The sequence below is a fragment of the Solanum verrucosum genome, unplaced genomic scaffold (assembly GCF_900185275.1).
Source record: "Solanum verrucosum unplaced genomic scaffold, falcon-dt-bn FXZP01000062.1, whole genome shotgun sequence".
Classification (NCBI taxonomy): Eukaryota; Viridiplantae; Streptophyta; class Magnoliopsida; order Solanales; family Solanaceae; genus Solanum; species Solanum verrucosum.
The window spans coordinates 3,157,680-3,229,768 of NW_026020477.1; the positions used below are offsets into that span (position 1 = coordinate 3,157,680).

The 72,089-nt window shown below is 35.9% G+C and overlaps 3 protein-coding genes across 3 annotated transcripts; 2 read left to right on the forward strand and 1 right to left on the reverse strand.

The window, feature by feature from the left end:
* Positions 1 to 11,183: 11,183 nt before the first annotated feature.
* LOC125809381 (uncharacterized) lies at positions 11,184 to 11,884 on the forward strand. Its single transcript, XM_049489034.1, has 3 exons — positions 11,184 to 11,341; positions 11,410 to 11,666; positions 11,757 to 11,884. The coding sequence occupies exons 1-3, from the start codon at positions 11,184 to 11,186 to the stop codon at positions 11,882 to 11,884; spliced, it is 543 nt and encodes a 180-aa protein (XP_049344991.1).
* A 25,938-nt stretch (positions 11,885 to 37,822) lies between these two features.
* Positions 37,823 to 43,336, forward strand: LOC125809267 (putative F-box/LRR-repeat protein At5g02930). Its single transcript, XM_049488932.1, is given in 4 exon segments — positions 37,823 to 38,448; positions 38,451 to 38,978; positions 41,642 to 41,809; positions 43,151 to 43,336. Coding segments are annotated over 2 exon segments (813 nt in total). The 5' UTR covers positions 37,823 to 37,981; the 3' UTR covers positions 38,797 to 38,978; positions 41,642 to 41,809; positions 43,151 to 43,336.
* Positions 43,337 to 46,691: 3,355 nt separating this feature from the next.
* Positions 46,692 to 47,734, reverse strand: LOC125809258 (cytosolic sulfotransferase 12-like). The gene has a single exon (XM_049488923.1). The coding sequence runs from the start codon at positions 47,726 to 47,728 to the stop codon at positions 46,739 to 46,741; it is 990 nt and encodes a 329-aa protein (XP_049344880.1). The 5' UTR covers positions 47,729 to 47,734; the 3' UTR covers positions 46,692 to 46,738.
* Between the last annotated feature and the right edge of the window lie 24,355 nt (positions 47,735 to 72,089).

A 72,089-nucleotide genomic window follows, 5' to 3' on the forward strand; every position in this document is an offset into this window, starting at 1 on the left:
CCTCCACCATAGCATGGCCATCTCCGAAAGATACAACACATCGGTGTTGATCTTACTCTCGTTGCTCTTCTGCCCGTTGCACTTGAAGTAATTCTCCAAATGCCAAAGGAAATTCTCCACCTCTTGCACGTCACGGACGCCTTTGAACATAGGTGGCTTGGGAGCCTCGACCATGGCCTCCCTATCTCGGTCAAGCGACGATGATCCTCCAGCTGCCCCACCTTCCTTGAGTGCTTTCATCTTGGTCTTCATGGTCTCAATCGTGCTCAACGCCTCCATGAGCCGACACTCCAAGGAAGTGATAGCCTCCTTCATCTCAAACTCGGCCCGCTGACGTCCCTCCAACTCCTTACAGATGTTTTCGGTCTCTTCAAGGGTGAAGTCCTCAAGAGTCTTGAACTTGCCATCAGCCACGTTCAAACACCGGCCTAATATCTCCACGGCCTGCCTTGCCACTTCAACCCTTGCGACCCATTCTTCTCCAGCGGTGACGTCAATATGCTCCTCGCCACGTTCATCGTCACTTGCTTCGGTGGTCGAAGGTGGATGAGATGTTAGCGCCTCGCTTGGTGTGGGATCCAGCAACATTTCCTCATTACTCTTTTGGTGCTTCTTTCCCTTGCGGTTCCTCTTTCCACCATCCGGACGGACGTTGGTGGTACTAGCGGCGTTCACGTCTCCTTCGGTTGCCATTCCCTTAGTGCAAACCTTCGCTCTGATACCACTTTGTCACGGACTTAGAGTATCACTAATGCTCCATGCAGCACTTGACAACTTACTCACGAATCTTTCACGATCTTGTAAGCTCAAGTAAGCCCTTTGAAACTAAGATCGCTAAGAGAATGAAAAGGAAGACTTAGAGAATTTTGGAAGAAGACTTTTTGTATTGCTTGGAGAATGCTTACAACTTGCTTGGATGGTTGGATGCCTTGCAAATGAATGACACCTCTATTTATACTAATTCCTAGGGACTAAAGTACAATTTTAAATTACTTTTTAAGTCCCTAAACTTATTTACACAAAAGCCCCTCTCTAAAATTCTCTACACACTCTAGAGAATTCTAAGGCTTTCTTGGAAACTATCTAAATTATTCTATAGAATTCTAAGGAATTCTCTAGCCAACTTGAATAATCTAAAGGGTTCTAGAGTCTTCCGGAAACCTCTCCACAACTCTAGACCCTTCCGCCCCTATCCGGAAGCCAAATTTAACTGTGATGTGGCGGGACGTGACACTAGTCTCCCTATTTCTATTGTTTTCATCTTCTATATTTCTTGTCTTATTTTGCTTTAGTTTTACAATACTTTATCAGCACGAGTTGCTCATTCTCCGTCAAGAATCAATGGTAGGTATTTCTTGATTTTTTTATGAATTATCCTAGTAACTTTTCGGTTGCATGGTATACTTCATATCCTATATATTATTTGTACTAACAAAGCTTGTTCTGTGGTTATTTTAAAATGTTTAGTAAATTATCATAATCTTCATAACAATGTTGAGTGGGACTATTAAAATATTTTAATTTATTTTAACTTGGGACTTTATATGGTTCCAACATGTTGTTCTAATTAATTAGTTTTGTTCATTTTTACTCAATTTTAAGTCAAATTTAGATTGTATTTGTGGTATTCAATATTTATTTTTTGGTAATGCATCTGGTTTATTAAGACATTTATTGAGGGTAAGACGGTGAATTCAAGTTTCACCGCACCAAGTGAGTAAGACATCGAGTAAAGTCTCGGTGCACCATGATAATAAGAAGTTGGGTTCAAGTCCCATTGATTTATGACCAAAGGTGTCTTTATATGGGTAAGACATTGAGTTTAAGTCCTAATGCACTATAGTGATGATATGATGATGACTAACACAAAGTTGTGTACTTTTGACTGAAAGTCATGAAATTACCCAATTAATTTACTCAATTCTCTTATGTGAATGTCGTAGCAGTGCATAATATGTCTGAAAAATGACAAGTGGTTGAATGTATGAATATGGGTGTGGTAAAATGTTAATGGTCATCATTGTGGTAATTAAAAGGAAGAACATTATGGGTTCTTAAGATGGTCCTTCAATTGTGAAGGTAATTTTGTCCGTCAAAGTGGTATGAAAGGTTATTGGGCACATTGTTTCTTAAGATGGTCCTTCAAATGTGAATGCAATTTTTATCCATCAAAGTGGTATGAAAAGATATTGGGCACATTGTTGTTGATGCAAGCCAATTTGAAAAGTTTTGTAAATCTTTCATCAAAATAAAAAAATACAAAGTGGTAGTACATTTGGTACATTTGACCTCTTAAAGTGATGTTGAGATGAGTCACATAAATTTGATAATGTCAAAGCATGACAATGAGTTTCTGATAAAAACTTATGGAGCATCTACAAATGGTTATGGTTAATTTCTTGAAGAGAATGTGACTTGTTCTTATGGATAAAGACATATTCATGTATAATTGGATAAATATCACATCTCACCTCTATGGGAGGTTTGAGATATTGAAAAAAAAATATTTCAACATAAATGATCATTTTGGTCATATACTTTGAGTACTACACAAATATTGTGGTATGTTTTATTATGAACTATTGAAGGACAAAAGAAAGAAATAATTATTTTCTATAAAGGTTGTGGTCATGACCAAAATAAATGTTGTTGTGTGGCAACACAAATTTGTCATTGGTTGTCAAGAAATAAGTCTTGCATGTAATAATTTTAACCATGACTATAATAATAATGTTCTCCTTGAAGGAGATGGTTACCATAAAAATAGTGTTGTGAAATTTATGGCAGTACACAAACTTAATTAAGAGTTTCAAAAGAACTAATTTGTTACTATCCAGAAATGAAAATAGTTCATAATATTGAGGTTGTAGCAAGTCTCAAAAGAAACTTTTTAAGTTTCAGAGGAATTGAAAAAAAATATTGTATTAAGACTGTAAATTATTGAAAGATTAAATATCTTCAGATTACTACAATCAAAACGGGTTGTGAATATTTACATAAAAGGTTATCCGCCTTTTTCTTCTTTAATTTGTTGTATACAAATATAGGCATGATGATGGAATCACATGCAAAAGTAAACTAGAAGTTTACTAGAATAAATATCAGTTGGCATAACCGGTTGACCATTTCGGTGCAAATGTGGTGCAAAAGAATTGAGAATTCATGTGGTTATATGTTGAAGAAATAAAAGATTCTTAAAAAATTCTCATGTGTTGCTTGTTCTCATGATAAAATGATCTTTGTACCAGCTAAGGTTGAGGTTGTATCCCCTGAAATTATTCGGAACATATAAAAAAGGTGAATATGAGCCTGTTCACATGCCATTGTGGACCGCTTATGTCACGACCCGAGTCTACACCCTGGACGTGGCCAGCACTCAAGAACCATTGTTGGTCCCCAAACAAATCATAAGCCTAGCTTAGAGCTATCACCTCATGAATACTCTTGCTATTTTATTCACCACTTACACTTGGTCATTACAAACACAATGACACATCCTCAGAACCCTTTTCTAGTTAAGGTATACTCTAACTCATCTTGACTTGCAACTCTTACTGTACCTCCTATCCTGAGCTCTTCACAACTCATCACTTCTTAGTCTACCCATAAGGAAAAACTCCTCATCAAAACTTATTGGGTGCATGACTATAATAACATAGCTTGCCAAAACACTATCTCCCTTTCTAAGTTTACTAAACCTCTGCATACTTTCCCCTAACTCTGGGCTCTTTCACTATTACTGCTCATGATCTCGTAGCTCATACTACCTTTTCGGGCGAAAATACTACCCAAGCTCTAAACATACCACCTTATAAGGATCTTAGTTAAAACAACGCTTAAGAAAAAGAGTACAACTTGCTTTTAGCTCAAATGCACGATTCATATGAATATGAGGGCATTACTCTGAAACTTTACACTTAACTTACTCTTGGACTTTTCTTAAGCCCCTCTGGAGTCTCATGACTTTCTCAAGACCCTTGCTAAGAACAACTCATCCATAAGGATCTGACTTTTCTATTCAATCACCACTAGTATGATGGGTAGTCGAATGAACGAATATGAGAAATGTAAGAGTAAGAATAAAATCTCTAGGACATAGCTCTATTGCACGATTAAGAGTATGAAAAAAGGGAAACTTTCCTTAAATGTCTGTAGTCCCTCGTTTATAGAAGTGGGGTCCTCATAACCATAAATGAGAACCTACTGACACGACTTCATAGACACCCTAGGACACTTAAACTCTGTGCTCTGATACCAAGTTTGTCACGACCCGAGTCTACACCCTGGATGTGGTCGACACTTAAGAACCATTGCTGGTCCCCAAGCGAACCCTCATCCTGGTTGACTACAAACGGAAGACTAACTTAAGCATGCAAAAGCTTAAAAACTGAATAAAAAGTTCATAAAACTTAAATTCAAACTTTAACTCAAATGAAAACTCTGAATAATAAAATATATTCAAATCGCCCCAAAATTGGCAACTTAAGTCTTTGAAATATTTAATAAAATAAATAAAAAATACAGACTTTTAACTATACTGACTATCTATGAAGCCTCTAACTGATAAAGATGGAAGTCGGCACAAGACCCATGACATCCTGACTAAACTGAAAGGTAAATGAAATCCTCCGGAAGCAAGGAGGCTCACCATAGCTAACTCTAACTCTCGGATGTATCAACGAAGCTCCTGTTGATGATCCTAAATACCTGTGTCTGCATCATGAGAAGATGCAGGCCAAATGGCTCAGTACGTGGAATGTACGAACATGTAAGAGGAATTCTAAAACATAAACATAAGCTTGAAACTTGATAAAAAGGAAACATACTTACCTCTTCTCAAACTTTCTCAACTCAAGGAATACTTAAAGCTACTCAACTTACTCAACTCATAAGTACTCACGGATATGATACTCAACTTAGAGATTAGATACTCAACTCAAAGATATCATATTCGACTCTGGGTACTCAACTCAATATAAAGCAACAATACTCATGCAATATATGGAAAACTTTATAAAATAGTAAAAACAACTTAGTTCGTTAAAGAAAATGTAATAACAAACTCAATTTTACTTATGTAATAAAGTAATATAGTTTATGTGGGAGTTTCTCTAACCGACAACCACCACTATGAGCCTAAGTGGTGATACAACGTCTTGCCCACGCTACCAGAACTGTCCTATACTTTGCCGTCATATAGAACGCTTAACTTAGTGAATCCACTAGTCTATGATAAAATCATCTTAAGGATTCATTTAAAAACTCAATTTTACTTATATAATAAAGTAATATAGTTTATGTGGGAGTTTCTTTGGCAGGCGCATTGCGCCAGGCCCCCAACCCAAAAATTCTGACGAACTTCTTTGCTCATTTTCTCACCCTAACTCGCCTAGAATCAAACGATTTCTTCCCCAATCACTTAGAATCAATTACTTAACATAAGTACACTCTAATATACTTAATACATCCCTTAAAACACTCACTTTGATCTCAAGAAATCATCCAAAACCCCACATAATAAGATTTAGAATGAACTTCAAGAACACCTCTAATCTTTCAACTTCAGGAATGAAATTTCGCTGAAAATAATAAGATTGGCATGTGGGTGAACAAACCCAACACTATGGAAGCTTACATACCTCTTAGGGATCAAACCCATGGCGAAAATCCGCTACAACACGCAAGAATCTTGACGAATGCTTGATCCTCTCCTCTTTTCTCTTCTTCTCTCTTCTTCTTTTCTCTTCTTGAACGCTCAACTAAAACCCTAGGCGTAAACTAGGATTATAAAACTGAACCTAATCATATTATACCCCTAAAATATTACTAAAAATGAATTAAATCTGATTGGGTAAGGAAAAGACCAAAATACCCCTTACTATTTTTGGCTAACTTTCCTTAACTGGGCAGCCTAACTTCAAAAGGCCATATGTCACTCATCCAAACTCGAAACTTAGCAAACTTGGCGACATTGGAATGATAATTCAAAGGTCTTTCCTACGGTATCTGGTAGCACACCTAACTCATCCTGAGCTAGGAGTTATGGTCCTTCGAAATCGACCCAAAACTCATACTCAGCTTAACTTGCAAAATTTTAGATTTTGCTATTTCCAATTTAATTCTTTTTGGAACTCAAGGTGCTACATCTAGTGACCTTAATACTTAAGAAATTTTTAATGTCTTGGCAAAATCTCACGCACTACGATGAACGGTTCGAGTCTTAGTTCGAAAAAATTTCTGGGGTGTTACAACTTACTATTATGATTTAATAGATGCATCTATGGTATGGTCACATGTGCATTTATATCAACTTACAAATTAGTTTTTGTAAGGTTGTTTGCTCAAATTGTCAAACTAAGAGCACAATTCCAAACTATAAAATTATGGTGATAATACTGGTTGGTTCAGAAATTGTTTGCCTCCAACTATAGCTCGACCATTGATTATGAGAGCAAATCTCTCAAATAAAATTTGGTATGAGATGAGTTTATTTAACATGTATGCATCATGCCAACAAGGTTATCCCATCACAATTGGTTCAGGGTCAGGAACTAAAAAATTTTCCATATAAAAATTTGATGTGTGCACATATGATTTTATTACTCCACCACGCACAAAGATGGATCTCCAAATAAGGTTGGGGGTAAATGTTAGATTTCCTAACATTAGGGGAGATGTGTTTAACAACTGAAAATTATGTGTGAGTTGAATTATCTAGATCCTCGTTAAAAAAAATGTGAACTTGAAGTTCAAGAGGTAATTCATTTGCAAAATTATTTGCCGACCCAATATTTTAATTAAGTTGCAAATGCTCCAATAAATAAGCCTTGAAGGACAGTCTATGGTACGCCAGCAACGTGATAGACCAATCGATTCCAAATGTAACATTCCTTGAGGAAGGAGAGGAGCAAATTATCAAAATGGTCATGATAATGATGTAAGTGCTTTGAAAGAGCACTATGACATAACACTTCATAAAACCTTGTCAAAGGTTTAGGTACCTGAAAATGATGAAAAATGAAGAGATCTCGATAAGTTATGTCGAGTTGGAATCGAATTAAAATGACCGTCTACGGTATCTTTGATATGAAGTAGCACTCAATGCTATAAGTGATTGCGAGGATCTTAAATTCGAATTTGTCATATAATGTGGACAGATAAATGATTGGCCAAATAAAATGTACTATTCAAGTATATTTTGTTTCACTTAGAAAAGTAATGTTTTTGAACTTATAGTTCATAGATCAAAATATATGTCAGTGGGGTACAAATGAATCATTGTGCGAAAGTATAACCATAAGATATAAAGTACGGTTTGTGCCTCGGGGCATAAATAGTTTTCGCAGAAGTCCTGACATTATTAAATGGAGATATGTTCTCGAGTGCTGGACGCAATGAGACTTATTTCAGTCTGACAATAGATGAAATACTTGAATATGTATAATGATTAATTATCATGTCTTACTAGACGATAAATGTTATATGAAAATTCTTGAAGGATTTAAAAGGTCTTAAAAACAGTTTCATTGAGTACCCAATGGTTCTGAGATTGCTTAACACAAAGAAAGAATCTTTTCAACCTCATGAAAATGATTAAAAATGTCATGTATTAATGCAATTGGTGCACTTACAGATTACTGGTTATGCAAATGCTAGAAGATTATTTCATATACATAACGAAAGTCATGTGAAATGATTGTCATACTATCATTCAAGTTATGACAAGAAACTAACAAAGCAAGTGACTCAACACACAGAAGATGTGTAATTTTCTTTGAAAAGAAAAGATGAGCTTCAATAAAATTGAAATGATCAATCTCCTAGTCAGAAATGATTTGGATATGTAGATGCAAAATATTTATTTGATCCGCATAAAGCTCGATCGCAAATGGACTATTTATTTACATATGAAGGGGCAACAATATCTTGACATTCAAAGAATCAAACATTGGTAACCACTTCTTCAAATCATGCATAAATAATACTGATCTATGAAGTAAATCGGGAATGTGTTTGGTTGGGATCATGATCTATCATATTAAGAAAATATGTGATTTTCCTTTGGCAAAGGATATTCCAGCCACCATATACGAAAATAATATTGAAGGAAGGATACAATCAAAGGAGATCGGACAAAGCATATTTCACCAAAAGTCTTTTTCACATGATCTTCAACAAAATGGTGAGATAGAGGTTCAAAGATCCATTCAAGTGATAATTTTGTAAACTTATTCACTAAAGATTGCCAACATCAATATTTGAGAAGTTGTAATACAAGATTGGAATACATTGTTTCCGAGATATCAAGTAAAGTTTTATTAAGGGGAGAGAAATACGTGTTGTACTCTATCTCTTAACCATGGTTTTATCCCAATTGGGTTTCTCTAGTAAGATTTTTAACGAGGCAGCATTCAAAGCGTATAAAAAGATATATGTACTCTTTTTTCTTTACTAGGATTTTTTCCCACGGGGTTTTTTCCTAGTAAGGTTTTAACAAGGCATATTATCTATGTACATCCAATGGGGAGTGTTATAAAATAATATATTGTGGATGTCCACTGCATCAAGGATAATCATAACCTCCATAACCTCCACCTTTATAACATTATTCTTGTAACCTTTCACTTCCATAAACTTCTCCATTATATTTATGTTAATGTCATGTTTATGACTAAACTTTTGTATGCCTCTATGTTACACTATAAATAGAGGCATAAGAATTCATATTGTAGACACTTGAAAATTTGGTGAAGACTTGGAATAATAAGAAAAACTTTTATGTCTTGTCTCCCTATTTCTATTGTTTCATCTTCTATATTTCTTGTCTTATTTTGCTTTAGTTTTACAATAACAAAGACTTATTTGACACATTTTATTCAATTTTCTCTAAAAGCTCTAACAATCGTTTTTCTTTACTATCTCAAACCCTCCACCCTGTTAGGGTTTTGCCCTGATTTTCTTACCATAATTTAAGATTTATTTTTCCTTAAAGAAAAGACAAAACATTACCATAAATGTTTTTACTTTTCCTGAAAGGAAAATATAATATTCTTTCATATTTGGTTTATTCTTTCCTTTTAGGAAAATATTTTGGAGTAGCTAGTTTTTTTCTAGTAGGAAAGGTTCTAGGATTCTATAAATATAAGTTTGTTTCTTCTAACACAATAACAATAGTATCCACAATGTAGTCATTTAGAGAGTTTTGTTTATGGGGAGATTTTCTCTCTACAGTTTTTATGTTTTTATTAGTTTTTAATTATGTGGGTCAATTGGTCCCATCATATAATAATATTATGTCTTTTAGTATAGTTTTATGTGTTGTCTGATTTATCAATCATATTATTTGCAATTGTAAGCTCCGCATGACGCCCTAATCACCCTTCGTAACCCAACACCCCCTCTCCCCCCCCCCCCCCAAAAAATAAAAAAAAATAAAAAAAAAATAAAAATGCAGCAACCATTCCTAGAACATATCAACTGATCTCTTCATCTCCTCATCCGGGTATGGCAGGTTCCTTTCTATTTCTTCTTCATTTCTATAATAATCTTTCTTTTGTCAATTGATTTATTTTTGATTTTTGCGATTCGGAAAAAATAAATAAATTTAACACTTCCTCCCATTCTCTTCAATAAAAATAGAGTGAAATTTTTCGTCATGCTTTCTCTCTACATCAGTTTTCCTCTAATCTTAAAGAATTCATGGCTGAATGTGCGAGCTATTTGTGTTGTGGAGGTTCTAAAGCAATCTTTCTTTAACTAATGAACTTTCATACCATTTTGTTTATAGTACAATGTGCAAGCTATTTGTGTTGTTTACTATTGATTTTCTGTGTGCATATCAATAATTTTTCTGAATTTAGATACTTAAGTACAAGCCCATAAGAAGTATTGCAAATTCTATGTCAGTGTCCCTTTTAGTTTTATGTTAATTAGATGTCTCCTCTCTTTTTTTTCCATCTAACAAAGTGCACAGTACTTTGTTTCATCTATCCTAACTCAGTTTAAGAATTGATGCACCTAAAATTATGTGAAAGTATGCTTGAAGCAATTGAAAAATCAATATATTTGAAGAATTTTAGCACAACTAATATGTTTAATGAAATTCCCCAGTTGAAAGGTTCCAGTAAGTTTGTTAAATGGCGTATTGTTATACAAGTACCACACTGTTTTGCTATTATATGAATATGTAGAGACAGATAGAGTGTAACACTGTAGAGGGAAGAAAAATCCTTACTAATGAGGAGTCTGCCAAAAAATCTAAATTGATGTTGAAATATGAAGAGTTGATAAAATAGGAGGAGATCTCGTGGAGACAAAAATCAAGGGCTCTATGGCTGAAGGAAGGTGATAAGAATACTAAATTCTTTCACAAGATAGCAAATGCACATCAGAGATACAACAACATTGATCAGCTCATGATACAGAGAGAATTGAAGCAAGAGCTAAGTTGAATTAAAGGGGAAATTGTTGAATATTATAAAATGTTGTATAAGGAATCATCTCAGTGGAGACCTGAGTACATAAATGTGCAATGTCCTTTCCTAAGAGAAGAAGATTGTGAGAAATATAGGAAAATAATATTATTGAATTGTTGTGTTGTTAACATTATTACATTGAGACCCTATTTATAGACCCTAGAATACAATCTTTTACCAAGTAGGATACTATTTAGTATTCCTATTTCTATTTCTATTACTATTCCTATTCTAATAGGATTGTATAAACCTATCCTATTCTAATAGGATTGTATAAACATATTCCTATTTTAATAGGATTGTATAAACCTATTCCTATTCTAACAAAGATAATCAGGCTCTGCAAAGCAACTTTGAGGAAAGTGAAGTGCTTAGATGTTTGAAGTTGTGTGCAGTTGACAAAGCAGCAGGTCCAGGTGGTTTTACTATGGTTTTTTTTATTAAATGTTGGGATGTGGTAAAACAAGACATATGGATTCCTTTCAAAACTTCTATGAACATGAAGTTTTTGAGAAGAGTTTTAATGCAACTTTTATAGCTCTTATACCCAAAAAGAAAGGTGCCAAGGAGTTGAGGGACTTCAGGCCAATTAGTCTAATTGGTAGCATCTACAAACTTTTCTCCAAAGTTCTGACTGAATAGTTGAAAAGGGTGGTGGACAAGTTGGTAGACTCACAACAAATGACTTTTGTTAAAGGGAGACAAATAATGGATTCAATTTTGATTGCAAATGAAGCAGTTGACTCTAGAAATAACCAAAAGAAGCCAGGTGTCCTATGTAAGTTGGATATAGAGAAAGCTTATGACCATGTTAACTGGAAATACTTAGTGAAGATGTTGAATCTGATGGGTTTTGGGCAGAAATGGTTGAAGTGGATAAAATTTTGCATATCAACTGTTAGATTCTCAATACTCATCAATGGTAACCCTGCAGGTTTCTTTCAAACCCAAAGAGGTCTCAGGCAAGGTGCTCCCTTGTCACCTTTTTCGTTTGTGATCACTATAGAGGGTTTAAACAACATGATAAAACTGCTAACTTGAGAGGCTGGTTAAGAGGTTTTGATGTGGCCAAAGAAGGTGTTGAGAGACTAGAAGTGATACACTTGCAATATGCAGATGATACCCTGATTTTCTATGATACTGAGGAGGAACAACTGAAGTATCTAAAACTGATTCTGATCTTATTTGAAGGTATATCTGGTTTGCATATCAATTGAAGGAATAGTGTAATGTATCCTATAAATGAAATAAACAACATGTGTTGTTTAACATCAATTCTAGGTGGTGAGATAGGAGATCTGCCTACTATATACTTGGAAATGCCTTTGGGGGACAAATCCAAGCCCATAGACATATGGAGTAGCGTGGTTGAGAAGTGTGAGAAGAAATTGGCCAAGTGGAAGTCTTAGTACTGACCCTTATTAACTCAGTACTTAATGCTTTGCCAACCTATATAATGTCTTTGTTTCCTATCCCAACTAAGGTCACTAAAAGGTTGGATTGTATCAGGAGGAATTTTTTGTGGCAAGGCAACAAAGAAAAGAAAAGCTTCCATTTGGTTAAATGGGAGGAAGTCATGACAAGCAAGAAAAATAGAGGTCTAGGAATAAAAAATCTGAAATTGCAAAGCAAGACTCTTAGTATGAAGTGGTTGTGGAAGTATGCAAACAACAACCAGATGCTATGGAGGAAAGTAATTGGAGCTAAATATGAAGAAAAGGACAACTAGATAACTAAAGAAGTAACCACTCCTTAAGGGGTTAGCCTCTGGAGGTCCATCAGAATCTTGTGGATAACTTGAAGGCAAAAGTAATAGATGGGAGTAAGACCAGATTTTGAAAGGACATTTGGCATGAGAAAGGCAACATGGAAGATCTCTTTCCAGACATCTACAACCTAATCATGTTTCAACAGTGCACTATAGCAAATCTATGGTCACCAAAAGGATGTAATTTCACTTTCAGAAGAAATCTTAATGATTGGGAAATAATGAGCTAAATTTTTAAACACTGTGGACACTTTCGCTGGACTATAGACAGCCATATGAGAGGGTAAATTGTGGTGGACAGGAGATGACAAGGGAGTGTTAAAAGTCAACAAAGCCTATAAGATGATGGATCAGACAGATCAACGGCGCTCAAGTTGGCCTTGGAAGCAAATATAGAAGGGTAAAATCCCTCACAAAGTTTCCTTTTTTGTCTGGTCAATGGCTAAGGAAGCAGTTCTTACATAGGACAGTGTTATGAAGAGGGGGATTACCTTGTGTTTCAGGTGTTTCCTATGTGGTGAAACATCTGAGGCTATTAACCATCAGTTTTTACGTTGCAAGTACACCCATCATCTATGGAAAATATTCCTAAGTCTCAAAGGCATTTCCTGGACTATGCCTAGGAAGGTGGCTGAGGCATTACTATGCTGGGAGGAAGAAGGTGTACATGCTAAGGACAAAGGTAGATTGAGAGTTATTCTGGAGGCAATCTGGTGGGCTGTTTGGAAAGAAAGGAATTCAAGATGTTTTGAGAGCATATAGAACAATGTGCAGAAAGTTAAACTACACTGCATTTTACTTGGTCTTTTGGTGTAATCATTATACTCTAATGACACTGTGACTATTATTGATGTGCTAGACTCAATTTAGACATAGAGAAGTGAAATCGGGAGTACACTTGTATATAAGATTACAATACAACCCATGGATTGTTTTGTGATATAATACAAAGTTACCAAGTTCAAAAAAAAGATAGAGGTGTACACTGCTATAATCTATACATATTTAATGAGTGAGAATCTTATTCTTGGTGATCTTCTCTCGAAGAGGAAAAATCATAATTCATACCCTATGTTTCTATTAGTATAAAGCAAAGCTTTAATACTACTTTTTGTAAGAAGAAATTCCTCTTAGTCTTTGCAGTAGAAAATTAGTTACATGATTCTCTACTTTTATTCTTAGCTTGATAAATCATGTGCTTTTATATCTCTTCTTGCACAAAGGATTTTTTTGTGTGTGAAAGAAGTAACTCATCTTCAAATTACTAGATTTTTCTTTCCAATGTAGCTATTTTCTTCTATTCCATATTGACCTTACAAAACAATACATTCCCTCGCTGTAAAATTTATAGGTATACTTGTCTTTTTAAAGATTAGGACGTGCTTGCTTTCCCCCTTATCATTGAAGTTGAAGAATTTTTGCTCTACTTGCACAATGTAACTTTCAACGAAGGGGACTCAATTGAATTCATTTTCTATAATTTAGGTTTGCCCTGTTAGAGCAACAAAATTAGGTTTGTGTCAATATCATATTTTAGAATCTCATTGTCGTTTTTATTGTATCTTCATTTAGATGATCCGGGGAGGTATGCTTTTTGCTCACTCTTTTCTCCTTTTGCAATTTTGAGTCTCTGCATTACAAAATACTAGAGATGTTTACTCTTTTTATGGACTTCATCTATGTGATATTAATTGGCAGCCTCTAGGTGGGTATGTATTGTGATGTGAAGAAGTGTCTGGCAGAGAAGCATGGAGCTCTGTTAATGAACTGAAGCAAAAGGAAGAGTTGAGAATTCGTCTGATGGAAAAAGATGTTAGGCTTCAAATAGTGTATGGCGTGCAAGCTAAGCATTCTTTTTTTTGGGCTGTGCTTTCGAAGAATCTGTTGGCAACAAATTACTTAAGTTTTGGGGATATGGTGACACGTAATTGCTCCAAATGAGTCATCACAATGAAGTGTGGACTACAAAGCCATTGGATTACTGAGGAGGCTCTTGGAACTTTTGGATACTGTGGAAGACTATTAGAAGATTATGGCCCCAATTCAAAGGCAACATCTCACTAAAGGTGGAAAATGGTAGGAAAATTGATTTTTGGAATGAACATTGGATTGGGGATGAAAGCCTGCAATCACTCTTCCCAGACCTGTTTATGCTCACCACTCAAAACAAGGCCACAATCTCACAGCTATGGAGTCCTCGGGGTTGTAATCTCATTTTTAGGAGAGCTTTGAATGATTGGGAAATCGAGAGGGTCATTAATCTGTTTCAGATCCTCAATGCCTTCCCAGGCACCTCTACTGAACCTGATAAGCCTATTTGGAGATGGCAAAGCAAAGGTGTGTTTACAGTAAAGTCATGTTACTGCAGATACAATATTGGCCAACCACAGATCAGAAACTGGCCATGGAAGTTAATATGGAAGATAAAAATACCATTGAAGATCTCATGTTTTGCCTGGTTAGTGTGCAAAAGGGCCTGCTTAACACATGAAGTGCTTCAAAAGAAAAGCAGACAATTATGCTCAAGATGCTTTATGTGTGCTCAAGATGCAGAAGTTAATAGTCACTTATTCCTTCATTGCAAAGTAGCTACAAGCTTGTGGAACATGTTTCTTGGTCTTCTTGGTGTATGCTGGGCAATTTCAAAGTCCACTAAGGATTTGCTCTACAGCTGGAAGGAGATAGGAAGAAGGGAGTCAAATGAAGATTGGTGGGAATTAATCCCAGCCTGCATCTGGTGGTCCCTATGGAAAGAAAGGAACGGAAGATGCTTTGAGGATAAGAGAAACAACATCCAGAAAATTAGAATGAATTGTCTTAGTCTTTTGTACTTTTGGTGTAAACAAGATATGATGGGGGATATAGAACTTTTTGATGACTTCATAGGTAATTTGTAATCTCCCATAGGGTAGTTTGATATGCTCTGATGAGATTGTAAGTGACCTATGCTCATCATTTATTTGATGATATGCCTTTTGTGAATACACAGTTACCTTTATCTCAAAAAAAATTGCTCCAAAGGTAGTTCCGTAGCCTCATATCATCAGTATCTTATTCAACCTTTTCTCAAATAATTACCATATCAATACAGAGCAACAAACCTGCCAAAGTTGCATGAATCACTTCATAAGCTCGCACTCTAAATTATTCTTTTATATATATATATATATATACACACACTCAAGTTACCTTTTAAATTTAATGCTTTGCGATATCACTATTGAACATTATGACTGGACTCTTTTGCCTAACTGTGATCAATTATCTCTCAGCTTTACATACAACACATCTTTTTTAAATAGAGTTATTAAACTACTAACAAGTTAATAAAGCATATTATTTGGAAAATGGAACTTCATTGTTTCTCAACCCTTGAGACTATTCACGCTTTATTTCAATTCTTTTGTTGCTTGAAATGCCTTTTGCAATTGCTGGCTAAGTTGCTCAAACTCTTCACTTTTGGTGCCACACCCATGTCGACACAACATGGGTGTGGGTGTGGGATCTGTGTCCGATTTGGTCAATTGATTTTGGGTACTTTGACCAAAACCGATGGGAAAAGTTTGGACAGTTTTAATGATTTCTGTAGTCAATACAAAAGCTATGGTGAAGTTGAAGAAAATGAAATACCTTTTATATAGAAATATCCATGTCACTCCTTTTCCTTTAATCTCCTTCTAGGATTCTCCTCAAGTTCTCCACATAATATCTGATAATTTAGGTTTAATAACTCTATTTTAAGATATTTTTATTATTTTTTAGGCGAATCCCCGCACCTGTGCCCATACATGGATCCATATCTCCAAATCTTAAAAATTAGATCATGAAGGATCCGACCTCTAAATCTGCATCCGAATTGGACACCCGCACCCAAGTCCAACCAACTTAAATTGCTGGTTCACTTCCCAGTAAAAAGATGAAATTAAAATACCTCGAAAATCTATCTTAGAACTCTCCAGAGACCATGAGTACATATGTCGCACGATAAGTAAGATGATTTTTTTCTGTTGCTATTTCGCAAATGAACAACTCAAAGATTTGCGTTGTTTCTCATTTTTTCTACAATGTTCATTTCTCGACTTTAATACTAATCTATTGAAGTGAGGCTCTATCTGTACGTGCGTGTACACACTCGTGAACACACGTGTCTGTGTGTTGGAAAACTAAATGTTATAGCTATTAGTTGACCAAAATCATTGAAGAGCTATTGAGTGCTATATAAGACGTAAATTTCATTTAGTTGTTAGCCTTTTTTAGGTGGACTTTAGACTTAGTATAAATGAGGCTACAATGAAGGGGAAACTCACCTGCCTTTGCTTAGTAGACACAACACATTCTTCTGCATGCTATTGGGAAGTATCTGGCTTATGTGTCAGTGGTATTATAAATTACCATGTGTGTCGATATTCTACTTTAGTGCAATTTCAAACAAGTATGTCATATTAAGAGGAAATACTAAAGATGAGGAGAAAACAAATACGTCTGACTTGTCCTATTTACAGGGGATGAGTAGTGTCTGCACACTTTTGTTGAGAGGAGTTGTGCCTTTTCTAGCGTCATATCAAAGGACTGCGTCTGAAAATGCATCTAGAAGTTGGATTACGGGATTCCTCACTGTTCTTGCAGTAGGTTGATATCTTATACTTACCTCTGTTATCGTTGTTGCTTGAGTTTGTGTCATTTGAGAATGCATGTTTGGTGAGATCGAATTTTTTGATGTTGATGCTACACGTTTGTACTCAGAAAAAAACTTATCCATGAGAGTTTGGCTATAGTATTGGCCAGCTTTTGTTCTATTAGATAAAAGTGATTGTTGGCATTTGAATTGATTTTAACATGTGTAGCAATGAAAGAGAAAACATAACATGAAGCATGACTAAGTGTCTTATGCCAAAAATGCACATTGTTTTTTATCATGTGCACTTGTGATCCCAATGTCCAGGGAAATGATATTTCTCTTTCTTTCAAATTATGTTTGGTTATAGATTGTTAACACTATAATGTTTCTGTGTTAATGAAAGAAAAAAGTTCAACTAGTATGTACAACAAAAAGAATCGTAAGTTGTTAAATTCGTAGTTAGGTTCTGAATTGTTCAACATGACTGTAGTGTAAGAGTAAGTAGGCTAATCAAAAGGGCACGGTACATTTCCCCCAAGGCCTAGCTCGAGTGGCAAAAGGTTGAGGATTTGTGACTTAGGTCATAGGTTCAAGCCCTACACCATGCAAAGCGAAGCCCGGTATTTAAGTAGAGAAGGGTAGAGGAGTGGGCCCATTATCCACCAAGTTTAGAAGATTGTGATTGGTCCAAAGGGCGGTGGGTCACAAGCGGATTTCTCGGTTATCAAAAAAATAAAAAAAAGGGCACGGTACACATCAGGTGCTTATGAGAATCTTACAATATGAAACATATAATGTATTTCTATCTTTACAGAAAGATGTGATTTTATTATTACATATGTTAATTTTTATTCTTATTTCGAGGCTAAGTATGTTTCAAATTGAATCCTTGTACGTCTACAGGTTACCCTATCATGGGAGGAAAAGTGAAATTTTATTCTTCCTTTGAAGATTTTCGTCACAAGTATTTGAGATTTTGAATGTATACAATTATCGAAACAAACTTACATTAATTTCAGAATCTAGTTTCAAACTCTCAAGTCCATGTAATATTATAGTTAAGGTTATCTAGTACACACGACACCTTTAGGGGTTGTTTGGTAGCTAGCTAGTATTATACAAGTATTAGTAATACATGGATTGGTTATGAGGAAATTTATGTATTATTTTATGCAGAGATTAGTTATGCAATGTTTAGCTATTCATGTATTAGTTGTTGCATCTTCTATCCTGCATAGAATTATACATAGATTACCTCATAACTTGTACATTTATTAGTTATGCAAGTTTCTAAATTGCAAACCAAACATTGTATTAATTTTGTACATAATCCTAAACAACTACCAAACATGGTATTACTTATGCATGATCTAATACATGTATAATAGGTCCATACTAGGTGATTCCTAATTGTCCATAGGTGCTAAGGTCCAATCATAAGTGTGGAAAGTTTTCGGTGTTGCTTATGTTCTACACTAATGGTTTACGGGGATGGAATAGACCTAACAACAATCAAAACAGTCTTACATGGAAAAGATTCCAAGATTTAAGATTGAAACACCTATACATGATATTCTTATTGTTTTCCCACAAAATTTTGATAGTTTGATATTCTCTCCATAAGCTGCAGAAAAATCATGCTTCATTCTTTTGACGATCTCTTTCCAGTTTTGTGTCTATATGATAGATGTGATCATATTCTTGAACTATATTTTTTTTTTTGTTGATGAGTTACATAGTGGAAAATGTTACATAATTCTTGAACATGTAATGCAAATATTACCTAATGTGATATATGGATAGATGTACAAAGTTACTGCATATTAAGATTATTTTTTATATGTTCACTTTCAAAGCTTCCTATGTTCCTTTAGTATTAACTTTCACGTCCTTCTATGTTCACTTTAGTGTTAACCTTCAGGGGTTCCTTTTTAACACACACACACATATATATATCAAGAAAAATGGAATTAAATGAATTCCACATTTAATTTAATTTGTGTTATATAGAAAGGTGAATGAAGATTTCAAGTTTGTCATGAGCACTTATTGATGATAAAATGCACATCAAGGGCATTTATACTTTTAGCCTATGTAAATATACACATCTCCTAAACTAAACTGCCTTGTAGATCTATCTTACCTATCCTATCGACCAACCTTATTTTCTCATCTTAGAGCATCTGCGTAGTAAACCACCTATCACTTCATGAATCTTTTTGTCACAATTTTTACACGATAATTGCTTTCATTCGAGTTTTCTTTCTTCCTATTCATGATTTTCTGATATTAGTTCTTTTATAGATGTAAATCGTTGCGTTCAGTTTATTTGATAATTTTTAATTTGATTTTCTTTCATTCCTTTCATAATTTTTCATCTCACGAGAAGTTGGAAATACATCTATAGATGATCGACTTTGAATACTTCTTTGTGATGAAGCTTTAATTTTAAGCATGGTGACAGTTGCGTATTCTTCTAAAACATTCTTGTTCTCTTAACTTTCCTTAATCTTTTGTTATTTTATTATTATTTTGATTTTTTTGTGGTGGTTCTTAATTCTTTGATTTTAGTTGTAGCTTGTGCGATAGTATTGGTGGATATGATCTTTCGTTTTCCTACTTCCTGTCTTCAGCTTATCGACAGTCCGAGAGAAATGAGGTAAAATTCTTACTACACTAATTTTAATGACTTTATATAAAGACAACAATTATATACATCTGTCATAATATGTGGCTTGGGTTTGATTATACTTTGTTCCATTCCTTACTAGTTTCATAGGTATTACTGCAATAGGTCATGTGCATGTTGCAATTCAAAAGGAGTGCAGATTCTTGAAATGAAGTGCATATATCTAAAGATTGAGGATTTGCATGGATATGCTTATTTTGTTTGGAGTCACTGGCCTTTTGCTAGTCTTGCCTCATGTGGAGACAGTCAACATAATCTTTGCTACTGTTAATGGTAACTTCCTCTCTTCTTTTTACATCTGTTCATTTTACAAAGTTTTAACACATTCACACCGAGAAAAATCCCCAAATAGTTCCTTATCTTTGCGAGTTTACTTAAAATGGTTCCTTATATAGAACCTAGAGCAATAGTCCTTAAAGTCTACAAGAATGGAGTACTTTTAATTTTCAGTAACAAAAACTGTTTAGAGTAACAGTAGTTGGTTGCAACTGAATAGATGATCGAACGGATCCCATGTCCTTGAAGAACATACCCCTTCTATTCCCTGTTTATTTAGTTACACAATGTATACATACTGCATCCTTTGTAATGTACATAGGCATAATTAGGTAGCAAATTTGTAGGAATTCCTCTTTATTTTCTTTCCTAAGTTAGCACCTAATGTATTGTTTTTATATCTTGCTTACCTGTTGGAATAAGTATAATACATTGACTTCCATTTGATTACATGGTATCAGAGCCTATAGACTCTTTGATCTTGTTTTGGCTCTATTTCGAAAAGCAAGCTTGATCTTGTTTTGTTGTCTTGTAGGAAGAGGCTTGGATTTCAAATCAATCACTTTAAATTGGTTATTTGTGTCACCACCACCATAGGAGTCAGATCATCCTTTCTGACCAGACAAGCTTTCTTTGACTACTGGTGTGAAGCGAGTGGCCTTTACGAGCCACCTAATTCTCTCGCCTGTTTGTCACGCGTCGATGCATGCTCTGGCAGACTCATTTGGGGATGGCTTTCCAGCATCAGATTGTCAGTTCCGACATACCCCAAATTTTATCCGGTGTTAAAACACTACTTTGAGAGATTTTCTTCACTTCCAGGTTCATTTTATTTTTCCTGTAGTTTCCGCATTCAAATATGTTTGCTATTTGGTGCTTCTACTACTATTGACTTCTCTTCAATATCCAATTTATATTGTTTTATGGATGCTTGTTTTTCATTGCTGGTTCCTTTGTTCTCCCCCGTAGCTTCTTCGTTCATATTTGACTCTCAGTTACAATTATTATGTTGGGTGAGTTGGCTGTCAACTTTCTGATTGGGTTATAATATTATTAGGAACCTTCTGATTGACTATTCTTAAGTTCTTTATTGTGACATTAAAGAACTGCATTTCGAGTTTTTGGTTGTGTTTGCTTGCTTCTTGTAACACCCCGTATTCAAAATAGACAATAATGCAGATTTTGAGAAGTTGCAGGTGCAACTTACGGTCGCTATCCACGGACCGTAGGTCAGACTACGGCCCGTGCTGGTGGACCGTGGTTCACCACTGTAACCCCTCCCCAGCCAGCTCAGAAAAATTGGCTAAGTCTCGACCCACGGACAGACCCACGGTCCGTAGATCAGACCACGGTCCGTGGTCTGTGTCCGTGGATACAGACCTCCTTTACCCAGCCTCTGACACGAACTACGGTTGACCAGCACGGACCGTCGTTCGATCCACGATCCTGTAACATCCGGCAATATGAAATAATTGAAGAGGCTTAGAATTGGAAATTTTCATTTTTTGGAAAGAATTTAAAGTTTTGGAAATTTTGGCTAAGTATGGAAAATGTGAAATTTTGGCCAACTTTGAACAGCCATAAATTCTAGCTCAGGATGAGTTAGGTGGAATTCCAGTTATGGTTGCAAAGTTCGTGGAACGACCTTTCCAACGCCACCGAGTTTGCTCGATTCCGAGTTCGTATGAGGGAGTTATGACCTTCGAAAGTTGGGCAGTTGACAAGGAGATCCGTCCGGGAATCATTAAGGGCATTTTAGTCTTTTCCCTAGCCAATTCTTTTGAGCTCATATTGTTGTATTAGGATGATCTTTGGATCATTTTTTTTTGTCCCATTTTTGGTAAGAGAAAGAGTTAGGGTTCTTGTGATTGAAGAAGAGAAGAAGGAGAAGAAGAAGAAGAAGAGAAGAAAGAGGAGATTTGTCAAGACCATTGTGGAATTTCGTCGGGGGTGATCCCTATCAAGGTATGTGAGTTTTCCGTGTGGGTTGATCCTTTCCCTCACACACACCAAGTTTATTTTATGCTTTGAGAAAAGATTTGGGAATTGTTGTTGAAGTGTCGAAGTTGTTAGTTGTGGTTGATATTGTTCGTTGTGAGGTTTGATTGGGTTGTGCATTAAGTTGAAACCTATTGTATGTTGAGGGGATTATGATTCTAAGAGCTATGACCCTTTAGAGGTTGATCCACCATCGATTTGCAGAAGTTTCTGGGCTGTCGATCCCCATCTACGGGACTGACCTACGGACCGTAGATCGATCAACGGTCCGTACTGGTCAACCGTCAATCGAAACAGAAGTTGGTTTTTGGGGCATCGATCTACGGTCACGACCTACGGTCCGTGGCTTGACCTACGGACCGTAAGTCATGACCGTAGGCCAACACTTAGTCTTTTTCTTAAATGAAATTCTGGGGAAAATCTCTGACGCAATCTACGGACCGTAATTCCATCTACGGTCCGTCGATGGCGACCGTAAGTCCCATCTGTGTCACCAGAAATCTGAAGTCTCAGCCAAGTTTCCCCTCTTCTTTTCTCACTTTCTCATACATGTTCCAAAGTAATTCACCTATGTTTTATAGTTGTTTTCGACGTTCCAAAGTGCGTCTAAGCGTTCAAGAATCCTTCCATAACATGTGATCGAACACCTTGAATTCATAATTCCAATTCAAGGAAAGATAGTTCCAAGTCAAGTGAAGTTTCAAGTCGAGTAAGAGTCTTAGTTTCAAGCTAAGTCATGAGTTTAAAGTTGATTTCTCTAAAAAAAAAAAAAAGAGAGAAAGCTATTAGGGAACTAAGTATTCCCAAAGGAGGTTGTAAATGCTTTTATATTTGAATAAGAAGGGAATCCTGTTTTTTTTCCCCAAATGAGCCTTTGGGCTAAAGTTTTGAGTAAGTATCTCAATCAAAGAAAGAAGTTATTTTAAAAGCATGAGCCAAAGTATTTTTGGGAGTAGTATTGAGCACCGAATTGGGGACACGAGTTCATATTAACTCAACTCTCCATAAGAACCATGCGCCAACATGGGACTTGACGTATCATTCTTTTTAGATGATCACGCAAGATTAGGCTAGTGGATCCACTAAGCAAAAGTAAGGTCCTATATCGATGGCAAGGTATAGGATGGTCCTTTGGCAACGTGAGGTAAAACGTTGTATCATCACTAAGGCTCGTAGTGGTGGTTGTCGGTTAAAGAACCTCCCACAAAAGCTGTTTTATGTTTATAAAAGAAAAGTGGAGTTTGTTGTCATTTTATCCTTAACGATCTAAGTTGTTTACATTCTTTTACAAGCTTTATATGTGTGGCTCGTGTCTTATTGCTTTACTTTGAGTCCAGTTATGTATATGAGTCGCTCAGAGTCAAGGTAAGTGATCTCTTGTTCCCTTTTCAAGCTTAAGTTGTTTTTAGCGGTCCAGCTCGCGTACTCGTACATTCCATGTACTGATGCCAGTTGGCCTGCATCGTTTTATGATGCAGACGCAGGTACCCAGGATCAGCATCCTGCACGCCGTTGATCCAGTTGAGCACTCTAGAGTCAGTGGTGAGCCTCCTTGCTTCCAAAGGGCTCAGTTATTTTGTTCTCTTAGTTTTGTTTATTAGGGTGTTGTGGGGTCTGTCCCAACATCCATCTAAGTATTTTAGAGGCTTCATAGACAGTCAGTCAGTTAGTTTTCAGTCTCTTATCTATGTATATATGTAAGTATTCTATTTTGAGACTCGAGTTGCCTTTTTGGCCAGATATGTATCATTTAAGTTGTTTATGCCTCTGCATAGCATTGAGTTATTCTGTTGAGTAGGTTTCCGCTGAGTTAAGAAAGCCAGGCCAAGGGTTCGCTTGGGGCTAGCAATGGTCTCCGAGTGCCGGTCCCGCCCAGGGTGTAGGCTCGGGGCGTGACAAACTTGGTATCAGAGCACAGAGTTCAAGAGTCCTAGGGTGTCTATGAAGCCGTGTCTGTAGAGTCCTAGTTATCGGTGTGAAGCGCGCCACATCTATAATTGGGAGTCTACAACATTTAGGAAGGTTTCCCATTTTTTTTTCATACTCATCTCGTGCGCTAGAGTTGATCTCTAAAGAGTTTCCTTTTAATCCGTGCTTGCGCGTGTTTTCAGCTAGTCATGCCTCCACGAAGAGTTGGTAGAGGGCGTCTTCCTAGACGCTATGTTGATGAGCAAAAGTTACCCTATGCACCGGGAGTGCAAGATCAAGGGGAAGTTTCTAATGCCGAGTTCAGAGAGGCAATTAGGATGTTGAGTCAAGCTGTAGCCAATCAGGTGGGTCGGCAAAGGGGAGTTCGACATGAAGGAGCTGACACTTCAAGGATCCGTGAGTTCTTGGGGATGAATCCTCCGAGTTTCATGGGATCAAGCACTACTGAGGACCCAGAGAACTTCATTGAGGAGTTGAAGAGGATTTTTGATGTAATGCATGTAGCAGACACTGAGCGGGTTGAACTAGCTGCGTATCAGCTGAAGGATGTTGCTAGAACATGGTTTGACCAGTGGAAAGGGGGTAGAGTTGAGAATGCACCATCGGCGAGTTGGGCCGATTTTGAGGAAGCTTTCTTGGGGCATTTCTTTCCTCGAGAATTGAGAGAGGCCAAGGTACGTGAGTTCCTTACCCTTAAGCAGGAGCCCTTGAGTGTTCGCGAATACAGTCTGAAGTTCACCCAACTTTCCCGCTATGCTCCGGAGATGGTTGCGGACATGAGGAATAGAATGAGCTTGTTTGTTGCTGGGCTGTCTCGGTTGTCGAGTAAGGAAGGTAGGGCTGCAATGCTTATCGGGGACATGGACATATCCAGATTAATGGTCTATGTACAACAGGTTGAGGAAGAAAAGCTGAGGGATAGGGAAGAGTTCAGGAGTAAGAGAGCTAAGACCGGTAATGAGCCTGGGCAGCAGAAAGGTAATGTGAATCGTCCGTCCTTCCAAGAAAGGCAAAAGGGACCTGCTCCATCATCTGTTAGCGCACCCGCACCAAGGTATAGAGGTGGTCATAATGGCCAGAATTCGAAGGACTTCAAGGCTAGACCAGTACAGTCCTCAGGTAGTGTGGCACAAAGAAGCAGTTTGTTTCCTGCATGTGCTAGGTGTGGTAGAACCCACCCAGGCAAATGTCGTGATGGCCAGACAGGATGTTTTAAGTGTGGGCAAGAGGGTCACTTCGTGAAGGAGTGCCCTAAGAATAATCAAGGTAGTGGAAGTTTGGGTAGTAGGACCCAATCTTCATCAGTTGCTCCCCCAGACAGGATGGCACCTAGAGGAGCTACTTCTAGTACCGGTGGAGGAGCAAATCGCCTTTATGCGATCACCAGTCGCCATGAGCAAGAGAACTCTCCGAATGTTGTCACTGGTATGATCAAAGTCTTTGCTTTTTATGTATATGCCTTGTTAGATCCAGGATCAAGTTTATCTTTTGTGACTCCTTATGTTGCGAATAAGTTTGATGTTCTTCCTGAAAGACTTTGTGAACCCTTTTGTGTCTCTACACCTGTTGGGGAATCTATTCTAGCTGAAAGAGTTTATCGTGATTGTCCTGTTTCTATCAATCACAAGAGCACCATGGTTGATTTGATTGAGTTAGACATGGTAGATTTCGATGTCATTTTAGGTATGGATTGGCTTCATGCTTGTTATGCATCGATAGATTGTAGAACTCGAGTGGTCAAGTTTCAGTTTCCGAGTGAGCCAATCTTAGAGTGGAGCAGTAGTTCAGCAGTGCCCAAGGGTCGTTTTATTTCGTACCTTAAGGCAAGAAAGTTAGTTTCAAAGGGTTGTATCTATCACTTAGCCCGAGTTCATGACTCTAGTGTTGAGATTCCTTATTTTCAGTCGGTTCCTATAGTAAGAGAGTTTCCAGAAGTTTTTCCTGATGATCTACCCGGAATTTCCTCCCGAGAGAGAAATAGATTTCGGCATAGATCTCATACCAGATACTCGTCCTATCTCTATTCCGCCTTATAGAATGGCACCAGCAGAGTTGAAAGAGTTGAAAGAGCAGTTGAAAGATCTTCTAGAGAAGGGTTTCATTAGACCGAGTGTCTCACCTTGGGGTGCTCCGGTTTTGTTTGTGAGAAAGAAAGATGGTTCCCTTAGGATGTGTATAGATTACCGCCAGTTGAATAAGGTTACCATCAAGAATAAGTACCCTCTTCCGAGGATTGATGATCTTTTCGATCAGCTTCAGGGTGCCACCTGTTTTTCGAAGATTGACCTCAGATCAGGTTATCACCAGTTAAGAGTAAGGGAACGTGATATTCCAAAGACAGCTTTCAGAACCAGATACGGTCATTATGAGTTTTTAGTCATGTCTTTTGGTTTGACCAATGCGCCGGCTGCTTTCATGGACCTGATGAATAGAGTCTTCAGACCTTATTTAGATATGTTTGTTATTATCTTTATTGATGACATACTAATCTATTCAAGGAATGAAAAAGATCATGCTAGTCATCTCAGAACAGTTCTTCAGACTTTGAAAGACAAGGAGTTGTATGTCAAGTTCTCAAAGTGTGAGTTTTGGCTTAAGTCTGTGGCGTTCCTAGGTCATCTTGTGTCCGGTGAGGGAATTAAAGTTGATACTCGGAAAATTGAGGCAGTGCAGAATTGGCCTAGACCCACATCTCCAACTGAAATTAGGAGTTTCTTGGGTTTAGCTGGTTATTATAGAAGGTTTGTTGAGGGGTTCTCGTCTATTGCATCTCCTTTGACAAAGTTGACTCAGAAGACGGTGAAATTTCAATGGTCCGAAGCTTGTGAGAAAAGCTTTCAGGAATTGAAAAAGAGATTGATTACAGCTCCAGTTTTGACGCTACCAGAAGGTACTCAAGGTCTTGTGGTGTATTGTGATGCATCTAGAATTGGTTTGGGTTGTGTCTTAATGGAGAATGGCAAAGTTATCGCTTATGCCTCCAGACAGTTGAAGGTTCATGAGAAGAACTACCCAACCCATGACTTAGAGCTAGCTGCTATAGTATTTGCTTTGAAGTTATGGCGTCACTACTTGTATGGTGTGCATGTCGACATATTCACTGATCACAAGAGCCTTCAATATGTGCTTACTCAGAAAGAGCTTAATCTCAGACAGAGGAGGTGGTTAGAGTTACTCAAGGATTATGACCTGAGTATTCTTTACCACCCAGGTAAGGCTAATGTTGTTGCTGATTCTTTAAGCAGGTTGTCTATGGGTAGCACCGCCCATATTGAAGAAGGAAGGAGAGAGTTGGCAAAAGATGTGCACAGACTGGCATGTCTGGGAGTCAGATCTACAGATTCCGCGGAAGGAGAAATTGCGGTGACGAGCAAGGCCGAGTCATCATTGATGTCAGAAGTGAAAGAGAAGCAAGATCAATATCCCATTTTGCTTGAGTTGAAGGCAAATGTTCAAAAGCAAAGAGTATTAGCATTTGAACAAGGGGGAGATGGCGTTTTGAGATATCAAGGTAGATTGTGTGTACCTATGGTAGATGGACTCCAAGAAAGGGTTATGGAGGAAGCTCATAGCTCCAGATATTCCGTTCATCCGGGTTCCACGAAGATGTACCGTGACTTGAGAGAATTTTATTGGTGGAATGGCATGAAAAAGGGCATTGCAGAGTTCGTTGCTAAGTGTCCAAATTGCCAACAAGTGAAAGTTGAACACCAAAGGCCCGGTGGTTTGGCTCAGAATATAGAGCTTCCGGAATGGAAGTGGGAGATGATCAATATGGATTTCATCACAGGGTTGCCAAGGTCTCGCAGGCAGCATGATTCTATTTGGGTGATTGTCGACAGAATGACAAATTCAGCCCATTTTCTACCGGTAAGGACTACCCATTCGGCAGAAGATTATGCCAAGTTGTACATTCAAGAGATAGTGAGACTTCATGGAGTGCCAATCTCCATTATTTCAGATAGAGGTGCACAGTTTACTGCACAGTTCTGGAAATCTTTTCAGAAGGGTTTGGGTTCGAAGGTGAACTTAAGTACTGCATTTCATCCTCAGACTGATGGGCAAGCAGAGCGCACTATTCAGACCTTAGAAGATATGTTGAGAGCTTGTGTGATCGATTTCAAAGGCAACTGGGATGATCACCTACCTCTCATTGAGTTTGCCTACAACAACAGTTATCATTCTAGCATCCAGATGGCTCCATACGAAGCTCTATATGGGAGAAGATGTAGATCTCCTATTGGATGGTTCGAAGTTGGTGAAGCACGGTTGATAGGACCAGATTTAATTCACCAAGCTATGGAAAAGGTGAAAGTGATTCAAGAGAGGTTGAAAACGGCACAGAGTCGCCAGAAGTCCTACACTGATGTTAGGAGAAGGGCGTTAGAGTTTGAAGTAGATGATTGGGTATATTTGAAGGTTTCACCCATGAAGGGAGTTATGAGGTTTGGTAAGAAGGGGAAACTTAGTCCCCGGTATATCGGACCTTATCGCATAGTCCAGAGGGTCGGCAGTGTGGCTTACGAGTTAGAGCTACCACAAGAGCTAGCAGCGGTCCATCCGGTATTTCACATCTCTATGTTGAAAAAGTGCATAGGTGATCCTTCATTGATCCTACCGACTGAAAGTGTTAAGATCAATGATAACTTATCTTATGAGGAGGTGCCGGTTCAGATTTTAGATCGCCAAGTTCGTAGGTTGAGAACGAAAGATGTGGCATCAGTCAAGGTCCTTTGGAGGAACCAATTTGTTGAGGAAGCCACTTGAGAAGCCGAAGAAGACATGAAGAAGAGATATCCTCATCTTTTTGAATCCGGAGGAAATGCGGATTAAGGTATTAATTTCCTTCTTAGTGCTCTTTAATATATAATGGGCATGTTGTAGTTGTTGTTGTTGTTTGCATGATTGCTTGTTGAGTGTTTGAGTTAGATGTTACACCCTTAGTTTTGTAAGAACAACCTCATTCGAGGACGAATGTTCCCAAGAGGGAGATATTGTAACATCCGGCAATATGAAATAATTGAAGAGGCTTAGAATTGGAAATTTTCATTTTTTGGAAAGAATTTAAAGTTTTGGAAATTTTGGCTAAGTATGGAAAATGTGAAATTTTGGCCAACTTTGAACAGCCATAAATTCTAGCTCAGGATGAGTTAGGTGGAATTCCAGTTATGGTTGCAAAGTTCGTGGAACGACCTTTCCAACGCCACCGAGTTTGCTCGATTCCGAGTTCGTATGAGGGAGTTATGACCTTCGAAAGTTGGGCAGTTGACAAGGAGATCCGTCCGGGAATCATTAAGGGCATTTTAGTCTTTTCCCTAGCCAATTCTTTTGAGCTCATATTGTTGTATTAGGATGATCTTTGGATCATTTTTTTTTGTCCCATTTTTGGTAAGAGAAAGAGTTAGGGTTCTTGTGATTGAAGAAGAGAAGAAGGAGAAGAAGAAGAAGAAGAGAAGAAAGAGGAGATTTGTCAAGACCATTGTGGAATTTCGTCGGGGGTGATCCCTATCAAGGTATGTGAGTTTTCCGTGTGGGTTGATCCTTTCCCTCACACACACCAAGTTTATTTTATGCTTTGAGAAAAGATTTGGGAATTGTTGTTGAAGTGTCGAAGTTGTTAGTTGTGGTTGATATTGTTCGTTGTGAGGTTTGATTGGGTTGTGCATTAAGTTGAAACCTATTGTATGTTGAGGGGATTATGATTCTAAGAGCTATGACCCTTTAGAGGTTGATCCACCATCGATTTGCAGAAGTTTCTGGGCTGTCGATCCCCATCTACGGGACTGACCTACGGACCGTAGATCGATCAACGGTCCGTACTGGTCAACCGTCAATCGAAACAGAAGTTGGTTTTTGGGGCATCGATCTACGGTCACGACCTACGGTCCGTGGCCTGACCTACGGACCGTAAGTCATGACCGTAGGCCAACACTTAGTCTTTTTCTTAAATGAAATTCTGGGGAAAATCTCTGACGCAATCTACGGACCGTAATTCCATCTACGGTCCGTCGATGGCGACCGTAAGTCCCATCTGTGTCACCAGAAATCTGAAGTCTCAGCCAAGTTTCCCCTCTTCTTTTCTCACTTTCTCATACATGTTCCAAAGTAATTCACCTATGTTTTATAGTTGTTTTCGACGTTCCAAAGTGCGTCTAAGCGTTCAAGAATCCTTCCATAACATGTGATCGAACACCTTGAATTCATAATTCCAATTCAAGGAAAGATAGTTCCAAGTCAAGTGAAGTTTCAAGTCGAGTAAGAGTCTTAGTTTCAAGCTAAGTCATGAGTTTAAAGTTGATTTCTCTAAAAAAAAAAAAAAAAGAGAGAAAGCTATTAGGGAACTAAGTATTCCCAAAGGAGGTTGTAAATGCTTTTATATTTGAATAAGAAGGGAATCCTGTTTTTTTTCCCCAAAGGAGCCTTTGGGCTAAAGTTTTGAGTAAGTATCTCAATCAAAGAAAGAAGTTATTTTAAAAGCATGAGCCAAAGTATTTTTGGGAGTAGTATTGAGCACCGAATTGGGGACACGAGTTCATATTAACTCAACTCTCCATAAGAACCATGCGCCAACATGGGACTTGACGTATCATTCTTTTTAGATGATCACGCAAGATTAGGCTAGTGGATCCACTAAGCAAAAGTAAGGTCCTATATCGATGGCAAGGTATAGGATGGTCCTTTGGCAACGTGAGGTAAAACGTTGTATCATCACTAAGGCTCGTAGTGGTGGTTGTCGGTTAAAGAACCTCCCACAAAAGCTGTTTTATGTTTATAAAAGAAAAGTGGAGTTTGTTGTCATTTTATCCTTAACGATCTAAGTTGTTTACATTCTTTTACAAGCTTTATATGTGTGGCTCGTGTCTTATTGCTTTACTTTGAGTCCAGTTATGTATATGAGTCGCTCAGAGTCAAGGTAAGTGATCTCTTGTTCCCTTTTCAAGCTTAAGTTGTTTTTAGCGGTCCAGCTCGCGTACTCGTACATTCCATGTACTGATGCCAGTTGGCCTGCATCGTTTTATGATGCAGACGCAGGTACCCAGGATCAGCATCCTGCACGCCGTTGATCCAGTTGAGCACTCTAGAGTCAGTGGTGAGCCTCCTTGCTTCCAAAGGGCTCAGTTATTTTGTTCTCTTAGTTTTGTTTATTAGGGTGTTGTGGGGTCTGTCCCAACATCCATCTAAGTATTTTAGAGGCTTCATAGACAGTCAGTCAGTTAGTTTTCAGTCTCTTATCTATGTATATATGTAAGTATTCTATTTTGAGACTCGAGTTGCCTTTTTGGCCAGATATGTATCATTTAAGTTGTTTATGCCTCTGCATAGCATTGAGTTATTCTGTTGAGTAGGTTTCCGCTGAGTTAAGAAAGCCAGGCCAAGGGTTCGCTTGGGGCTAGCAATGGTCTCCGAGTGCCGGTCCCGCCCAGGGTGTAGGCTCGGGGCGTGACAGATCCGTAGGTCTGACCGTAGATCAAAGGTTAACAGCCAGTTAGCTGAAAATTCTGATGGGTCAACTTCAGATGGTCATAACTCTTATCAAAAAATGAATTATGTGTCTCATGACCTATGGTTAGATAGATAATTGAATTATATTTCCAACGCCACTGAGTTTGCTAAATTCCGACCTCCGAGTAAAAAGTTATGCTCGTTTTAGTGAAGGCCTGTCGAACAGGCTTGACTTACGGACGCAATCTACGGACCGTAGATTGACCTACGGCCCGTAGGTCCAATCCGTAGGTCACTCCGACAGCAGTTAATTCAGGTGTCCTTTGGTCTTTTCCTATTTTGTTTAACCCCTAAGATACGTCGTTTAGACCCTAAATCATGAGGTTTTAATTAGTTTAAGCCTAGAAACATAACTAGAACTTACCTAAGTCAAATTCATTAATCAAAACTTAGAAAATTAGAAGCAAGAAGGGAGAAAAAGGTCAAGAACCCTAGTTCAAGAACGCAACAAGTTTCCTTCAGTTCCAGCCCCGAAATCGAAAGATTTCTCTGTGGAATTCGTCACCAGGTATGTGGGATTTCACTAGTGGGTTCTTTTCGCCCATTAGGTCCCTAGAATTCAGTCAGATTCTTGATTCCATGATTATGAACAGACCTAGGGTTTCTAGAATTATATCAGATCATCATGAATTAGTTATTTAAATGTTCCAAATCAAATTATCATGTTATTGCTCAGTTTATCGCATGAATTTCAGAACCCTAGCTATGCATTTCTTTAGTTCTTGAATTACACATGCTAGGTCAGATATTTCAGTATTCAGTTATACATGCCTCAGTTTATGAATGCATCATTATCAGATTAATTGTTGCATTCTTAGTTTTCATGTTCAGTTTCGAGCTATCCAGTATTTACAGAAACTCAGTCATAATGTGTTAACCACTTAATCTATTGGGAGTAGCATAATACCGAGTTGGACTAGGGTTTCAGCGTACCCATATAGTCCCAGAACTACGAGCCACGTAGGTGTAAGTCCCCTCTGTGGGCAACATCAGTTTAGTGATCACGCCAGCATGCCTTTATACCTCTGGCAGGGTATATTGGGTCCTCTCGATGGGGCGTATACATCGGACTCCACATTTAGCTCATGTGGTTTTATGTCGGTTATTAGTAGCTCCCACAGTTCAGTCAGACTCTATTGCATTGACCACATTTATCAGTATATTCAGTATTCAGTCTCAGCATGTTATAAATTGGTCATTGCATCAGTTAGCTCAGTATTCAGTATTTTCAGTATCTATATCATGTTCAGATTATATCATTGCTTTATTGCTTTGTTCAGTTATATGTTATTTTGGCTTTACTCTATCCTGCATGCTCAGTACCTTTCAAGTACTGACACATACGTGCGCTACATCTTCTCGTGATGCAGGTTCAGGTTCTCAGCATCCAGATCACGCTTAGATCAATTCCCGATCTTCAGTTCAGCAGCATCAGTGGTGAGTCCTCATCCTTCGAGGACTAGTGACATGTTTATCTTTATCTATTTTAGTCTTTAGTTTCAGTTTTGCTAGATCTAGTTGGGGCATGTCCCAACATTTCTAGTCAGTTTAGAGGCCTATTTCAGACATAGTTAGATTCAGCTTAGTATCTTGAGTTTGATATTTCTTTTGTATTAAACTCTCAGATTTGATATATTCAGTTACAGTATATGGGTATTCCCCATCTTTTCAGATTTATTTATGATTTAGCTTCCGCATCAGTTTATTATCTTTAGTATGCTCATGATCATGCCAGCAGGGTTAGCTTGGGATCACTTGTGGTCTTAGGTCCCGTGTTCGCGTCTCGGGGGTAGCTCGGGGCGTGACACTTCTCCTATATTGATGTTTTGGGGATTTGAATTATACCTGTAAGCAATTAGAAAGGAGGAAATATGACTACAAATCAGAAGGGCAAGACAATTTTGGTTTCGGCAGATGAGTTTGCAGAGTTCTCTCAGTATCGAGAATTCCTTAAAGAATTCACTTCAGTTACTACCCTTGTTGATGTAAAACTGTGGAATCTGGGACCGTCAAAGCAGCCTCCTCTACCCTATCATTTGTATTAAAGTAACTGAAGTTTGACTTCAATTTGATTTATGTATTTTAAAATAATTTATCCTATCGAAATTGGAGTGTCTGAGTTTACCAGAATGCTCCCAGGCACTAGCATCGAGGTAATGCACTAAAGGTTACTTTTTGAATCAGAGTCTGGATTCCGGTGGTCCTTCTGATCACCGGAAATTTTATTCTCCTTTATTCCGTCAACTTTTGTTCATATGGATAGTCACATTTATTTTCCAGTTGGTTTTAAGTCTTATAACATCGTTAGATTCATGGTTTGAGTGGACTGAGAGAGGTAGGAATTTCTTTAGAAGGATATCTCTGAATAGGAAGACCCTGGAATGGATTGTCAGATTCTTTGAGAGGCATCTAAGTTCAGAGGAAATGGTGTTAGAAGGTGGGAAAAAAGAGAGTTTCTTCGAAACTTTTTGTGCAAGGAACTTAAATAACTTTGGCTGTTATATCAGCATTATCAATATTCGGGGAAGGAGGAGGGTTGTTCTAATTATTCCAGAAATTACTTTCAATGCTGGATGGAATTTAATAGCCGACAAGATCGGTAGGTTCATTTACTATTCTAGCGACCAATTGTAGATAAGTTGATTATCAGGGCAACGATATGGTCGAACTGGAGGATTTGGCCAAAAATGAAAAGGCAAGCTGAAGACAAAAGTCTAGAGTTTTGTGGCTTCAACAGGGGGTAAAAACACTAAATTTTTCCAGAGAATTGCCACTTCTCATAAGAGGTACAATACCATAGACAGATTGAAAGTCGAGGATGAAGTTGTGGTACAAATGCCTGAGATTAAGAAAACTATGGTGGATTTCTATATGAGACTATACTTGGAAACAGGATCTTGGAGGCCCTCTTTTGAATTCCCAGATTGTCCTAAAGTCAATGATGAAGAAAGTGAATGGTTGCAAAGACCCTTTTCAGTGGCAGAGGTCTTCCAAATTATTAGTATGTGTGTGGTGGACAAGGCACCTGGCCCGAATGGCTTCATAATGGGTTTCTTTAATGAGTGTTGGGGATTTCTTAGAGAAGATATAATTTCAACTGTTCAAAATTTCCATCAGAATGAGATTTTTGAGAAGTCATTCAATGCTACTGTCACGACCACGACCATCGTGAGTGACACCCACACTAAATCACCTGGTGGGAGAACCAACTACTAACCCGAAACCCTTTAAACAAAACTAAGTTTATCATATAAAAGTAAGAAAACAGTTAAGAAAACTAAAGGATTGAGTCCCATAAACTCAACCCAATAGTCCAAATCATTTATGCGGAAATAAATCCCTAAGAACTGAAAGTCATCATAACCAAAACTCTAAACAGTCAAAATGGGGATGCAACCCCGAAACTAATCATAAAGCTAAAGACTAAAGTCTGTGTTCGAAAAGATGGACAAGAGAAACAGAAGAACCCATGGTAGCTCGAAAGATGTAGCTCACCCTTGGATTTGGAATTAGGCGTCTCTCAACTAAGGTCTTGGATCAGCCGCTGGAAGATGCTCTGTACTCAACAAAGAAAAGAACAAGTGCAACATCAGTACACAAACCACAGTGTACTTATATGACCAGTCCAAGATATGAATGTAAACAGTTCACCATAAAGCAGTAACACAGAACAATGCACATAATAACAGTTATCAACCACAAAGACTCTCAGTCACATGTCATGAAAAACCAATACCTGGATCAACCAATGCATGAAACATGTCCCACATGATCACAAATGCAAATGTCTGGTCCTCTCATGGAACCAAATCACATACCTGGTCCTTTCACGGAACCCAAACCCAAACTGTTAGCGTACCGGTGTGGTACCCTAGCCATCCATAGTTAGTGTACTGGCGTGGTAACCGAGCCATTCATAGTTAGTGTACCAGCGTGGTACCCGAGCCAACCAACAATCACAAACAATCATTCACAATCACATAGCACGGTGAGCAATACCACTTGAAAACCACAAGTCACAATAATAAGTTCATTGCATGAGAGTACCTACATGATGTTATTTCATATGCTTCCCTACCATGCATTGCACCAATGATACTACAAAGCAATAGACATTCATGCATACATAAACTAGAAACATACAACCATCACTACCTCGAATCAAGCCTCTTGAAAATTCTAATTAACCCAAGTTTTCCCCATGCGAAGTGTCTTGGCTTGTTCTTGGTCTAAAACAAACAAAACAACAATTAATCACTAATGGCCTATTAATTTACCTATATTATTAACAAATCCTAACCGCGGCCAAAATATGATCATCCTCCCCAACTTAGGGCTCTTTCCCACTATGGAATCATGTCAAAACCTCTCCCAAGGGAAATAACCTAGATTCTAAGGCTTAAGAAGTAATATATAAGGTTGGGGAGTCAAATTCTTACCTTTACCAATGAATTCCGTGGGAAAACAGGTGCAAACTTCCCAAAATCGTCCCTCCCAAGTTCAAGAACACAGTTCAGAAATTAGGGGTTTTGGGGTTGTTTCTGCATTAAAAGTTAAAACCCAATTCAGCTCGCTGTAGCTGTCCAGCCCACTAAAGTGGCCCAGCTTGCTATATCGGAAGCTTACCCCGCTATAGCAGTTTCGATCTTTTCACGACCCGAGGTAAACCATAGACGTTACATGGCGTATAAGACCCTGAGATGCCCTACACAAGCAACTTGACATACATACAACACAACATAATAGACAAAAGTAAGAAAATCTCATATCAATAGAAGAGTTTGACAAACAAGCAGAAGTCTAAACGTAGTCTTGACAAGCCATTCTAATACATCAAGAAGTGGTTGGGACGTAACCCGTACACCACGTACAATGTCTGAAAACTAGAACATAAGAAAGTAGGGTAAAAGTGACATGGTCCTCGGAACATGAGGACTCACCAACTCTTTTAACTACAAAATTAGTTAGAACATAACTCTTCATTTAGTTATGTTGAAATCAGTTCTCAAGGCCTAAGAAATATTGGGAATTGCAGTATTCTTCACCAAGATATTTATCACCTTGTCATATAAATAGATAGTGAAATGTCCCCTAGCCCCTTAACAATCCTTGAGCCAGACAAGTAAGAAGTTTTAATCTGGCCTAAAAATGTTCTTTTGGAAAAATACCTAGAATTTTTCCTATTATTAAATAAAGAATTGGCTTTTACTTTGTAAGAATGTTTTGTTGATCTTCATCTCATAGACATTGAGAAACTTTCAAGTTATTAAGCATAAAAGATTTTAAATAGCCAACCTAAAAGCAGAAAATCTGTAAAATAAAAATTCAAGATCCTTAATTATCTCAATTAAACTTATCTAATTAAACTTAAATTTCCATTCAAAACTGATTGTTCTAGTAAACCCGTTGTAACAAAAATAATTTTAAACAAAAAGGGACTATTTTGGACATTTTTTACCCTGCTCTCCTTCTTGAGAAGTTGTTTATGAAGGAGAATGCAAATGTACCTTTAATGTGTTTTGCTAAAGAGTATAAGGTTAGCATCCTACCCATTTTCTTATTTTCTTAAATGCCCTTACTATTTCTTCAAACAATGGGGGCTATTTTGTCGTTTAACCTAGAAAATCATAACACAACATACCCAATGTAATTTCACAAGTGGGATCTGGGGAAGGTGGTGTGTAGACAATCTTATCCCTACCTTATAAAGATAGAGAGATTTTTGATAGATCCTCTGGACTCCAATAATGATAAGGTAAAAATAATCGTAGTAAATATTAATAATGCAATTAAAAGTCAAAATTTATCTTAGCGGCGTTTAAGCAAGGCATGAGAAATAAGATTTAAGAATGGTTAAGCCATCCAATGTTGTCAATATAAGGATTAATATTGAAATGGATAATGTGCTAAATCATACTTGGTGTATTTCAGATGGAATTTATAAAAGGCATGTCTATTTTTATGGAATAATTTAATTATAGCTCTAAAGTGTATTAGGAAACACAATATTATGTGAGTTATAATGCATGCACTATGAATTTAGTTTTGCATACAATTGTCAATATTACTTAAGGAAAAACTTGAAAGTAACAATAGAAGTGATAAATATGTTGTCGGAAAAGGGAAGTAATTAGTTCAACAACTTCAATTAAGTCAGTTAAGGTAAAAAGGTAACAATAAATATGACCAATTAGAGGTGTAAAATCGTCTTATTATAATGTTTTAATTATAAAATTGGAATTGTCGAAATTTACTTCTTGAATTACATTTGGAGAAAGTATGTGTATATGTAATATAAAACTAGTTATTTGATATGTTTCCTTTTCTTTCATAGTGTAGAATCAACATTATGTAAAAGAAATACATTAGTTCGGGGAAGAGTCGCAACCCAAGTGGATGGTATAATGTAGACAACACACCCCAATGCAAGCATTAATGACTGCTTCCGTGGTTCAAAACCATTGCTTTAAGGCTCCCCTTCTGAATAAACATTATATTATATATGTAAATAAAAGGAATTTTGTTATTTTTCATTTTAGCATTATTAATTTACAATTAGTGAAATAAACAAGAAGTTAATTTTTCTTGGGATTCTGGGTAACCTCATAATAAATTCTCGATAATCTCATAATAAATTATGGGTAACCTCGTAATAAATTCTTGGTATCCCCGTGTAATGATTTAACCAGGCAAACATTGCATTTGATTCTTTTAGACCAAGAATCATGGCTTCTAGCGAAAATTATGAATTCGGAAGTAGCAGCAATTTGAGAATTTCGTTGTTGGAGAAACGAGAAGTGGGAGTGACGAAAGCCCTAGATCGAATTAGTAAGTTGCCAGACTCACTTCTTGTTCGAATTCTCTCCGTTTTGCCGACACAGGAGGCATTCACAACCTCTATTCTCTCAAAGAGGTGGCGCTATGTTTGGCCTTATGTTGATAGCTTCAATTTCACTCGTAAAAATTATCTGAAAACAAAAGACTTTGTATCCTTTGTAGACTATGTATTAGCTCGTTCCCTTTCTTCCAAAATAAAAAGATTAGATATTGACTGCAGCTACCTGCATCCATACAAATCACATGTTAGCAGATGGCTTAGTATTGCTGTTGAAAAAAATGTGGAAGATTTTGTATACCGCTCAAGTTCCAATAGTAATGGTTGCACATTGCCTCAATCTTTCTACTACTGCTCATGTTGGTAACATTACATTTGACATTTTATTGCTTTGATTATGGAGCGGTCATTAAGTGGAAGTCTCTAAAGAATATAAAGTTGGAGTATGTGGTGTTATCCGATGACGACTTTGTGAAGTTATTGTCTGGTTGTCCTGCTTTAGAAACTATGGAAGTTGATATGGTTGGGGGCTTTAGTCGCTTGGAAATTAGTTCCTTAAAAATGAAGAGACTAAATTTGAAAGGCTTGTTGTATTTTAGTATTGGGAATGATCACTTCTTGGAAATTCATGCTCCATATCTTCATAATTTTGAGATTTCAGGATTTCATCAGGAATGTAGTCTGGTAGACGTGTCTTTGTGGTGAATGCAAAGCTTACGTTCTACACTAGATGTACCAAAGATGTACATGCTCTTCTTGAAGAAGATATTGATGATGAGGAAGATAGTTGTAAGGATTCCCATCAAGTTTTTGGGACCCTCGTCCAAGATTATCTACAAAAGTTGAGTTGTGCAATTGAGCTTACAATAGGAACTTGGTTTATAGAGGTTTGTTTCTAACTTTTAAGTCCGTGTTTTCCCTCATTGATAATTAGATAGTGGCGTTTCTTAATATTTTTTTTTACAATTGAGAATAAATTTCACAAAAGCAACAAGATCAATTACATAAACTTGTGGGCCTTTTTGCAATCTGTTTGTCAACTTTTTGAAGTCAATTATTTCTTTGAGAAACCATTTATTTTTTATTACATTTATGTAGCTTAAAATATTTAAATGGTGTTGGTGAAATTACAATTGAAAACTTTCCACAGTCCATAGTAATCTCCTTGACTTGTCCCCTCCGAGATACAATAACCCAATCACAATGTATAACTCAATAAACGGTGGAGAAGAGTTGAGTTTAAAGCTCCATCGAAAGAACACCTTCCTTCAACTAAATAAAACTATCTTTTCTACTAACTTTTATGCACTCTATATTTTTCTTATTGTACACAATATAATGTAAGATTACCACTATTTATAAGTAAGAAATTCTTCGTTTGTAATGAATAGGAAGAATATGGGATAGTAAATTGGGTAGATAAATGACTTGGAGATTACATAAGTCATTAGGCATAAAGAGGTAGAATAACAGGTGAATAATGAGTTATTGTGTTATAGGAGCTACCAATAGAAAGTAATTGTCAATTAGTTATTCCGGATGAGCTCTAACATTTACGGATGAGAAATGCAACACATATGAGACTATTCATATTGCATAATGCTAATGTTAAAATGCCACGTAATCTAACAATCCCCTACTCATTTTAATAGTAGATAAGAGAGTATATCAGTTGAAGGTAGACTATTATGCATAGTGAAAGTGTGCTCTGTATTGAACCTTTACTCAGTAAAACAATAATTTTTACTCCAGAGTCATAGTTGTCTCGGACTTGAACTGTGATTGCTTAAGGGGATATGAAATATCTCTGCTTACACATAATAATCAAGGTGTTTGAGCTTTAATATCCAACACATTACGTTCTTGTGTTATCCCAATATTCATTAAGTATTTTTGAGAATAAACTCAATTCTCATAGGACACCCTATTTTCCCACTCAATAGGTGAAATCTGTCGAGAGTGTTGCAGTACGTTTAACATCCCATTCATACAAGCTACATATTTTCATTAAGATTTTTTAGACTCAACCTTCATAAATCATTACAGGAAAAATGCACTCAAATCTTGGCCTCTTGCCTCCTCTTCTATGTGGATTTGTATTATCAACATCTCAAGTGAGGTTTTCTTTTGTATGTGGCACCTGTTTTTATAAATTCCTTCCAAGAAGGTGGAAACTTATATAATATGCCACAAACAATAAGATTCTCTCTAATTTTTATCTCCTTGGATCTGATCTCTCCCACAATCATTATAAAGTCTTGAGCTTAATCTACCACTGATATTTTGTCCACCATTTGGAAATGAAAAAACCTAGTAGCATCATTTCTTTTGGCTCCATCCTAGTCGGTATAATACTTACTCTACAATACTTTCAAAATTTTGTTTGCATTAGAGCAAGTTATATCATAATAATTATAAAATTACTAGATAGACAATTAAGAAGATAATATCGACACTTGTAGGAATCATTATCATACTTTTCCACTTTCTCTTGAAAAGAAATAAGTTCATCATCATTCATGAAGGTACAATCTTCTTTATTAGGATTCTTCTCAACTAACACATAAGAAATATTGAGAATACTTATGTAAAATGTACTTACCATTCCTTCTCTTGAAATGAGTACCATTGAACTGAAATGGATGGTAAGATCTCCCATCTTGACATCCACGAATTCTTAAACTGTTGTCATTGAGTCTCCTTAAAACTGTTGGTGAAGTTACAATTACAATTGAAAATAAAAATGAAGAAAATAAAATTCAAGTCCACAGCAACAAAGTTTTTTAGCACTCCAGTAGTAATATTCTTGACGTGTCCCCTCCACGATAAAATAACTTAACCACAATGTGTAACTCAATAAACTTTGGATAAGTGTTTAGTCTAAAGCTCTACCAAAAAACATCTTTCTTCAACTAAATAAAACCCAAGTTGCCCAGACTCTCCGAAAATGATGCCGCACCAATGTCGGATCCTTCAAAGATACACTATTTTTGGAGGATCCAACACGCACCCGTCGACATTTTGAAAGAGTCCGAGCAACATAGACTAAAACTCTCTTTTCTGCTAACTTTTACTCGCTCTGTATTTTTCTTGTTGTACACAATATAATGTAAGACCACCACTATTTATAGGTGAGGAATTCTTCTTTGTAATGAATAGGAAGAATATGGGGTAGAAAATTGGGTAGATGAATGTCTTAGAGGTTACATAAGTTACTAGGCATAAAGAGGTAGAATAAGGAGTTATATATACGTTATAGGTGTTACCAATAGAAGTAATTGTCAATTAGTTACTCCAAATGAGATCTAACATAAAAGGGATGAAAAATGCAGTACATATGAAACTCTTTATATTACATAATAGTAATGTTAAAATGCCACATAATCTAACAGATGGTTTTGTTTTTTGGATAAATATATAAGCAGGGTGGTGTAAACAATGTTTTATGGTTTGGATTTTCAGAACACTGCCTCTCTTCGGTGGAGTAATTTATTTTTGTTGATGTTGCTTTCTCCGTTCCTTACTAGTTACATTGGGATTACTGCTGCAGGTCATGTGCATGTTGCAACTCGAAGGAGTACAGATTCCCGAAATGAAATGCAAATATCTAATGCTAGAGGAGTTGGATCTGGATAAGCTTAATTTGTTTGGGGTAGCTGGCCTTTTGCGAGCCTTGCCGCATGTGGAGACACTCAACATAGACTTTACTACAGTTGAGGTAACTTCCTCTCTTCTTTTGGCATCTGTTCATTTTATGACGTTTTAACAACATTACCCTAAGAAAAGGCCTGAAATGGTCCCATATCTCTGGGACTGTACTTAAAATGGTCCCTTATATGTATACATTAGAGCACAAATAGTCCTTCCAATTTATAAGAATGGAGCACTTCCAGTGTTCTCTATGATGGTAGTTGGTCACATGTGTGTTACGAAGATATCCGTTGTCCTTGAAGAACATACCTCTTCTATTCCCTGCTTCTCTTTTCATTTATCTGGATCAACTAATAAGGACTAATACTATGCAATGAGTTGATATTGAATAAATAGTTTTGTTTTCATCAAACCGCATTCTTGATGGACCTAAAGATTGCTTTAAAGTCTTGTTGATCTTGATCTCATGGACACTGATAAATCCTTCAAGCCATGGCACCCTACCCATTGTTTATATTTCATAAATGCCCTTACTATTTCTTCAAATAACGGGGGCAAATAATTCTTCTCCACTGTTCCGTGGAAACCATTTCCCCCGCTGAAGTTAGCCTGCCCCAAGAATATAAATCTGCCGTGAGGATAATGCTTTTGGTCAGCAAAAATATTTATGTTCAACTTGGTAATGCTTTGAGGTGCAAACCAAGAGTTTGAGGTCCAAATCAAACTATCATGCTTTTGGGGTTGTCTATATATGCTTTTACGAAAAGATATGCGACACAACCAACAATTTGAATACGTAGATCAATGGAAGTCTAAGAAATTCCTTGCAATAGAAATATGTTATGACTTGATAGAGGAATCGCCTAGCAGTCTATGAGAGGAAGTGTTCATCGGACAAATAAATGAAAGAACCAGTCGCCACGAAGCGAAATGGGAAGATGAGATGGCTATGTGTAAAGGATAGAATGGACTGTCTTGCAGAGGAAGAGGAATTACTTGGTAGTTAGACTTTTTTGTGGAGAAAACCAAAAGGTTTCTTAGAGTTAACCTTCTATAATAGGTTCGAAAAACTCATTTTTCATTATCAGTGAGCAACTTCTCTTTTGTCACTGTAAAGGGACACTTAATACTTCAATACGGTCAGTTTTGTTGCTTTCTTCGTGGCAAATGAGCCCCGGAACGAAAAGGATTGTTGTGCTTTTAATCTCTGCTTGGGCTACCTATAGTCCTATACCATGAATGTTTATCATAGGAACAACCATTTAAATGATTTCCCAAGTGGAAAGTACCGATTTCAATATTTTCTCGTTTCTATCAGAACTTTCTACTCTGTGAAATCATTTTTGTCAGTTTTCTGCAATTATATTAGGCTCATGTGCATTTTATCCTGATTGTATTCTGTCTCCAGTTTATGGGTAACCGCTGCCAATCTGAGTTAAGATATTTGGCCAAAGGAGAATCCATTGATTTGCAGAATTGGATATCAAGCTTCGAGTTTCCCAACCTCAAGAATGTTAAGATTGTCATCCCCTTAAGGACATACTTGAATGATCATACGAATTGGGGCTTGGACAAGCTTTACAGACTTTCAGAATTTTTGACAAATGCAAAGGTTTTGAAGAAGTTCATCATCATATCAAAGAGAATAAAGTCGGAGAGCAGTTGCGGGTCCAAATATTTGTTTCAACTTGCTGATAAACTGATATGTTGCCCAAGATCCTCTACCAATTCTATAATTATGTTTTTTCAGGAGTGAGCTTTCTATGATTAGATTGCAAGTAGAGATTTCTGTTCAGTTTACCAGAAATGTTAGCATAATTAGGCTTTTTGATTACTGTTGATGAAAAGCTTGAACTTGCCTATGCAAGTAATAACTATTTGTTCCTGTTATCTTACGATTATGACATGCCAAATGTTATGGTTGTTTGGATTATCGTGAAGCTTTTTATCGTGTTGCCTTATTGATGTTGTATACATGTTTTGGAGTTTCTTCATTGGCTTTTCCCCCTGAAATCTGTGAAGATGGGCAGATCTACAAGCTACACTCTTCTCTGATAATTAGGTCATGAAATGTTACCTTTGTCCATATGACATTAAAGTATTATGATGATTACCTTTTTGGCATTTCTTGGAAAGTATAGATTTGTACTGTTTGTTTATCTCAAGTGATATGTAGTTTTTTTTTTTTTTAAGAAAAAATTAAGCCATCACCTTAACCGTGTGTGTGTGTGGAGGGGGAGGGGGGGTTAGACTTGATCCCTACCATGTCTATAACATCCAAAAAGTTACAAAAGCAGAGGGGGACATGGACCTAACCTCAGAGAACGAGGATGAACTAAAGAATCTACAGAAAGACTAAGATGACATAGACTTTCATACTATAAAATACAACGGTTCAACTAACAAAACAATTATATCTTCTCTTTATGCTAGGAAGTTGCCACTTATCTAGTAGAAATAGTACCTTCACCACTTTAGGAAATTGATGAAAAGAATAATAGAAGGTACCACTTCCACTTTAGGACGCCTGTTTAGCAAAGAAGTCAGCTATTTGGTTGGCTTCTCTATAGCAGTGGGAAATATTTACTTTTGCCCCATTCATGGCCTGATTAGGGACTTACACTATTTGGATTTAACCGAAAAACAAAATCAAATCAAAACGATTTCTAAATTGGATTAGTTTTTTGGTTTGGATTAATAGTTTACTTTGTTTAGTTTTGGATTTAAAAAATAAAACCGAAAAACAAAAAAATGAATTTATATATATATATATATATATATAGAAGTAATAATATTGAATCTCTTAAATATACCTTCTAATATAAATCACAAGTAAAACGTAAACCACAATACTTAAGAGTATATCAATTATAGATGTCCAAACATAAAATATAAATTAAATCATAATGAAAGACAATAACACACTCTCTCTTTATATATTTTATGTTTGGGCATCTATAATTAATATACTCTTAAGTATTGTGTTTTATGTTTGGACATCTATAATTGATATACTATTAAGCATTGTGTTTTACGTTTTACTTGTGATTTATATTAGAAGGTCTATTTAAAAGATTCAATATTATTACTTCTCCTATATATATATATAGGAGAAGTAATAATATTGAATCTTTTAAATAGACCTTCTAATATATATATATATATATATATATTCAAAATTGCAAATATAACTTTGATTATGTTTATAATTATTGCATAACCAAATAACCAAACTGAAAAGAGAAAACCAAACCTAACCAAATTTATTTTGGTTCGGATTGGATTACACTTCTTGAAAACTAGAAACCGAAAAACCCAAATCGAATAGTACAAAATCAAACTGAAAAACCGAATGCACACCCTAGGCCTGATCAATGTCTTGAATGATTCCTTTCAGCTTCAAGTTTTTGGTATCCTCGGGTTTGATCATGTTGGCCACTAACATAGAATCAAGTTTCAAGTCATATTCGTTATAGCTAGGTTGCTTGCACCATCTGGTAACATATAATGCTGTCATAGCTTCAGCTTGATTGTTGGTTTTGCATTGAGCAGAGACTCAGAATGCCATGATAAGGTTACCAGTAGCATCCCTAATGATTCCTCGTATGCCAGACATTTGTGTTGTCTTTGATCTTTTACCTATCTCAGGTTTCATCCACCGACAATAAGTTTGTACCTTTCAATTCTTGCACAAAGTTCAGCCCATGTACCTGTAGTGTCACTGTTTGGAAAGGCAGTGGAAATGGCTGCCTTGATATTCCACAAGATATATGCACCTCCTTGAAGTCACAATTTTTTTTATGATTTCCATATTTACAAGCTGTCCAACTTTTCCAGATTTCTCAAGAAATGCAAATAGGGGTAATTTGTTGCATCATACTATACATTGTTGATGGTGCTTAAATTCCACCAAGTACTGAAAATTCGTTGAATATCTCCCCCTTGGTGATTAATTCCAAGGGAGTTTCCAAAAGTATTTGGCCGTATCACTATCACTGAAAACATGCTGCAAGGATTCACATACAACTGGAGTTGTACAATACATACAACTGGAAACTAAAACTCATCATATTTGAGGATAAAAAATAAGATTTGACCCCAAAATATGGACTTAAGAGTCCATTTATACTGGACAGCCAACACGATTGGTATACATTGGTCTATCTAAGAAACAGAATGATGCTTTTCTATCTGAAAGGATAAATTTAATTTAAAATTTTTCAATTTATCCTTAAAAGAGATGATATGTAATTTTATATAGATTTATAATTTGTTTTAGTTTTTTTTTTAAAAATTCTATACTTGATCAAATAATATCACGTTATGATCTGGAACAACGAGAGTAATATAATAGCACTAGTGGTCCAATAGACGTGAAAATGAAATTTGAAAAAACTTTTGGAACAAAGAAACACATTTTGTCATCCAAGATATATAAAAGAAAATGAGAGAGAGAATTGTGAGACAAATCTAATGATGATGATAATTGTCATTATTTTATTATTATTATTATCATAATTCCCTATCATAAATTGTAATGATTGTCACACATACGAGTACCTAAAATGATTTTGTTACTCGAATAGTTATTCAATTATTAAAAATTATGAATAAAGTCATAATTTTTTTGTCATAGAAAAACCACTCTTCTATTAGTATTTCACTCTAAATCATTTTGATCAATTATTCAATGTTTGAGCCCTAAATTTTTGATTTGGCATTTTGAAGTTAAATAATCTCAAAATAAAAATCAAATGCCTCCAACCTCATTGACACCGCTGTAGTACTAGAAAAAAACATGACTTCTTGTGAAAAAAAATAAAGAAATATGAATTTAATAATAAATTTGAGTAATGAACAGTCAAAAAAGTATTACGACAATAGAACTTTGGTTGTCTGTTCTTGTTACATTACTCTAAAACACAACTACTTCAACATTGATTTTTTCAAAATAAATAATTGCATTCAATTGACATTATAGCATATTAATGCCCAATCAAACATATGAAAACTTTAATCCAGATCCTTGAAACTTTTCTTCTATGATATGATTGAGTTTATCACTCATCTCTATAGTAAAATAATTCTTCCAATCTCCAATTTCTCCTCTACGAAAGAACAAATTATATGCCTCTCCAGTTGAAAACTTTCCATTTGTATTCACTTCCAAATTGCTCAAATTCTCAAAGCTACACATTTTTAATATCTCATCCACCACTCCACAATTTTCTTCCTCTATGGAAATTGGACATTCCAAGAATTCTGCCAAGCGTTTAAGCTGAATTTTCGGTTTCTTTTTAATTTCTTCATACATTAAGAAAAGTATTTTGGTAGGGTTTTCTATGCTTTGCTTCCAATAATCTAACACGTGATTCCAAAATGGACCATAAAGGCTCACCCCCTCACAGAAAAGATCAAACATTACTTCAATGGAATTGGTATCGTTGTGATGAAGTATTAAATTGTTTGTGAAATGCCACATAGAAATAAAAGTGTCCCTAGGATTCCTACATAAGTAAACAAGTTTGGTTTTTGAATCTTGGACTGATTTTGGCAATGAAGCAAAGGGCACATGAGTTGCCAAGAGTCTAGGTGAAGTGAATGTTGAAAAATCAGGGACTCGACCATCAATATAGAGAATATGCTCCAAGAATGGAATAAGAACATGAGGGTTATTGACAAGTAAAGGATGATTGGGTTCAAAAATAGGATGTTTCACTCGATTCACCAAAGCAAATAAAAGTGATTTTAACCAAGTAGTTCCTGATTTTGGAGTTGTAACTAGAATGATATCACTATCTTCAGCTTGAAATTGTTGTTGAAATGCAATCACACCTTGAAGAAATCTTGGTGGTGTCCAAAAACCTTGATAATTGTAGACATATGATCCAACCCATCCTTTATCTTTTGGCAGGATGGAGAGCAATTTCTTACACTCTTCACTTAGGTTATCCTCTTGTAAATATTTGGGAGGAGAAGTTGTCATGATTTTGAGGATTGAGTGTTTTCTTAACGTTTGAGGCTTTTATAATAGATACGCATGAATAATACACTTACTATCCACGTGAATGTTTAGTCATACACTTCATGTGACTTCACTACTTCACATTTTTCATGTCTTACTATTAGTAATAATTACTTTGATTCACTTATTTGATTTGTCAAGAGAGTGCTATTATCGTGAGTGTGTTAGAATAGTTAGTGAGGCAGTCAAAATTAATGCAGTGTTTTGTCTTCTTTGTCAAGTAATGATTTTAATTTCAAGATGATTTTTTTTTGGTGTTTATTAAATCAGTAATCTTTTTAATTTATAACCATGAAAATCTAATTTAAACAAAAAATAATAATCTAATTTAACTATATACTTCCTCCAATGCTTTTAATTATTCCCGATAAACTTTGCACTCTTTTTAAGAGAACATAAATAACATGAATATTTTACTATAATATCCATATTAATTAACACACAATTTTAATGGACTTGTGAGTGATTTGGGAAAACTAGTCAATGTTAAGTATAAATTTTTTAAAAAGATGTCTTTCTCTTGATATGCTAAAGTAAGCAAATTGTCACACCCGAACCTGCACCCCGGAGATGGCCGGACCTCGAGAACTATTGATGACTCCCAAGAGAATCCTTAGTCTGATTGTCTGCTTAGCGGAAGACTTACTCGATATTTATAAGTTTAAAACACTGAATGAAAAACTTTAAGTCAAATATTGAGTCTAAACTATTTGAAAATTATGAATGCAATAGGTATAGTTTTTTTAGCAAACATCTAGAAAGGGAAATACTAAAAAAATTCAAATATTGTCTCTCTATGAAGCCTCTACTGTTTTAAGATAAGCGTCGGGACAAGACTTGTAACACCTCAGAAAAACAGACTTGGACTTTTTAGCAGAAACAGGTTGACCACGGAGGGGGTTTACGGGTCGTGATCAGGACCACGGTCTGTCACCCTTATCGTGGTTCACACCCAACCTCTGGTGGTGGACCACGACTCCCTTCACGAGTCATGGATCCCCACACGAGTCGTGGGACTGCTCGTAGTAGTGAGGCAGAGCACCACAACTCAGGAGGGTGGAACCACGGAGCCCACCACGGGCCGTGGAAAGCTCCGTCATCCAGGACCAATAGACCCCAACCTCAAGTGAAGAACCACGGTGGCCTTCACGGTCCGTGGTCCTTCCAACGGTCCGTGAAGTGGACCGTAGAGGGGAGGTCCCTGAACCAGTAGACACTGGCCAAGAACCACGACCCACTTGACGGGTTATGGTCCCAATGACAGACCGTTAGTGGCACCATGGTCGGCCTCGTCAGATTTTAAGTCAGGGTCATTTTGGTCTTTTTCCCTATGCGTTGGACACCTAAACTACGTCGTTTTACTCATGTAATCATTTAAAATTTATTAAATGATTCAGATTATATTAAATTCATTAATATATTAGTCCAAATAAATATTATGGATTAATATAATTGAGTTAATTATTTAAATTCAATAAGTATGAATTTAATTAAAGCCCGCTCCATAAAGCCCATATGCCATGTCACTTAAATCTGATTGGTCGAAGGGAATCCTATTCCAATCACAACTCCTCTATTTTAAAACTATAAATAGGGGTCCTCATAATTCAGAAAGAAGGAACCAAGAATTTTAACAAGAAGCTAGAGAAAGCTCATGGATCAAAAACCGCAGATTTCTCTACAAGTTCAAGAGTTCAAAAGAATTCAAGCGTTCAAGTTTCAAGAACGTTCAAGTTTCAAGAACGATCAAGATCAAGAATGATAAAGATCAAGAACAATCAAGATCAAGATCACCGGATTCAAAATCAAGCTCGAAGCCCTTGAATTTAACTAGAAGTCAAGATCAAGATAAAGTTCAAGTTCAAGATCAAGATAAAGTTCAAGATCAAGTCCAAGTTCAAGTTCAAGATCAAGATCAAGATAAAGATCAAGATAAATCCCAAGTTCAAGATCAAGCTCAAGAGCCCTTAAATTATATCCGAAAAGGTGAATCCAGAGGAATCATAGAGATTGTAACACTCGCACTTTGAAATAATAAAATGATTGTTGCATAATTTTCTGTTCTTGATTATTGTTATCTCGACGCGAATTTTATTGTCTACAACTCAGTTTAAGCCTAATATTCTAATCAGAACCTACCATAATAGATCTATTCACCAAAATCTTTCAAATTTAGAGCAAAAAGAGGAGAAAAAGGAGACCCAAACCCCTCAAGAACACAACAGGTTTTCTTCAGTTCCAGCCCTGAAGTCAAAAAATTTCTCCGTGAAATTCGTCACCAGGTATGTGGAATTTCACTAGTGGATTCCTTTCATCCATTAGGTCTCTAGAATTCAGTTAGATTATTGATTCACTATTTCTTGCTTAGACCTAGGGTTTCTAAAACCTTAGATATTGGTTGTGATTTAGCTGTTAGAATATTCCTAATCAGATTATCATGTTTTTGTGGAATCATTGCTTAGTTCTTTGTATGAAACTCAAAACCCTAGTTGTCTAGATTTGCTTAGTTCATGAATTACACATGCTAGGTCAGTTAAACAAATATACATGTTTCAGTTTTCGAATGTCATATTATCAGTATATAATTGTTACATTCTCAGATTTTGCATGTCAGTATTTTGAGCTATTCAACATTTCAGTATTTCAGTCATAATGTGTCATATACATATTCAGTTGGGAGTAGGCTTAGTACCGAGTGGACTAGGGTTTCAGCATACCCTCATAGTCCTAGAACTACGTTCCCCCGTAGGTTTATAAGTCCCCTCTGTAGGCATCATACTTAGTGATCACGCAGTCATGCCTCTATACCCCTGGCAAGGTATATTGGGTCCTCTCGATGGGGCATATACATTGGACTCCACGTTTAGCTCACGTGGTTTTATGTCGATTAATAGTAGCTCCCACAGTCACACTCTAGTGCATTTGACCAGATTTTCAATTATAGTTCAGTGTTCAGTCTCAGCATGTCATCTTAGAAATCAGTACTTGTCATTGCATTCAGTTCAATTCTTTTCAGTTATCATTCAGTATTTACATTATTGTTCAGATTATATCATTGTTCAATTGCACTTTGTTCAATTTATGTATTTATTCAGTTATACTCTATATCCTGCATGCTCAGTACATTCCAAGTACTGACGCATACTCTGCGCTACATCCTTTCATGATGTAGGTTTAGGTCCTCAACATACAGATCACATGTAGATCAGTTCCCGATCCATACTCAGCAGTATCAGTGGTGAGTTCTCATACTTTAGAGGCCTTTTCAGACATAGTATTAGATTCAACTTTAGCTTTTGAGTGATTGTTTAGTATCACTAAACTCTTAGAATTTTATATATTCAAGATCAGTTTTGGGTATTCCCCACCATTAGTTATATATTGATTTAGCTTCCGCATAGTATCTCTTTATTTTAGAAAATTATAGTTTGCTTATGATAGGACAACTCACGATTAGCTTGGGGTCACTCGTGATCCTAGGTCCCGTGTTTATGTCAAGGGGGTAGCTTCGGGGCGTGACAAACTTGGTATCATAGCATTAGGTTTAAGAGTCCTAGGATGTCGGAAAAACCGCACTAAGTAGAGTCATTTTCATGGGTGTGAAGTGCACCACATCTAATGAGAGGGAGGCTACAAAGTGTTTTAGGAAAACTTCACTCTCTTTGCTACTCTTATCGTGCGTGAGGTATGATTCAACTTCTCGTTTCGCATCCGTCGTTATGCGTTTCAGATCATGCCTCCTCGTAGAGCTTACGCAAGGAATGGTAATGCCCGCAGTGCTAATAAAGTTCCTCCAGTCCCAGGCCATGAGGTTTCAAATGCAGAGTTTCAGAATTCTATCCTACTTTTGGCTCAGAGTGTAGCCAATCAGAACAATCAGCAGGTTCCAGTTACTACTAACACCAATGTTGGGTCAACTGTAGCTAGAGTTCAAGAATTTATTAGGATGAATCCGCTTGAGTTCTTAGGGTCGCAAGTTGGTGAGGACCCCCAGAACTTCATTGATGAGGTTAAGAAAATCTTTGGAGTGATGCAATTGACTGGAAATGATAGGGTAGAGTTGGCATCCTTGTCACGACCCAGGGTACCTCTTGATGCAACAAGGCATATAGAAACCTGAAAGGCTTCATGTAAGCTACTTAGCATATCATAACATAAGCAATAGAACAATAAAGAGTAAAAACGCATTTCAAGTCAAGTCTAAACTTTTCATTTAAAGAAAAGCGGAAGTCTAGACTATAAGGCTCAACATAACCATCTATTACAATGTTCAAATGAGAAAAAGGGACACAACCCATACAACATAATCCAAAAAGGAAATACAAAAAAAGAACTACAATGAGATAACATTCGTCCTCGAATCATGAGGACTCACCAACAAGCTAGGAGAATAAGCAAATCCAAGTTTTTAGCCACAATGATTAGCACTTTGAGAACCAGACCCTATGCTTGGGAAAAATGTAGGAAAAGTAGGCATTAGTCCAAAAATGAACTAAGTATGATAGCCATGCATAAAAACATTGAAAACATGCTAAAAGGGACATTTTAGTAGAATGCATGCAATTTACTAAATTAAAACATCATTGTGAAGATAGTGGAAAATCATAATTCATAAGCATAATTAACATATAGATCATCATGACATAAGAGGAACATATCATAAATACCCTCAAAGCATACTTGTGCAATGCATGAATAAGACCCCATAAATCTAACCCATAATAAGTAAAGCTTCTTGAGTAACCATAGTTCATAATCCATATTCATATTCATATTGTTGTTGTCATAGTGGGATTAAGCCTTAACCGACATAGACCATGTGAGCTAAACATGGAATCCAGTGTCTACCCCACACCGAAAAAGGGTTGTCCTACTTGCCTAAGGTAGAACCATACTCTTAGCTTAGGTAGATCCACTAGCTAAATACCTATGAGGGCACATAGTTATGGAATAAGAAGATTGCTACTAGAAACTCGGACTCAACTAGCGTAGAAGGTTTCCATCTCATGAGACATACTTTGGGAACCTGGACTCAACTAGCGTAGAAGGAACCCATTTGTAAGCCAGACTTAACTAGCGTACAAGCTTCCATCTCATATTCAATATCCACTTTGTGCTAAGCATTTATTTCCCACGAAGTTCATATTAAGTCTTGACTTAAGTTCATATTCATGGAAGAATGTCTTGACACTCAATCCAACATAATTCATAAGATAGCTCATTAGATAATGCGTGAGAATAACCTTTCACCGTCCATGTCTACACATAGATTCAATAGGTGAGAAAGCCTTTAAACCCTAGAATCATCATATCGTGAGAAAATCTTTCACATCATATCATATTCATGCATAAGTGTGTGTATGAGAATAAACTTTCAACACACAACAACTAGATTATAATCATATTCACTTTACTCTCAAAGTGTTCTTAAAGCATATACTAACTTCATAATTCATGCATAATATCATAATTTACCTTTCAAGGATCAAAGCTCATATTGCATCAACACATCTAGAATTCAATACATTATGCATGGATAATTACATAATTCAAGTTGTTCAATTACTACAAGCATAATCTCATAATATCCTTCTTTCATCAACAAATCTACATCACAAGATCATAATTGGGAATTATGGGGATTTCATGGGTTCTTGCGGATTTCAACATAAAAACCATAATAAATCATCAATTCAATCATAATATAAAGTAATTCAAGCATTAGAATCATTTTAGAAAGGAACCCATGGTTTTGGAATCAAACCCTAACTTTTGGGGATTTCTATCTTTGAAATTGGGGTTTTAAAGGGGCACCATGGATGAAGGCAATCCATGGATGAAGAGATACCATACCTTAGCAATGAAATCTAATGAATTTGAGAAGATAACCTTGCTCCTTCAACCCTAGCTACAACTTCCTTCTTCTTTTTCCTTGAAGTTCTAGAGAGAGAATTTTCTTTGGAGAGGATGAAGTTTTGGGTGTTTGAAATAACGAGGTAATTGACTTAGCTTAGTGAATTAAAATCCTTATATAGGTGATCTAATTTAGCCTAAAACGACCTCACTTAGTTATTAATTAAAACTGAAAAAACCCCAAAGTTCCCCTAACTTAACTGCCAAAGAGCAGTTTCCAGGTCCCACCAATCCCCTCACCGACGGACCATGGTTGGACCCACGGCCCGTCCTGGTAAAACATGGGTCAGATTTCAAAAGTTTTTTTTCAGGGCTTGACCTACGACCCCTCACAGAAGGACCGTGGTTGGACCCACGACCATGCTGGTGAAGCGTAGGTCAGGGTTCAGAGATCCTCACCTGCAGGCTCGACCTACTGTCCCTCACCCACGATCGTGGACTAACCAATGGGGTGTAGGTCCCCTTCGTTGGTAACTGTCCAACCATTTTCTAGGGTCCTCCTCAAGGACCCATGGTTGGTCCTTAGGGGTCGTACCTTTACATTCCAACATGTAACCCTTTATTTTTAAGTACGGGGAGTTATGTTTAAGACTCTAACCTCATGTTAAGCTCTAGTTTAGCCTACTAGTTTTCGGGGTGTTACAATCCTACCAGCTTAATGATGTAGCTCACATTTGGTTCACTCAGTGGAAAGAAACACATAGGTGCAGATACAACCCTTGTGACTTGGGAGTGTTTTACTGGAGCTTTTCTGGACAGGTTCTTCCTAAGGGAGTTGAGAGAGGCTAAAGCTTAGGAGTTTATGAATTTGAGACAAGGTTCAATGTCAGTCCAAGAGTACGGACTTAAGTACACCCAGCTCTCCAGGTATGCTCCACACATGGTTGACGATCCAAGAGTGCAAGTAAGTTTCTATTTAGGGTATCCGACTTGGTGAAGACAGAGTGCAGAAATGCTATGTTGCTAGATGGTATGAATATATCTAGGGTTATGACTCATGCTCAGCAAGTTGAGGGAGATAAGCTTAGGGAACTGGCTAAGGACAATGAAAAAGCTAGAATAGGGAACTCTGAGTACTCTCAGCAGAAATCGGGTAGTGGAAATTGCTCACAGTTTCAATCGAGATCTTCAACCCTAGCACCTTCATCATCTAGTGCTCTATCCCCCAGGTTTCGACAGGATCAAAACAGTAGGGCATCAGGCTTTAAGTCTCAAGGGAGTGCTTCAAGTAACAGGACTTTCCCGACTTGTACAAAATGTGGTAAGAACTATCTGGGCGAGTGTCTTACAGGAAAGGAATGGTGCTATGGGTGTGGTCAGTCTGGCCATAGGTTGAAAGATTGCCCTTCTTCTAGGTAGGGACAAAGAGATAATAACAATAGGACTCAGTTTACCGCTCCAGCGGCACCAACAAGTTGCCCAACTCAACATGGTGCTTCATCTGGTATCGGTGGTAGTTAGCGGCATTACAGGTTGTATGCTCTCCAGGCTCACCAGGAACAAGAAGATTCTCCTGATGTGGTTATTGGTACGTTACGAGTCTTTTATTTAGATGTTTATGCATTGTTAGATCTAGGGGCTACTATTTCTTTTGTAACTCCCTATGTAGCAATAAACTTCGGTGTCAGTCTAGAAACTCTTCCAGAACCCTATTATTGTCTCTCAAAAAGTCACCTCAGCAGATCTTATAGAGTTATAAATGGTAGATTTCGATATCATTCTAGGCATAGATTGGTTACATTCTTGTTATGCCTCAGTCGATTGTAGAACTAGGATCGTTTGGTTTTAGTTTCCAAATGAGCCAGTCTTAGAATGGAAGTATAGTAGCTCAGTGCCTGTAGGTCGATTTATCTCTTACCTTAAGGCCATGAAGATGATCTTTAAAGGGTACATCTATCATTTTGTTCGGGTTAAGGATTCAAGCTTCGAAACCCTAACTCTAGAGTCAGTCCCAGTAGTAAATGAGTTTCCAGAAGATCTTCCCAGAGTTTCTCCCGAAAGGGAAATTGACTTCGAAATAGATTTCCTTCTAGATACCCAACCTATTTCAATTCCTCCTTATAGAATGGCTCTAATCGAGATTAAGGAGTTGAAAGAGCAGTTGAAAGACCTTTTAGATAAGGGCTTCATCAGACCTAGTATCTCTCTATGGGGTGCACTGGTGTTGTTCGTGAAAAAGAAAGATGGTTCTCTCACGATGTGCATCGACTATCGCCAGTTGAACTAATTCACAATCAAGAATAAGTATTCCATCCTCAGGATTGATGACTTGTTCGACCAACTTCAGGGTGCTAGCTACTTTTCAAAGATAGACCTCAGATCCGACTACCATCAACCTAGAGTCAGAGATAGTGACATCCCGAAAACAACCTTCAGGACTCGGTATGGACATTATGAATTTGTAGTTATGTCATTTAGATTAACAGATGCTCCTACAACTTTCATGGACTTAATGAACAAGGTGTTCAAGCAGTATTTGGACTTATTCATTATCGTCTTTATTGATGATATCCTCATTTATTCTAGGAATGAGGAGGAGCATGCGACTTATCTGAGAGTTATTCTGTAAACTCTCAAAGATCGCCAGTTATTCGCTAAGTTTAGCAAATGTGAGTTTTTGTTACAATAAGTTGCTTTCCTTGGTCATGTGGTATCTAGCGAAGGAATCTGGGTGGATTCTCAGAAAATAGAGGTAGTGGGCCATTACCCACCTCTCCAACAGATATAAGAAGTTTCTTGGGTTTGGTCGGTTATTACAGAAGATTTGTGGAAGGATTTTCATCCATATCTTCCCCATTGACTAAGTTGACTTAGAAAAAAGGTTAAGTTTCAGTGGTCAGATGAGTGTGAGAAGAGCTTTTTTGAACTGAAAACTAGGTTGACTACAACTCCCGTTTTGACTCTACCAGAGGGTTCAGACGATTATTTGATCTATTGTGATGCATCCAGAGTCGGCTTAGGTTGTGTGTTGATGCAGCGAGGTAAGGTTATAGCTTATGCTTCTAGACAACTTAAGGTACATGAGAAGAACTACCAACTCATGACCTCGAGTTTGCAGTTGTAATATTCGACCTAAAGATTTGGAGACATTACTTGTATGGTGTTCATGTGGATGTATTCACAGATCATAAGAGCCTCCAGTATGTATTCACCCAAAAAGAGTTGAATCTTCGCCAGTGGAGATGGCTTGAATTCCTCAAGGACTATGACATGGATGTGCTTTATCATCCAGGTAAGGCCAATGTAGTAACTGATGCTCTTAGCATACTATCTATGGGTAGTGTAGCACATGTTGAGGAAGAAAGGAAGGAATTAGCAAAAGATGTCCACCGGCTTGCTCGCTTAGGAGTTGTCTTATGGACATGTCACATGGTGGTGTGATAGTTCAGAATAGGTCCGAATCTTCATTGGTAGCGGAGGTTAAGGAAAAACATGATAGTGATCCTATATTACTTCAATTGAAAGGTGCAGTTAATCAGCAGAAAGTAGAGGTTTTCTCCCAAGGGGTAGATGGTGTGCTTCGTTACCAAGGTCGCTTATGTGTTCCTAAGGTGGGTGAGTTGAGGCAGCAGATCCTTACAGAAGCCCAAAACTCCAGATATTCCATTCATCCAGGTGCCACTAAGATGTACCATGATCTGCGGGTAGTCTTTTGGTGGAATGGCATGAAGAGGGATATAGCAGATTTTGTGGCTAAGTGCCCTAATTGTCAACAGGTTAAGGTAGAACATTAGAAACCATGAGGTATGACCCAAGAGATTAATATTCCTACATGGAAGTGGGCAGTGATAAACATTGACTTCATTACAGGTCCTTGTACTCGCAGGCATCATGACTCAATTTGGGTGATAGTAGACAGAGTTACTAACTCCGCTTACTTCTTGGTTGTCAAGACTACATATTCAGCGGAGGACTACTCTAAACTCTACATTAATGAGATAGTCAGGTTACATGGGGTACCGTTGTCTATCATTTTAGATATAGGTCCTCAGTTTACCTCTAATTTCTGAAAGTCATTTCAGAAAGGTCTTGGTACTCAAGTAAATCTCAATACATCATTTCATCCACAGACAGATGGTCAGGCAGAACGTACCATTCAGACCTTAGAAGACATGTTGAGAGCTTGTGTGATCAATTTCGAGGGTAGTTGGGATGATCACCTACTTCTCATAAAGTTCGCCTACAATAAAGCAACCATTCCAATATTCAGATAGCCTCTTATGAGATATTATATGGGCGCAGATGCAGATTCCAATTGGTTGATTTGAAGTAGGTGAAGCAGCCTTGATTGGGCCAGATTTGGTTCATGAAGCTATGGAAAACGTTCAGCTCATCAGAGATAGACTTAAGACATCCCAGAGTCGTCAGAAGTCCTATGCATATATGAGGAGAAGGGACTTAGAGTTTGATATTGATGATAGGGTTTTCCTGAAAGTGTCACCTATGAAGGGGGGTGATGAGATTTGGAAAGAAATGGAAGCTCAGTCCCAGATATGTAGGTCCTTATAGAATCCTGAAAAAAAGGTTGGTAATGTGGCATATGAGTTAGAGTTGCCGGCAGAACTAGCAGCAGTTCACCTAGCCTTTCACATTTCCTTGTTGAAGAAATATGTGGGTGATCTGGCATCAATAGTACCATTAGAAGGTGTGGCTATGACAGACAGTCTCACTTACGAAGAGGTACCAATTGAGATCCTGATGTTCGTAGGTTGAGAAATAAAGAAGTCGCTTCAGTTAAGGTTTTGTGGAGGAGTTAGTCTATAACACCCCTAAATACTAACCAAGAGTCGCATGTCGATTTACTGTTGCTTAATTACTAGAATATGTTTTAGTCTCATTTTGGGAACTTGAAGTGTTGTGATAATTGCCAACTTGCTTAGCATAAATTCTTATCGTAATTTAAGGATTTGTGATGGGGTGTTTAGGTAATATCCTAATTAGAATTATGTAAAACTTTAAAAGGAAGGTAAGGGATATACATATAGATATATATGTATGCTTTTTGGGCAGCCAACTTTTTGTTTGGGCAGCCCCTTTTGATGACATCTGTACAGGTGATAAGTATCACCTTTGTAACTATATATTTGCACACCCCCTATAATTAATTTCATTTTCCTCAAGTCTAAGAACATTAGAACCTTAGCTTAACATATTGTTCTTCAAAATCACAAGATAAAACGTGGTCCTTTTTGGCTGGAATTCAAGAACACACACTTCTTGTTGGTAAGTGACAAAATATGTTTCTGAGCTGGGTAGTGTTTGGTAAATTATGCATATCTCTCGCTCTAGAACTTAGTTTACAGGGAGTAAATATGCTTTGGAAATATAATTCATATACCTACAACTCTTATGTTTATGTCAAACTCTGATTCAGCTGTTATAGATGCGAAATATGGGACGCAACATAGGACAAGTTCTGTCCAGATTTTAGAATTTCAAATTCTGTATGAACAGCTGTTAGTGTTTTGACTATATCTTGTTGTACAAAATACATTTTGCGGTGATTCTTGTTTGTTTGCAACCCTAAGAGATGTATCTACATATTTCATGAAGATTATAAAGTCTAGTTTTGCTGTTTTCCGTTTCAAATCTAAGTTGCGACATGAGGTACTAGGCTGGCCAGAATCACTGTTTTGGAGCATTGTTGTGTTTGGGCAGGTTAATTTTACTTGTGATGATAATCCCGTTTTACATCAATATTATTGAGCTGCTAGGGATTAAAGAAATTATTTAATTGTATTTTAAAGGTTGTATATACTCGTGAACAAGTTGAGGACCTTGATACATTGGTTGGACTGTTTCTTTGCTAAAGCACTGAGGTTTGTGTATAAACTTGTACTTTCACTCTTTTAACTTCTAGTATATTTGAAATTGGATCTTGGTACCTTGGTTACCTCTTGTCACTTTGCATTGTTGTGTTGGTATCCTTTGAGACGTTAAAGATGCTTGTGTAACTCGCCCACTTGTACGGATTGTTTGATCACTTGGCACTCTTGTTGGGACCTTGTCCTTCTTGTGACTGTGACTTTGTCACTATTGGCATGCCTCTTGATTCGGATCATTTGCCAACTTGACTCTGGATTTTTAGTCCGTCTTAAGAATGGAAGTTGTCCATTTTTAAGTACGAACTAGAAAGCCATTTTTAATATGGTTCTTGGTTCTCTTGATTATTGGGCTTTGACCCTTCTTGATACAGGGCGTTAGCCCTTCTTGATACAGGGCGTTAGCCCTTCTTGATACTTGCTTGTGCTTGGTGTGAGGACATGATGTACATATTGGGCGAGCCTTGTTGTTGAATCTCTTGGAAAATGATGTTATGAACATTCTTGACATTTGGGTCTTTAAATATCGAACTTGATACTCTTTATATATTGTTTACTTGGTTTATTAATTATGTTCAATTATGTTGCTCATGACTTGAGAAAGTTTGTTTTGTAAATCGGATGGCCCCGAAACTATAGTTTTGCACCACTAAGCTATATGCTTAGCGATAGTTGTTTCTATCGTAGGGGAATGATCGAGTGGATGCATGAAGCTAGCCATTGGAGATGGAAATTTTGAGAGCCTTAAGGAAGATCACATTTGCATATAAACATCTATATTTTGTATAAACCTTGGGACTTGTACATGATCTATGTGTTGTATATGTACATGAAATTTTGAGGACTAAATTGATCATGTCGCTATGGGTTGTAATATAAGTATGGCTCTATGTTTTGACCTTTTGGGGTGTGTAAGCCCAAGTTTTGTAATATATTAAATTTATCACATATTTTGTATGATTGTGTGAAGTATGAAAGATCTAGTTCGGGTACTCGGAAGTTGGTAGTTTTTTTTCGTCATTTTCATCTAGTGTGAGGGCAATATGTATAAAAATCTCGTAAGTTATTGGCTTATATTATTTCGGAAGGGTCGTTACATAGTCTGTAAAGGGAGCTACTTAGGAAGCAGAAGAAGCCATGAAGGCCAAGTATCATCATCTTTTTCCTTCTGATTCAATTTCAGTTTGAGGTAATAGCTCCTCTCTAGTCTCTCAGTTTAATCTTGTGTAAAATTCAGTCTCAGTATCTTGTTTCTTTAGTTGTTCTTGCATTTTCAGAAGATTTGCATGTTATTGGAACTCAGTTAAGTTAAATATCAGTTTCTAGTACTTAGTGGTAGGGTTTGCAGCTCCTTCTCTCCATACTCAGCTAGTTTAGACTTTATTCGAGAACGAATGATCCTAATGTGACACCTTAAAAAAATAGACCTGGACTTTTCTATAGAAATAAGTGGACCACAAAGGGGTTCACGGGCCGTGATCAGGACCACGGTCCGTCACCCTCATCGTGGTTCACACCCATCCTCTGGTGGTGCACCACGACGCCCTTCACAGGCCGTGGATCCCCACACGAGTTGTGGGACTGCTGGTAGTAGCGAGGTAGAACACCAGGACTTAGGAGGGTGGAACCACAGAGCCTACCACGGGCCATGGTCCCCATGACGGGCCACGGGAAGCTCCGTCATCCAGTACCAGTAGACCCCAGCCCCAAGTGAAGAACCACGGTGGCCTTCATGGTCTATGGTCCTTCACACGGTCCGTGAAGTGGACTGTAGAGGGGAGGACCCTGAACTAGTAGACACTGGCCAGGAACCACGACCCACTTGACGGACCGTGGTCCCAACGATGGACCGTTAGTAGCGCCGTGGTCGGCCTCGTCAGATTTTAAGTCAGGGTCATTTTGGTCATTTCCCTATGTGTTGGACACCTAAACTACGTCGTTTGACCCATAAACTACGTCGTTTTACTCAGTTTAAGCCTAGTATTCTAATCAGAACCTACCCTAATCGATCTATTCACCAAAATCTTTCAAACTTAGAGAAAAATGAAGAGAAAGAGGCGACTCAAACCCCTTAAGAATGCAACAGATTTTCTTCAGTTCTAGCCCCGAAATCAAAAGATTCTCCGTGAAATTCATCACCAGGTATGTGGAATTTCACTAGTGGATTCCTTTCATCCATTAGGTCCTAGAATTCAATCATATTCTTGATTTTCTATATCTTGCTTAGACCTAGTGTTTCTAAAACCTTAGATATTGGTTGTGATTTAGCTGTTAGAGTATTCCTAATCAGATTATCATGTTTTTATGGAATCGTTGCTTAGTTATTTGCATGAAACTCAGAACCCTAGTTGTGTAGATTCTCTTAGTTCATGAATTACACATGCTAGGTCGGTTAAACTGATATACATGCTTTAGTTTTCGAATATCACACTATAAGTATATTACTGTTGCATTCTCAGATTTTGCATGTCAGTATTTTGAGCTATTCAACATTTCAGTAATTCAGTCATAATGTGTCATATATATATTCAGTTGGGAGTAGTCTTAGTATTGAGGTTTCAGCGTACCCTCATAGTCCTAGAACAACGTTCCCCCGTAGGTTTATAAGTCCCCTCTGTAGGCATCATATTCAATTATCACGCCAATCATGCATCTATACCCATGGCAAGGTATATTGGGTCCTCTCGATGGGGCGTATACATTGGACTTCACGTTTAGCTCACGTGGTTTTATGTCTTTTAATATTAGCTCCCACAGTCAGACTTTAGTGCATTTAACCAGGTTTTCAGTTATACTTCAATATTCAGTCTCAGCATGTCATCTTAGAAATCAGTACTTGGTCATTGCATCAGTTAAGTTTTTTTCAGTTATCATTCAATATTTACATTATTGTTCAGATTATATCATTGTTCAATTGCGCTTTGTTCAGTTTATGTATTTATTCAGTTATACTCTATATCCTGCATGCTCAATACATTCCAAGTACTGACACATACTCTACGCTACATCCTTTCATGATGTAGGTTCAACTTCTCAGCATTCAGATACGTGTAGATCGGTTTTCGATCCGTACTCAGCAACATCAATGGTGGGTCCTCATACTTTGAGGACAATAGACATGTTTTCCATTTCAGTAATAGTTTTTCTAGGGTTAGCTTGGGACATGTCACATCAACTCTAGTTAGTTAGAGGCTTTTTCAGACATAGTATTAGATTCAGCTTTAGCTTTTGAGTGATTGTTCACTGTCACTAAATTCTTAGAATTTTATATATCCAAGAGCAGTTTTGGGTATTCTCCACTATTAGTTATATATTGATTTAGCTTCCACATAGTATCTCTTTTATTCAGAAAATTATAGTTTGATTATGATATGCCAACTCAGGGTTAGCTTGGGGTCACTCGTGATCTAGGTCCCATGTTTACGTCAAGGGGGTAGCCTCGGGGAGTGACAAGACTCAGGAAAACCTAAAAGAACTATCGAAAGTAAACTAAAGACTGGAGTCCTCTGAAAGTTAGGAGGAATCACCAAAAGCTGATAAGTGACTGGGTGATCTCAACGAAATGCATGTTGATGATCCTGAACACTTATATATGCATAAAAAATGATGCAGATCGAATGACATCAATGCTTTGAATGTACGAGTATGTACTATGACTGAATGAAACAATAACTTAAGTGAAAGGCTGAAATATAACTCAACTATAGTAAAGAATAAACATGATATAAATATATATATATATATATATATATATATATACTCTTTACTTGAATAAGGAGTTTCTCTAACTAACAACCATCACCATGAGCCTTGTGATGATACAAAGTCTTAGCCACGTTGTCAGAGACACCTTATACCACTACTAAAAAAACAGTGAATACCGACCTAAAAATTTCCGACCTCAAATGGAGGTCGGTAATTTCCGACCTTCGGAGGTCGGTATTTACAAGTAGTCAGTTTTTATGCAAAATAAAGCGGGAAAACCAAATTCCGACCTCTGGAGGTCGGAATTTTTTCCGAAAAAAATGAATTACAATAAAAATACCGACCTGATGAGGTCGGTATTTTTTATATTTAATTGAGAAAATAATACCGACATCAAGAGGTCGGTTTTTATTGTAATTCATTAAAAATTCCGACCTCCTGAGGTCAGAATTTTTTCTCAATTAAATATTTTATAATTCCGACTTCCGAATGTCGGTAGTATGTAATTAAAATACCGACCTCATGAGGTCGGTATTTTTATTTCATCTAATTACTATTAATTAAAGCGACATCCGGAGGTCGGTATTTTTATTTCATCTAATTACTATTAATTAAAGCGACATTCGGAGGTCGGTATTTTTATTTCATCTAATTACTTTTAAAAGCGACATCCGGAGGTCGGTTTGCGGAAAGCGGGAAAACCAAATTCCGACCTCTAAAGGTCGGAATTTTTCCCGGAAAAAATGAATTACACTAAAAACCGACCTCTTGATGTCGGTATTAAATTATTTTTTCTCAATAGGTTTTGTGTAAAATAAAAAACAAAAAAAATTATAATACCGACTTTCGTATGTCAGTAAAATTAAATAGTAAAAATAAATTAATATAAAATACCGACCTCATGAGGTCGGTATTTTTTATATTTAATTGAGAAAATAATACCGACATCAAGAGGTCGGTTTTTATTGTAATTCATTAAAAATTCCGACCTCCTAAGGTCGGAATTTTTTCTCAATTAAATATTTCATAATACCGACTTTCGAATGTCAGTAAAAAATAAATAGTATGAAATAAAAATACCGACCTCATGAGGTCGGTATTTTTATTTCTACTATTAATTAAAGCGACATCCGGAGATCGATATATTTATTTCATCTAATTACTTTTAAAAGCGACATCCGGAGGTCGGTTTGTGGGTAAACCAAATTCCGACCTCAAGAGGTCGGAATTTTTTCCAGAAAATGAATTACAATAAAAACCGACCTATTGATGTCGGTATTATTTTCTATTTTGATTTAATTTTATTTAAATCATCTTCCGGAGGACGATTTTGTGTTATGTAATAAATTAATATTTTCAATTAACTTTAAATAAATTGTCCTCCGAATGACGGTTTTATACAAGTTAAAAAATAATTTAATATAAAATACCAACCTCCCGATGTCAATATTATTTAATTAACATGATTACTTTTATTTATCTTAAAATGTAATGTGATACCGACCTCATGACGTTGGTATTTTTTATTAAATCTAATTACTTTCAATAAAAGCGACATCCGGAGGTCGATTTGTTTAAAATATTCCTATTAATACTCATAATTTTGCTATTGTGCATAATACTAATTTCATTTTACACCTACAATTAATTGTTCAAAAAGTGTAACAATTTTGTATACTTTTATAAATAAAAAGTTAGAATTCGTGGAATCAATAAAAAAATATCTATAATCCATAATTAGAGTATGAAACTACGTTGATATGAATTAGGAGATAATTATACTTATATTTCTAGAATAATGTACAAATTCTATCAGTCCGTCGTCTAATCATGAACTTAATATCTCATGTCATGATGTAGAGGTGAAGAGCTAACATATAATCCATTCGAGTATGAAATGCGAGATAGTATTATTATATACGTTCGATCTAATTGAATGGATATTAAGTGTTGTGATCACGTCCTAATTATGATGACATGTAAACGATACCTTATCGGAGTATGAAATATGTTGATTAATTATATACTCCTCGAGTAGTTTAACAAATCAAGTCTTATATACTAGTGGTTTAGATATGAAATACATTATCAATTAAAGAAATACCGAGGATCAATTTAAGGAGATTTATATATTAAATTTGATATTGATAAATTTTTGTTGATCAATAAAATTAAATTTATATAATTAGGAGTTATATAATTTAAATTTATAAAATTAACTTGATCGATAAATTAAATTTATTAAATTAAACATTTGTTGATGTGTAGTTAAATTTTATATATATATATATATATATATATTTTATATTGATAAACTTTTGTTGATCAATAAAATTAAATTTATATAATTAGGAGTTATATAATTAAATTTATAAAATTAACTTGATCGATAAATAAAATTTATTAAATTAAACTTTTGTTGATGTGTAGTTAAATTATATATATATATATATATATATATATATATATATATATAAAATTTAACTACACATCAACAAAAGTTTAATTTAATAAATATATAATGCTCGAGTAGTTTAACAAATCAAGTCTTATATACTAGTGGTTTAGATATGAAATACATTATCAATTAAAGAAATACCGATGATCAATTCAAGGAGATTTATATATTAAATTTGATATTGATAAACTTTTGTTGATCAATAAAATTAAATTTATATAATTAGGAGTTATATAATTTAAATTTATAATAAAAACCGACCTCTTGATGTCGGTATTAAAAAATAAATAAATAACAATATTTTATTTTTTCTCAATAGGTTTTGTGTAAAATAAAAAACAAAAAAAATTATAATACCGACTTCCGTATGTCGGTAAAATTAAATAGTAAAAATAAATTAATATAAAATATCGACCTCATGAGGTTGGTATTTTTTATATTTAATTGAGAAAATAATACCGACATCAAGAGGTCGGTTTTTATTGTAATTCATTAAAAATTCCGACCTCCTGAGGTCGGAATTTTTTCTCAATTAAATATTTCATAATACCGACTTCCGAATGTCGGTAAAAATTAAATAGTATGTAATTAAAATACCGACCTCATGAGGTCGGTATTTTTATTTCGACTATTAATTAAAGTGACATCCGGAGGTCGGTATTTTTATTTCATCTAATTACTTTTAAAAGCGACATCCGGAGATCGGTTTGCAGCTTGCGGGTAAATCAAATTCCGACCTCAAGAAGTCGGAATTATTTTCTATTTTGATTTAATTTTATTTAAATCGTCTTTCGGAGGACCATTTTGTGTTCTTAAAAATTAATGTGATACATATATATATATGTTTAATTAATAAAATCAACCTCAAGAGGTGAGTTTATATTAAAATAATTATGTGTATATATATATGTGTGTGTGTATATATATATATATAATTTAATTACACATCAACAGAAGTTTAATTTAATAAATTTACATATATATATATAGATGTATATGTGTATATATATATAGAGATGTATGTGTGTATATATATATATATAGATGTATATGTGTGTGTATATATATATATATACATATATGTAAATTTATTAAACTAAACTTCTGTTGATGTGTAGTTAAATTATATATATATAATTTAACGACACATCAACAGAAGTTTAATTTAATAAATTTATATATATATATATATATAATATAGATGTATATATATGTATGTATACATATACATATATTATATGTTGATGTGTAGTTAAATTATATATGTTTAATTAATAAAATCAACCTCAAGAGGTGAGTTTATATTAAAAAAATGGGAAAATTTTCAAAACAACAATATTTTAGCTTTTAATGGGACTCCTTAGCAATAGTTTCATTATTTATTTAAAATGTCAATATTTTAGTTTGTTAAGGATTGAGTTATGCATTTATTTTATTTTGATTAATTTGAAAGAATACAAATAATTAATAACTGAATAGAGAAAATCATGGAACAAAAAATTTCAAAAAAGGTAATTTTTTTAAAAAAATTTAACATCAGTTACGTTTTTGAAAAAGCATATGTTGCCATTTTTCTTTCTAGCGTTTTTTTCTTTGTTCTTAAGAATTTCAAATTTTTTTTGGAAACAGTAGTTTGTATTTTATATCTCATATGAGTGGAAGTGTTGGAAAATTTCTAATGCCCTCTGTTTTGGATATTTAAATGTTTGAACTTCTTTGAATATGTGTTCATCCGAAATGTATTCGAATACCTAATGATATGTATAACTAATTTAAAATACAAAAAATGTTGGTATTGATTTATTAGGAATACAACTCTTTGGCATTCTAGTTCAAGTACAAAAATAAAGGCAATTGTGTAGTATATACCAAAATATAAATACAAATTAGATGTAGATCAAAATGATATTGAAAAATACAATTGCGATGAATACATATACAATACATAGAATAAGTTTATTCAAAATAAATTGTATTTATATTTCAATATCCAATTTTGTTATATTATTATTTCACTTTAAATTTGCAGAAAGTATTTTCTACCTTAGTTTTTATTTCAAATATCATGTTGTATTTCAATATCATTTTGTATATCAAACGCAGAATGAATACCAATAATTTTGTATTCCCCTTCTTGTGATGTATTCGTCACACAATTTTATATATTATGTATTCTTAAAATTATATTGCTTTAGCCAAATAAAATACAAAATATGTCTTACTAAGTTTGTATTTCAAATATCAGGTTGTATTTCAGTATGATTTTGTATTTCAAACGAAAAAATGAATACCAATAAGTTTCCATTTCCCTTCTTATAATGTATTCGTCACAATTATATAAATTATGTATTCAATCATAATTGTGACGAATACATTATATACTTATTTAAATTACTACAAACTAAAAAAGAAATACAATGTTTTAAAATAAAAATGAAATGATGAGTAAAAGAAAAACAATTGACAAACAAAAATTAATAGGAATACAGTTGTGGTATGAATACAATTTTGTAACCTTCTTCTTTGACTTTGTCTTTCTTCTTCTTCTTCATCTACTATGTTCTTTTTTCTGATTTTTTTCCCATCAAAACCGAATCTGAATCCGTATTCACTTGTGCATTAGTAACCCTATAAGCAAAATTTGAAATTATTAAATATGAATGTATAAAAAAATCAAAGAATATATGATGTATGTGTGCTAATGTAGTTACTACAATCTACTAAATCTCAAATATGAAGACAAAATTTTTGATAATTTGAATTTCGAAATTATCAAAAATTAGAATGTATTAAATATCAAACAAAACAAACATACATAAGAATTTCTAGATTCTCCAAAATCTGAAAAATTAAAAGAAAATCACAAAAAAAATTGAAAATCATAACTATTTGATGAATAACTAAACAAAATCACATAAAAATTGAAAAATTCAACTGAAAATCCGTAATTTATAGAATCAGTGATTTAAACATCAAATCAAAATGGATAATGGAAATTACCTTGTCAATCGATAAATCTGTTTGAATTAATAAATAGATTCATTTAACAATAAAGAAGATTTCTTGATGAACAACAATTTAGCACCTTGAAGAAAGATAAACTTGAAACATGAAAGGTGGAGAAGAAACGTGAAAAGTGGGGAAGAAATGTGAATGGAGTTGAAAAAAGGTTAATGTTTATTGGTTTAATTTTTCTTTCTTTTAACGGTTATGGTATATAATTAGGTCCAATATAGGACTCTTTCCACAAATAAAATTAATTTTAAATACTAAAATCTGAATACATGTTATTTTATAAAAATATTGTCATTCTGCCATTTAAATAAATATTTTAAAATGTTGTTATTTTGACTAATTATGTTAGGTATTATGACTTAATTGCTAATTTTTCCTAAAATAATTATATATATATATATATAGAGAGAGAGAGAGAGAGAGAGAGAGAGAGAGAGAGATGTATATATATGTATGTATACATATACATATATTATATGTTGATGTGTAGTTAAATTATATATGTTTAATTAATAAAATCAATCTCAAGAGGTGAGTTTATATTAATATATATATATATATATATATATATATATATATATATATATATATATATATATATATTTCTTCATTAGCTGAATCTGACTCATCAGATCGTGTTGTTTCTTCTATTTCTACACTTACTATTAAAGTCCATTTGTATTTGTTGTATTACTATTTTCTGTATTTTCTGTTATTTTTGATACTATTTTCAGTATTTTCACTGAAATAGAAGACTTAATAAATCAATTAAAAAATATTGAAATTACTCCACTTAAAGAGAGACCAACTATAGTTAGAAAATCTCAAAAATGGACTTTCTAGCTTTTTGATTTACAGAAAATACTGAAAATACAAATAATCAGGACAATAATGCATATAAATTTTCTTAGTATATGACATAGCTACTATTCCAGAATTAAGTATACCACTAGAATCCTCGTATTGTTCTGTTTGGTTTAAATATTTAGAATATTTTCCTTTCTAAATATTTTATAGTACTACGTAGCGGTCTTCTCATTTAAATGATTACGTCCCAACAACTTCTCGCTCTGATACCAAAATATTACGGAAAATACAAAAAATACAGAAAATACAGAAAATAGTATCAAAAATAACAGAAAATACAGAAAATAGTAATACAGCAAATACAAATGGACTTTAATAAATACAGAGAAAATAGGAAAATACAGAAAATAGTATCAAAAATAACAGAAAATACAAGAAAATCTCAAAAATGGACTTTCTTTCAGGTAGAAGAACAACAACCGAAGAAAGACCACGAGTAAGTTTTTCCGATAATAGAATAGGAAATAACTTTATATCAAGAATATACGGATAATACAGAAAATACAGAAAATACTGAAAATAGTATCAAAAATAACAGAAAATAGTAATACAGCAAATACAAATGGACTTTAATAAATACAGAGAAAATACGAACAGAGTTAAACAGAACTTAACACAGAACTTAATATAGCAGAATAACAGAGATTGGCAAAATAGCAGAATAGCAGAAATTCAGATTTTTGTAAATCCTACTCAGTACTCCCTCTTACTCGTGTCTGGTCATGTTTATCTTATATGTATCCTGTTTTCCCTTTTTTTTTTTTTTTTAAGTTACTACCCCGTTCATCTCTTCCTTTTAACCTGTATTCTTAAAAACTTCTTCATTAACCCCACCCCGGAAATGGCCAAGAAGACGTTCTGTGAATGTTGCGGACTTTTTTTTTTAAGGCCTTGGAAACATCCTAGGAATTTACAGGTTAATCCATCGTTGTTATTAAGAAGTTAAAAGTCTAACCATATACTAAGGGTAGTTTTAAAAACATATTTACATACTTAACATTAATTTAAAGCAAACAAACATAATTTACATATATTTTTAGGGAAAATACAGGAACCATAAAGACTTACATGACTTAGACGGAGAGAGGTTTCCCTTTCGGGAACCCCGACCGACTCTTACACACTTAAAACAAACTTTTTTACAAGCTAGAGAGTCCAAAGAGGGATTTTTTAGGAGTTTTTGGATTGAGTAAGGGAGATGGTTTTTCTGAACGTTGGGAAGGGGAATATGTTGTGTTTTTTTTTTTTATGGTTCTTTTTTCTTGTCTTTCTTAAGTGTGGAGGAGTGTCTTTATATAGAGGTTGAGGGGGATTTAACATAAAGCGTGGAAGAATCCTAATGGCAAAACGTGGCCGACTTACTACAATAATGGAAAGAAAAGTAACGGCCTAAAATTGGCCAACATTAGCTCAAATAATTCATGCCGGGTACACATTTGGGCCCCATCGCACATGCATTATTTTCACTTCACAAGACTTTAACACAAAATAATTCACAAGACTTTAAGACGCGTGCTTATCAGTTTTTTCCTCCTTGGAGGATAGTTATAAAGTAAGCACTCACACGACAAATGTGGGCATACCCACATGGCACACTTTTATTCCTACTTTAAATTATTGTCTTGTTTTGTCTTGTTCTCCTTCTTCTTTCTTCATTTTGTCTTCAGGTATCAAGGTTGCGAAGGGCTTCGGAATCAAAACTCATTCCTGAATCATCATCTGCATTTGGATTTTGAGCATCTTGATAATATAAATGTTCTCGATAGTCTTCTTCTCCTGAACTGTTGGATCTGGTTATGTTATTATTAGTATTTCTTGGACTAGTATTAGGTCTGTTTCGTTCTGTATCTGGCACTAGTCTGTCTCCGTTTGGATCTGGATTTGGTGGAGTAATTACATGTTTATCTTGTCCTTGTTGGAAAAACTGTTCTAAAGTCTTTTTTATTATGCTCTCTATTTTATCATTCTTTTTCTTTTTATGGAGCATAGTCTTCTTTGTTGTTGTCTCTACCTGAATAAATGATCTGGATAACCTTCGTCGGGATGAAGAACCTTCACCTTCACTTTTTGGCAAAGTGACAGCCATAAACGGGTTTGATGTGTCTTTACCGGCTACCGTTTGAACCGGACTAGCTGTATCTTTATTATCCGATACAGTGGATCTGTTTGCATTCGTTGGGGAATGCACACCCTGCTCATCCATTTTTTCGAGAGATGGAAAACTCTTTTCTGAAGTCTGTGTACTGATATCAATCTTCTGAATGGAGTCTTTACCTTTGAGTGATTTTATCTGCTCCATTAGTTTAGTGTTTTCTTGGAGTAATGCTTCCACCTTTGCATTTAATCTTTTGAAGGCCTCAGTCATTGAAGAACAATGGTCACAAAAGATTATTTTGTCGGTGTCTTTTTGGATATTGTATTGAGGGGTCTTTTGGGGATTTTTTCTGAGGGCTGGAGAGATATAGTAATTTGGACCAAGTATCCCTCTTGCATAATCTAGTGCTTCAGTAAAATCATTAAAACCTTTAAAAAGAGGAGTTTT

What these genes read in the sequence shown, in the direction of transcription:
- LOC125809381 (XM_049489034.1), top strand. Translation starts at nt 11,184, where the DNA reads ATGGATTCAATTTTGATTGCAAATGAAGCAGTTGACTCTAGAAATAAC. An exon ending in ATGGGTTTTGGGCAGAAATG is followed by an intron (nt 11,342 to 11,409) that starts GTTGAAGTGGAT and finishes GTAACCCTGCAG; the next exon opens with GTTTCTTTCAAACCCAAAGA. An exon ending in GATTCTGATCTTATTTGAAG is followed by an intron (nt 11,667 to 11,756) that starts GTATATCTGGTT and finishes CATCAATTCTAG; the next exon opens with GTGGTGAGATAGGAGATCTG.
- LOC125809258 (XM_049488923.1), bottom strand. Translation starts at nt 47,728, where the DNA reads ATGACAACTTCTCCTCCCAAATATTTACAAGAGGATAACCTAAGTGAA.